Source organism: Poecile atricapillus, chromosome 12 (genome assembly GCF_030490865.1).
Source record: "Poecile atricapillus isolate bPoeAtr1 chromosome 12, bPoeAtr1.hap1, whole genome shotgun sequence".
Taxonomy (NCBI): Eukaryota; Metazoa; Chordata; class Aves; order Passeriformes; family Paridae; genus Poecile; species Poecile atricapillus.
This window is the reverse complement of record NC_081260.1, coordinates 6,627,612-6,699,700: the sequence shown is the minus strand read 5'-3', so window position 1 is coordinate 6,699,700 and position 72,089 is coordinate 6,627,612. Positions and strand designations below refer to the sequence as shown.

At 38.2% G+C, this 72,089-nt stretch overlaps 1 protein-coding gene across 8 annotated transcripts; it reads right to left on the bottom strand.

Annotated features, from left to right (window-relative positions):
* Positions 1-18,364: 18,364 nt before the first annotated feature.
* On the bottom strand, positions 18,365-47,692 carry FMR1 (fragile X messenger ribonucleoprotein 1). Of its 8 annotated transcripts, none has more exons than XM_058848036.1 (16): positions 47,295-47,692; positions 43,621-43,676; positions 39,183-39,235; positions 38,282-38,375; positions 37,054-37,125; positions 36,625-36,773; positions 35,530-35,623; positions 35,325-35,441; positions 31,752-31,922; positions 31,570-31,648; positions 29,055-29,164; positions 25,588-25,674; positions 22,848-23,043; positions 21,370-21,549; positions 20,521-20,603; positions 18,365-18,922 (listed from the first exon to the last, which is right to left on the bottom strand). In XM_058848036.1, exons 5-16 carry the CDS (start codon positions 37,066-37,068, stop codon positions 18,761-18,763), a joined length of 1,443 nt encoding a protein of 480 aa, XP_058704019.1. In that variant the 5' UTR covers positions 37,069-37,125; positions 38,282-38,375; positions 39,183-39,235; positions 43,621-43,676; positions 47,295-47,692; the 3' UTR covers positions 18,365-18,760. The 8 variants fall into 8 exon arrangements, with proteins under 8 accessions (XP_058704019.1, XP_058704020.1, XP_058704017.1 ...); XM_058848037.1 differs by lacking the exon at positions 43,621-43,676 and adding an exon at positions 44,767-44,947 and having other exon boundaries at positions 47,295-47,434; XM_058848034.1 differs by lacking the exon at positions 43,621-43,676 and having other exon boundaries at positions 47,295-47,472.
* Positions 47,693-72,089: the final 24,397 nt, after the last annotated feature.

The following is a 72,089-nucleotide window of genomic DNA, read 5'->3' as shown; positions in this document are numbered from 1 at the left end:
ACAGTTACTGCAGAGGCACTGATTATTCACCCTTAAATACAGCTGTTTAATCAGAGTGTGTCCCTTTGTCAGGATTTATGTGACACTGAAACCAGTTGTGCCGCCAATGAATGGAAACTGGAGGAATTTATTGCCCATCAAATCAAAATCATGAAGCACCACATGAAAGCCTAACTTTCTCTGGAGCACAACTTGCTGTCCATAATCACCAGCCATGCGGATTTCTCCGATTTGTCACATGCACAGTTCAGCTGTGACAGTGCCTCAAAATTGATGCAGGAAACTTTTTTTCTTTGTCAAAATGTCTACATACATACTTCACCTTCCATTAAAATAGTATCAGAAAAGAGCAAATACACATCAGGTTTAGAAACCAGTGCCCTGTTCAGTTTCCATTGTTCTGTTGCTCCACATCAAAAATAATGTAATACTTTTGCTTGCAAAATTCTAACAAAATCATCTGTAAGACAATGCTTCTGGCAACGGTTGCAATGTCAGGCTTTAAACTCCTGCACCTGATCATCAGCAAGCAACTTCATGAGATTGTCCATATGCATATTCCACCCACATTACACTTGCATTTTCAGTGTTCCTCTTTTTAGGACTTAGGAAACTAAGAAAAAATGTTTTAAACGGGGAATTCTGAAAGTACACAGTTTCTAAGAATCACTCATAATATTTACGCTCCAGCTTAGGACCGAATCTCCATTCCTGCCAGTTGTAGCTCTTGGAAATTCTGCTAAATAAACTTCACAGCTCCAAAGAAATATGACAATCGATTGCATTATTGTGGGTGATACTAACTTCGACTGACATTCTTTTAGGTCCTCACTCTGCACTCAGCTGTTGCAAAGTGTTACACATTTGTTTCTTTTATTTTTGTTACACTACAGAGAAATGGAAAGAAATTGCATTTTGGAATCACCTATTTTGGGAGATAGGTCATCCTAAGATCAAAAAAAGTTGTGTCATACAGTGATACCCAGTGGAGAGAACAACTCCAGAGATAATACTCTTGCAGTTTCCTTAAGTACTTTGTATTTTTGCCAAGCATATCTTTAAAGCAATTGCCCAACAACAGATTTCACAAATCCTCTGTAGTCTCATAAAAAATTATCTGTTCTCCTCAGCAAGAGTAGCACTACTGTGCGGTGGGGCCGTCGAATATGGAATCAGAGCAAGCTTCTTCTCAATACAAATTTAATGAGTGACAACACTCCCTTAATCTAAGACTGACCCCTAAGTTGAGATGGACACATAACTGCTATCTTGATATCCCTCTACAGGGATACTACTGTATGAAAAGAACACTGGCTTTAATATTCAGAGGTTGCTGAAAGCAGTTTGCCTTTTGGTGTTACCAGGTTTTTTGGTACAGGATACAGGAATGAGTGCAAGAAACTAGAATGAAAAAACTTTTACTGCAAAATCAATAATACTATCAAGGGTTAACAACTTTGTATTACTTCAATGTTAAAATAAAACATGTCATTTTCTAGGAGATAGTCAAATAATCCTGGTGTCTTCTGCTTTATCTTCAGGATCAGGTGGATGTTCCTATATGCCTAAGGGAGAATAAAAATCCCAAACATGAGTATAACTTGATTTAGGGACACCTTTACATTTCTGCCAAATCAATACTCTCCCTGAAATATTTATTGTCTAATGACCTCCCTGACACATTTTTATTTTATTGTGACCTTTAGTAGGCTATAGTTTGACATGGTCACATGAAGTACATACCATTTCACTCTCAAATTACATTTATTTCAGTAGTCAATTGCTCTTCAGCACTGAGAAGAATGCCAAGAATGCCAAGGTGTGCAGCTATGGGAATGCCTCAGCTACAAACCATCCCTCTCCATACAGAAGGGCAGTCTTTTCAGTGTCTGTAAATAGATCTGTCTCTCCTGAAAGCAGCAAACCCATTGTGTTTCCACTTTCTCATGCTACAATTTGCACATGAGATAAGGAACACTAAAATGGCAGAGGGCTTTAACCTCAGACTGTCCATGGCTCTGCTGTCAGCTGGCAGTCCAGGACAACAATCAAATTCTTGCAAACCCATTACCTCTCTCACAACAGAAACTGAAGGTGATCCCTGATAAGCAGTGCCTTTGGACAATGTCTACTGCACTGGCAGGCAGCAGGTATTTAGCAGAGGGTATCTTCAGTATTCTACATAGACTCAACAGAACAACCTTAAATTTAGAACAAAAGAATACCCCAAAAACACTTTACCTTCTTTTTTTCATTCTTTTGGTTCTTTCTTATGTCAGTCCAGTAAGCGGCGATGAATCTCTTCATCATGAGTCTTTTCATCACATGCTCTTTTTTCCCGTGCAATTTTCTGTACTTTTTTGCTTATCTTTTGTAAAGGATTGATACATGGACTGCAACATATTAAAATAGCTGGTTGACTTCCAAAGTAGGAATTTAGAGAAGGTCACCTAGACTTCAGCCATGAAATCCTAGCTCCAGTGAAGAACTCAAAAAACTAAAGCTGATTTCAGGGGCCATCATAAGATTCATCACCAGAAGAAAGATTAAGGAAGCATTTCAATGCTTTTCCCATTTCTTACATTTTCTTCATGCATTTCACCTTTCGATCCATACAGAAACACAGAATCATTCTGGATAGAAAATATCTTTAAGATCATCAATCTGCACCATTGACCCACCACTGCCCAGTCCACACAAGGCACACACAGGCCTGGGACACCCCTCTGTGCCCAGCTCTTCCTGAGAGAGGAGCTCCTGCACAGGGCTGCTTGTATCATCCCCAGCAGGCAAGGATGGGGAGACAGTGCAACCATGAACAGAAATTTCCCCAGTAACAAGTCAACAAAATTCTGTGGGCTTTTTACCACAGCTGTACTAGGGATTGGGCAGGAATGAAGACTTTTTTATTCTATTTTTAATATCTACACAATATTATTCAAAGGAAGTACTATTTAAGTGCACCTGCATTTTTCTAACCTTTAGTGTTTTAACCTCCCTGTTGTTGCATGTGGTTCTTAAAGAAGACTAACAAAACCGAGAGGAGTAAGATAGGTTGGCACAGTTATGGACATAGCAAAACCATCACAGCCCAGCTCTAGACAGGACAGGAGATACTGTGGAAATTGCCAGGATCCCCAGGATACAAAGGAAATTGCCAATTGGCAGGGAACAGATGTGTAGATTCTGCTTCCTGCAGGAAAAACACCGTTGGAAGGAAGCAAACACAGTTTGTCCATGGGGATGTGGAAAATAACAAAACCTCACTGACTTGGGAAATTAGATCAACTAGAACTGATCAAATGTGGCAAGGAGAGGAGTACTCAGCTCCCTCTATCAACTTTACAGAAATTTCATGTTCCTACATTTTCTTTGTCTGGCCATGGTATAGAAACTTTGCAATTTGCTCTACAAGAGGCACAGTGGAGTTAAACAATTATCCCAAATTTCATCAGCAAAAGTCCTCTAATTTTTTTTGATAACTCTAGAGAACAATTTTTACTTTTGTGCACACCAGTTGCAGTACAGATTTGGCATTGTACATAGGACTCTCTCAACAATGACTGTATAATGTTGAAAACAAAAGAATTTCTATCCAGAGAGGTTTCTGGCTTATTAAAGGAATGTTTCTGAAACTGATAAAACTCAAAGTTACAGTGTGATAGGATTGCATCCTTCCTCGAGCTTAAATATATGATGTTGGAAATTTAAATCATTTAGCATCTGGTTAGTTGCTGCATTAAAAAACAAAGCAAAGAACCAAGTCATAGCAGAAGAGCAAAATTTCTAGTTTCACTGGCAATGAAAAAACAAAGAAATGATCATTTAAACATTAATGTGAATTCTCCCAAAACGAACACATATTAATTCATTTTCCAGAAAATTTATGATAATTTCATGTTGATTTTTGCCTCCTGCTTTCAGAGTCACTGATGACTCAGTGCAGCTATCTGTATGCTGAGCATCAGCTGTTGATCACAGTGTAAGATGCAATGTGGAGATTTTCACAGCAGGTTTTGTCAAAATGTGGAACTCCACAGCAAACAGCCATCTGCCAAGCAGCCTCATTAGTAAAGTCTATGTGTGTGTGTATACATGCACATATATGATCCCACACAGACTACTATATCTTAGAAGAGCAAAAGTTGAACACTTGGAGGAAAAAATCTTCACTAAAAAGACAGTTCTCTCATATTAACCAGGTTGTAGCACCAGTCATTCAATATGAACTACTACCTAAGCAGAATAAAGCATAGTTATGTTAATTAATTCCATCAGTTTGATAACCTTGATGTTGTGGAGTTTACATTTTCCCTGGATCCTGAGAACACATACACATGCTGAAACTCTTCACACTATCAGACACTAAACTGCTTGCATAGAACTTGCAGGCTGTAAAGGGCCCTATACATTAAAACCCCACGCAGCATGTTAGAAACATTAGGGATAATTAATTCCCAACTCATAGCCCATCTCTCTTACTCTATTCAGGCCTCATAATTTGTTCTTCCCTTCCTTATCTTATAAGGATAACTCTAGGTCTGTCCTGGATGGAATCTGCTTTTGAGTTTTATGTGCAACTTCCCAAGCAAGTGAAGTAAGATTAAGTACAAGTCTTTTATACCCAGGTCTTTAGAAAGAGTACTGGGGCATTAAATAACCTTTTTTTCTTTAAGCCAAATTAACTCTTTGCTTTATGTAGCTTCAAAATAGACTCATGTTTTATGTTTGAACATTAGTTTCTTGCCCTTTTTTCCCCCAATCTCCCCTCACCTAGTTAAAATATGTCAGTTCTCCATATTTTCACCATTTAGAAACAGTACTCTATGAATTTGGTCTTGCTCTAACACTTACCTTCTCTGCAAAAAGGCACAGCAACAGATTGGTAGCAATCCCAAAATCAAAAATCCTCCTCCGGTAAGCAAAATCACTCGAATGGCCAGCTGCACATCTGTAGAGCCAGCAGAAGTTTGCATTAGTTCTGAATAATTCTGATCCAGACACTGAGGGTCAGGTGACAGAATCAGCCTCTAAGACAGACATTTTGCTGCCATGAAGTCACAGCCATGTTGCCACTTAGCTTAGGCAGATGTTTTGTCAGCAAAGCTCTGACACTACTCACAACTTAAGACACAATCACACCTAAAGACTTTAATAAATGCCAAGGAAAACTGCCATGAATTTAAAGTTGGACTCACTGATCACAAGGGTCTTTTCTAACCTAAATGATTCTATGATTCCAAAGCACAGTGGCAAAAAAGTGTTAGAAATTAGTTCAGATGAGAAAAAACTAGTCTCAAATTTCATTTGAGTTCGAAAAGCACAACTGTTTTGTTTAGTTTCAGAGGCAACCAGGGTTTAAGCGAGCCCAGGGCATGGGGCACAGTTGAGTTTGGGTAAAAAAATAATAGTTTAAAAAAACCACCAAAGCCCCTTAGAAACTGCCTTAAGAATGGAGACATAATCTTTCAAATGAATTCTATTCATATACTTCAGTTCATAATTTTTGTAGCATTTTCTTAAGGCCTCATTTTATTCCCAGTGAAATTCAAGACAAACCTCCCAACAAGAGCCATTCAGTATGCAGCCTGTGACCAGCTGACAAACTGCTATGAGTCTAATATCTGCTAAGTGCTTCTATTTTGTCAACAGATTGCTACAAGGCAAACAGTAATTGTTTGCGTTTTCTTTGGACATATGCTATACATCCAGGAGCATTCAAGGAGCTCATTAATCTATGAACAAATAATTCTGTAAAATAGTCAGCCCTTGAAAAAAACAATAAAAGCCTAACTGGAATGAGGAATCAAGCAGTCACAGCTGAATAAGCATATTTAGTTTTAATACTTGCTTCACTATCATTTTCACTCTGCAGCTTTTCTTCTTGCTGTAGTGAAGTGTCTTTTATACAAAATATAAAGGCCCAAGCTGGGACTGAATATTATTAAAATCTTTAATTTCTGTCATATGCTCCTAACTAACAAACATATTCTGATGGCATCACACTGGATAAAACTTTCTTCAATCAAAAATTATCTAGCTGGCACTACAGCTGCCCCAGCACTGGAATGTGGAACTGCTCAAGCATAAGAAAGATTTCAAAGCCCTATTTTGAACTCAGCTTGCTCCTGAAGAAGCACAAACAAGAGAAAGTGAATTCATGTTAGCTGACAAGTAATCTTGGGGTTTCACATCTGTATTAAGTCAGCTCATCCTAAAAGTTGGGATAGCACCTCTGAAGTCAGTGGGGGTATACTGAATTACTCCAGGAAGAACTAAATCATTTAGTTCTAGATTATGGTTTCTTTTTACTAACTTAACACCTGTGCTTGGCAAGGTTGCTTGTGTCTGAAAACTCTCCCTACATTGTCGGTTGCTTGTCCTTGGACAAATTCAAAATTTGACTGGACACAGCCCCTGAGAAGCCCATTGTAGCTAATGCTGGTAGAAAAGGGGGGATGAACTATATGGTTGTGAGAGGTCCCTTCCACACCCAATAATTCTGTCTCTAATAAAACACCCCTAAATTATTTGCTTTTCTTCAGTTTGTTGAAGCAACTTCACCATGAAAAGCAACAACTGTTTCTAGAAAGCTATACAAACAGTTAAAATTTATGATAAAAATTAGGATTCAATACAACCATTTCAGTAGGGCAAAGACAACCATGCATTCATATAAGAAAAAAAAAACAACATGCCCACCAAGTTGATGCTCGAAGGATAAAAAGGAGGTAAAATGCAATGTTAAGGCTGAAATTTCATAATACAGATCCACTGACATTTTGGCTGGAAGAGACTTCTGCAGATCACAGATGAATCTTCCTCTGGAAGCAATGCTCCTACCAATATCAGATAAAGTGAGTTGTGTCTTGTGAAAACCTCCAAGACTTGAAAACCTCCAAGGCTGGGGACTCCATCCCCTTTCTGATGAACTTTTTTCCCGCTAATGTCTGAGCAAAATTTCTTAAACATCAGTTAGTGGCAATTCACACTTGTTAAATCATGTGATTCTTCCAGGAAGAATTTGTAACTCCCATCTTAGTAACTTCCTCCCTAAACAGGCTTCAGTAGCTATTAAACAACCAATTAGCCTCCTCTTCACCATTTAAAATACATCCAGTTCCTTCACTTTTTCTTCATTGCACTTTTGTGGAGTCAATACTTTGGATTAACCCCTACTTTCAACAAACAAAACCTTTACTTCATTCTTTGTACTGACATATATGACTATATTTATTTGTATGGTACTTGTTCTTTGCTTGTGCTAGGCTTGAAATTATCCAGAAAATTTTCTATCAATTAATTGTTTCCTCTATTAGTATAGATCTAGAAACACATGCAAGCTTACAGCCACTTTGAAGAGAGGGGTGTCCTGGAAAGCTAAAGGTACAAACATCAATGAGAACTGTACTGTGAGGTCAGGAGCAGGGTTTGTTCTGAGGCCCAGAGCAGCACACTCACCATCTCTCACTGGCATGTAGCACTGCTCATCCTGGCCAATTTTGAAAGGACAGCAGTGAATTTTTGAGCATTCGGACATGTTCAGGCCTTCTAAAGGACAAGGAGTTAAAAGTCGCTCATTGCTGAGGCGGCAAGCTTTAAAAAGGAAAAAAAAAATAAATTTAGGTAAGATGTTTATCCTGGGAGCAATGTAAAACAGAAGGAAGTCATCAATTTGGTGTCTCTAGCATATTTTGATTGATTAAATCTGCCAGAAAACAATAGCATTGATGTTCATGTAAGTTTTTTCCCAAAACCTAACCAATTTTTATACTGAAATTAGCAAAAAAAGCTAAATCACATCACAGCAAATCTTTTGTAATCTGCTTTGTTTCTGTAAGGATCTATTACAAACCTGAATCTAAACACCATTGTGACAATTTCTTGTACTTAGGTTTGTCAAGTAAGTGAAAAAGACAAACTAAATTTTCTAACTTCTGTTTCTAATTAAAAACCAGCAGAAATTTAAGGCTTTTTTTCCTGAATGATTATATTGCAACTAACAATCTCTGTTTGGCACTTATTATTTGTTTCTACAATCAGTTGGAAATCAGCTGCTAGGAAAAATCCCCCCATGATATCCAATGCAGTTGATGAACAATACATTTTAAGTAATTTTTGAGATTTCCTACTTTATAGCAGATTTATTGATAATCATGAGATACTCTGTGCAAATGCCTTAAATGTGTAAGATAGTTATAAATAGCAGATGTCTCTGTATATTTAATTCCTATAAAACATCATATCTCATCCCTTATGTTACACAGCAGCTGCAAAACATCATTTGGTTCCAACAACTCCCCCAGGACCGGCTGTATTGTCAGTCTCACATTTATCAGAGACATTACTGGTAGCCAAAATTCAGTTCACTATAGGCAGGATCAGGATCTTCATCAGTCCTAAGAATCCTACTTAGGGCTACATGTGAGCAATAGTGGTGGAGGCACACTGATATTAATGCAGAAACATACCAAGTGAAAAGCAGCATTTCTCCCTCTCCTTCCTATTGGTCTATGGTCTGGTTATGGAACCAGGCTGGCAGCTTTTGTATAGAACAAGATTTTTCTGTACTCATATTGTTTTGCTTTTTGATATTAGCAAGTTAGCACTGTGATTTCCATCTCAATAATTTTATGAAATAATGTATTTCTTGCAATTTAACTTCAGCAGTCCAAAGGTGAGTGGATCAGTGTAATCTAACAGGCCTGAAGCCCTCCTTAGCCAGTAGAAGTGTGGGACAAAATCCTTCTCTCATTTAGGCTGTACCGAATTCTCTTTTCTCTCTATGTGTACGTGGGAAGACTGAAAAACTCGTAGAGATACAACAAAGCTAGGCTTGGTGGATCCTATATCAAACTTTTAGCATAATTTCAGAATTTCTAGCATAGTCACATCAATGGTAATAGAGGGTTTTGCAGAAGGGTAGCAATGCAAATAAATCTGTGGTTGTCCCAAAGAGGCACTTTGGCACAAATCATATTTTCAAGAGCTCTAGGGAGTTTTACAGTATTGGACCGAGGGTTTTAAACACACGAAATGCTGACAGGTAGGAGAGCGAGGGTGGATTGGAAGTGAGGCAGAAGAGGGAAAGGAAGACAGAAACAATGGTGCAGTGGTGAAGTGACACTTACTCATTGGTCTGAAGAAGCTTAAGAAAGATTCAAATACACCCTTCACTGTCATGTTAGGTTTGCTGCTTGCCTCTGCACTCTGTTCTGAACCAGGCTGAATCGGTGCTGTAAGAACTGAAAGTTCATAATGATTAGCTCATTACCATCAAAACTACCTGTAATTAATTAAAGCAATGACATTTTCATACTGATTATCATTCATTAGGAAGGCATTTACAGTCATCAGGAACTGTCTACTGATGGCTAGCAAGGTTAAGCACAGATGTCTTTCTGTTGTATTCACTTATATTGCTTTAAATTGCTTCATGAACCACAATGAGTAAAGAACCAAAGCTGTAAAATTTAAATTAAAGAATCCATTCAGGTGGAAATTGTCAAGGATAAAAAGCCCTGCTGCTCACCTATGAAATACAGGTTACATGAAAACGCTTTGCTGCATCTATAGTTGTATTTCTCCTATGCACACAAACAGAACTTTCAGCTTTTGTGGTGAAAGGCACCTTTATCAGGCACAACTAAACATGCATCTATCCCAGCTTCTTATTTCAGGCACTGACCTTCTTCAGTTGCATAGAAAAGAGCAAAACATCCCTAAATACAGAGGTACTGCAGTGTTTACACAAAAGCTACTGATTTCTTACTCTGGGACATCCCAATCACCTTTCATTTACCCTATTCTAAAAAAATATGGGATCAGTTGTCACCCTGAGAATCAGGCCTTTCGATATTGTTTTCATAACTTCTAGCCACTTTCCCAGGAAAGTAACTATAAACATAGGTGTTTATACATTCCATTAAAGTCATGCCTTTTGATGGATGTCTCTCACGGCCAGTGTGGTTGGGAAGGTGGTAACCTGACTATCCAATCCCTGGTCGTGGTCAAAAACCTATAAATACTGAAAGAACAAATAAACCTTCTTCTTCTTTCATCTCACTTTGAGCTGCGTCTGTGTGAATCATTTTGTATCCAACAGTGAAAATCAGTAAACCTGAAAAATCTCTTTTTCACTACAACAAAAGTGCAAATCACTGTAGGACTCCACTGGCAATCAACCACTCCCCAAGGAGGGGAAGAGACCCCGTACTCCACCTGCTTGCCTTTTTTCTCTCCATGAGAGAAACTTGCACCATCACCATTTTAATAGCTTTCCATGATGGAGTTTGCTGAAAGCCTTTTCACAGTGTTGGAGTCCCACTTCCCTGAACAGAAGTGCAATGACAGCCTAACAAAAACTAAGGTACTGAACAGCTTCAGCAGTTTGGATAATTCAGCTAGCAGCATTGGGAGCATAAATTAAGGAATTAGGAAATTGTCCTGGGGCACAACTTGCCTCTTCTGTGCCACACCAAAACTCCCTTGGGAAAAAGAAAAAAGAATTGAGTAGAGAGAATTGAAGGTACTGTCAAAACAGAAAATCTGAAACTATTGTGTAACAGAAATGTGACCACCAAAGCTCACACTGACAGTTATGTCATGGGGCCCCCCTCCCCGCTAGTAAACAAGGTAGAACAGAAGGTTTTAAAGACTTTGTAATGATTTCATGGGAAGTTCATGAGATGAGGTTTCCAACATTCAGTTTGGTAAGAATTATCTGAAAACCATGGCAGCCCTATACATTACTCTCTTATGTGAGGGTTTAAAGAGACACAAACCATTTACATAGGTTTAATGGCCATTGCTGTACTTATATATTCATGTTAGAGCTCACACCCACTCTGGAAGCCTTTTACAAGGACACAGCAATTGCTGGCCTTTCACCAAGAGTTGAAAAGGCTCCAAGGTATGGTTTCTCAGTGCATTAAGGATCAAATGCAAACATGTGTGGATGGATCTTTTATACCTGTCAGATGACCAAACTTAAGTTCTGTTAGTGCAAGTAATCAAACAAAAACCTTTCTAGTTACTTTGAATCATATGCTGGAATAAGCAAATACATCGATTCTAAACAGACTATAAGAACAGATTTAATAGTATGATGAAAAAAATATTGAAGTGGGGGAAAATTAGAAGAATCTAAAATTGGGGGGAAAAAAGAAAAATCTATGATCAGCTGTGAAAAAAAAGCAAGTTGCACTGACAGGGATGAAACAAGCAGCATGTGTTTCTTGTACAGATGCACAAAAGGAAATAGACACTATAGCTGCAGGGAAAAAAAAATTGCTCTAAGTCTCAGAATGGATCAATCCAATGTGAAGTAATTGCTTGTAATATGTCTCAGTATTTTCCAGTCATTTCCAAGACAAGAAAATCTGCTTGCTGGTAGAAGTACTTGCTGCTTCTTTGAGAAAGTTTTTGACCTTGCAATACTCACATGAATGGACGCTACAAAGCAGGAGCAGGACCATGAAGACCCATGCTCGATGAGTGTCGAAAGGCAGCATTACTGCAATAAAACCAAGAGCAATAATAGGTACAGGTCCTGCATAAAACAAATTATTTAACTTAATTTCATATTTATGGATTAGAGCAAGCCTGACAATTGACTGCTGCACAGAGCAGGACTGCATTTTTTGCAAGAAAGAGGCCAAAACCCATTGAAAATATATGCATATATATTGGCAATAATGGTTTTGAAGACATTACTCATTAAAAGGGAGTTTAAAGGAAGGCATCTTGATAACAGAGACTAGCCAAAAAATTATCTCTCTGATGGGTCCCAGAGCTGGACTCCCGTCACTTAAAAAGATATTTTTTAGCTAAAAATTTTAATCCAAGTTCAATGAACAGAACCAAGAATGAAGAATGAATAATTTTTGAAAGCTTAAAACTGAATTCTAGTTTAGCTCATTGAATTCTTCACTCTTTTCACAATTGGAGCACACGAAGAGCTTTGGATAACATTTTAAAAAGGTGATTCAAAATGGTATTATGGACAAAAATACTTTTAGAAATCCCCATGTGATTCATAGTAATTTAACAGCAGGTTTAATCTGGGTTTTGTACCCCTAAGCAGCCTCTGATGACTGCTTTGCCAGATACTGTATTTCACTTTGTGTTACCCTAAAAAGGTCTTTCTTCAATTATTACCGCTTAGTTGTAAAGACAGTTAAAACCTAGAGACAATTTGTTAGTACTGAGGAGGGGAGAAACCCATTTTCTGAAATGCTGTACAGGGAAAGGACTGACTGCATTTCACATGGATACTGCCCTCTGAAGGGTCAGCCCTTTCTGCACTCCTGCTCAGCAAGGAAAGCTTCCCTGCCCTTACAAGTGCCTGTGCTATAGAGGAACATACTAACATATTCTGTCCCATGGAGAAACTACTTTGGTAATGAGAAATTATTTCTTAAAAAGACAGGAATCATGTTTCCAAAATACTTACTAAAATTTAATACCATTCATGACAAATTGGGAAAACAAGGGAGAAGGAAAACAAGGTAAAATTATTATTCTTTCCATTACTTACTGATTTTGCTGTCTCCTTCAGCCCTGCTGGAGCAGGGCATGAGCGGCTCCCCAAGGTGCAGCAACCGCAGAGTGGCCCCGACAACGGTGGAACCAAAGCATGTCACAGTCACCACCCCCATTTCAGGTGCATGGAACAAGATGGAGCAACAGAGGGGCCAGAAAAAACTCGGTGTGTTTTGGGAGAAATTGTCCCCTGCTGAGACTGTTGGAAAGCCTCTCAAGTCTTCTAACTCACCAAGTCAAAAATAAGTTCATATTCTTACCAGTCATACTCCAGTGTAAAATACAGAAACATCACCTAATTTTGCAGACCAGATAATAGGTAAGAGATCAAAATACACTTCTCTCAAATCAAAAGGTTCAGTCAGAATGCTTAAATTAGAGCTTCTCGCTAACCTATGAAAGATGCATTAATTAGGTACAGCTTCACCAAATATTTGCACACTTGAAGCACAAATCTGACACGCATCTTTCTTAGACCTGGGCTTCATCAAAGGGAACATGACCCAGCAGGTCAAGGGAGGTGATTCTATCCCTCTACTCTCTTGAGACCCCACCTGGTGTACTGCAATCAGCTCTGGAGATCTGTCCTGATTTAAGCTGGGATAGATTTAAATATTTTTCTTTGTAGCTGGCACATTAGTGTGCCTTGGATTCAAGATGAGAATAATGCCAATAACACACTGATGTTTCATTGTTGCTAAGCAGTTCTTGCTCTCAGTCAAGGACTTTTGAGTTCCCAAGCTCTGGCAGGGAGCAGGTGCACCAGAAACCAGGAGGGAGCATGGCCTGGACAGCTGGCCTGGGCTGCCCAAAGGGATATTCCACACCAAGGCACATCACACCCAGTATATAAACTGCAGGATCTGGCAGAGATGCCAAACACAGCCCCAGGGATGGGCTGAGCATTGGTCAGTCTATTGAGCAATTGTATTGTGCAGCTCTCCTTTTCATTACAATTATTATTATTGAATTCTATTATTTTTCAATTATTAAACTACTCTTGTATCAACCCATGATTTTTGCTCGTGTTTTCCGATTCCCATCCCCACTGGGGGGGTGGAGGGGGAAGAGGGCAGTGAGCAGCTACCTGGTGTTGCTGGCTGGAGTTAAACCACAATCTCCCCCCAGATGAAGGATAGGAACCTTTTCAAGCTTGTCCAGAGGGTCATGAAGGTGACCAGAGGCCTGGAACAGCTCTGCTCTGAAGACAAGCTGAGACCTGAGGTGGTTCAGCCTGGAGAAGGCTCTGGGGACACATTAAGGCCCCTCCCAATAACTAAAGGGGGCACATGAGAAAGATGGGGAAGACTTTTTAGCAGGGTCTGTGCAATAGGGCAGAGTAACAGTTTTAAACAAGAGGTTCAAATTAGACTAGACATAAAGTTGAAGTTTTTTACATTGAGGGTTGTGAGGCACTGGCATAGGTTGCCCAGAGAAGCTGTAGATGCCCTGTGCCTGGAGGATTCTAGGCCAGGCTGGACAGAGCTCTGGACAACTTGGTCTATGGGAAGGTGTTCTTGCCCAAGGCAGAGGTTGGAACTAGATGATCTTTAAGGTCCCTTCTGACCCAGACCATTCTAGGACTCTACCACTTCCATTCCTTTAATTAACGAAAGGCTCTGAATAGACTGGGAGCAGTGTTTTTAAAATACACAGAAGCCTAAAGTAAATGCAGATGCCATCAAATCAGCAGTTCCCCTAACAGATGAGCTGCCTAAAGCAGTTGCAGTTTGCTACAACAGCCATCTGAACTGATAACTGAGCCTGAAAAGACTTATCTATTCAAGTTGGCTTTTTTCCCTCATTTCAGCTAATTGCAAAATGAGTTTAAAGGGTGGGTCTCTTTAACCTCATTTGTACGTAGCACTAGCTTGCTAAAACAAGCAGCAACACACAGTATCCTCAGTTTCACTGTTTCAATCTATAACCACACTAGACTCAGCCACTCTCAGCAGTACCAATAAGGAGATACTTGGAAATGTCTAATCCCCAAGCCTTCCTTTTCTGAAGAATATGATTTACATAAAAGTGAGGTTTTTCCATGCTGATTTATCTCATGGAACACTCCAGACATTTCTGACATGGGACTTTTCAGACTGCTAAGAATCACAGAAAATTGTTCCCCCCCTCATTTTAAATGGAACACTTTTACTGCATTTAGGAGTGTTGATTTCCCTTGCTGTAGCTGTAGTCTACACCTGAGGCTCAGCCTGAGTGCACCAGGCAAAAAACCACATCCAAACCCCAAACCACACCTAATGTTTGCTATACCATTTCTGCAAGTCAAATTCTTAGCATTTATAGACTACATTAATGTGATAATTTTTTGCTTTAAATTAACTGCTTTTATTGGAAACCAGTTTCCTAAATTCAGTGCAAAACCGTAAGTAAACATATTCTCCTACTGAATTTTCAGTAGATACACAAAATTATCTATGATTGTTGCTCTTTCTTATAATCTTATTCCATATAGTACTCAAAGCACACAAAAATTACTGCTTTAAAGTCTATAAAAATAAAAAAAAGTCTTTAAACAATGTAAAAAAAATAATTATGGCAAACTGATTCATCTGGGTTTAACAGCAATTATTTCTCATTTCTATCAAACTTTGAGATGAATGACCTTTGTAACTGTGAAAGCACAAGTGACAGATGTGCGATGCATTTTAAAAAAATTGTTTGTAGAAAACCAGATTCATCCCCTGATGCAGGCAAAAGATTCACAGTCCTGTCAAAGATTCACACTGCCAAAGAGTAAAGAGTTGTTTCTGTAAATCACAGTATAAAAATATGATGTGAAACCCACACTGCGCTTAAGTCTAATGAACATCTGGCAAGAAGAACCTTGTGATCAAAGTGGAATATATTCAGAACACTAAGCTCAAAAGGTCTAACCTCCCCTTTCCTAACATATTAAACTGCCTTAATACCTTAGCAGCGTAAACATCCTAGTCACACCAATTTTCATGGGTGTGAATGTCTGGAAAAGACCCTTTGACTTCTTTTAGGACAAAAATCTGCTAAATTCAAGTGAATGATGAACAAGCTTAGTACACACTACTGTGTAAATAAGCTCAGCCTTATCACTATTAAAAAAATTCTTTTAAGTAGCCACCAGAGCCAGCATCTTCCCCACCCCTTAGCATGCGTATTCCACTGCAAGTCTTGCTGCTTCTGGAAATAAACAAGACCTTTAACAATACACAGAATAAAAATATTTTGATCCCCATCTTCTCTTGCAGATTAGCAGAGAACTTAGCAGAACTGTACAGCAGGAGTCCTGAAATGATGGAGGAATACTCACTGGAAGCTAAAGTTTTCCCTTTAAAATTCAATATTGAAGAGTTTTGCAGGGAAACATACTGCAGTTCAGGAAAATAAGCTGCCCTTCACAGCAAGTGCTTGTAGGAAGAAGCAGGATCTACACAGTCCCATACTCATGGTCCTTCCTGGACATGGTAGACAATATTTGATATTAGGGACAAAGAAGGGCTGAAAAACCTCATCAGTAACTGATTCAAATAACTTCTGGATTTACGAAACTAAACCTAGTATCTTCTTGAACTCATAAGTGGTTATAAAGAGATTTTTATCTGCTTAAAAAAAGCTGAAGAGATTTTTTTTTTTCCTTGACAAAGTTTTAATAACAACTCTGAAAATCTTAACTCCCCACCATCATTAACAAAAATGCATTCAGTAAACAACAGAAGCACAAACTTTCTATTTTTTTTTAAGCATTTGTTAATTCATAGGCTTTGAGCTTAACCTTACTGAATTTGGACTTTGGCATGATTCACAAATACCTCTCACTCATTCAAAGAACTTTATTTTAAAAATAGTTTTAATTCATTAGACCATACTTTATAATAGTTACCAATAGGACGGACCTGAACTCAAGCATCAGACATTTGTTGCACTTTCAAGTTTTGTAACAACATGACTTTTCAAAATAAAAGTGTACATTTAGATTCACAGGTTAATTTGTTGAAATTTAGAAAACATTTAAAATCACTGGAATATGAACTGAAAGGAATATATGTTAAGTACACAAATACTGAAAAAGCTCATAACCCCAAAACCTACTTGGAAATGGAATGCAGTCAATTAGTCAGACTGTGGTTTAGTAATTTCACATTACCAGGGTTAGCACCTTTGTGAACTCAACCACTGACTGTGAGAAATGAGCACATGAATTGTGACCACTCAATGGGTACTCTACCATTCCATGAGGAGACTGTACCAATCCATGAGAAGACTGTCTTCTTGAGCATTTTGTGTCACATTTTTGAAATCTGGTAATATTTGAGATTTTTCTAAAATGTGTAAATAAACAATGGCTACAGTTAAAGTCTAAACAAAGAAATGCTTTCTATCAGTTGAGATTCTTTAAAGCAATCATTCATAAGGATTGCATCAACATCAGTTAGCAGAGGAAGATCAAACTTTATTGAAACTGCTTGCATACAAAATATATTGCACTATAACCAAACAAATGTCAACATAAAATCCAATCTGTTGTAGCTATTATGTACAGAGAATATTGCCCAAGAGCAGTTACATTACAAGGTCAGTCTACCTTGGTTAATTATCTACAGTATTTTAAACCAAACAGCTTACAGATGATGTGTGCAAGGTACCAATTTCTGTTTTCAAATACTATACATTCCCAAAATAAATAACTAGAAATCAACATTAATGTTTGGCAATACTTTTTAAGACATTTTTATATTTGTTAAATCATGTGCAGTTCGTTGCCAGTTTTAGTATGCTCACCTGTATGCAAGGAAAAAAAAAGAATGAAGAAAGCAAAGAAACAAAACTCACAAAATACATCAGAGGCAAGGTCAAATTTGTACAATTCTGTACATAAACAGTGGCTCTCCTTCTGGAGTAATCTAAACAAAAATGGACTAAAATGAAGGTCCTTATGCAGTTGTGCCCAGTAAGTTTAATGTGTTATCAGAAATGAAAGAAAGCACAGCTCCTCCCATCCAGCATCCTTCCAGGTGTACAGCTGTACTTTGATCAAATTCTGTGACACCTTCATATTGGCTGGTAATTAGGACCTTGCAGCTCAAAATATGAAGAACTTTTGTTTTACTTTCAATATTTTCAACTACTGTATCTGTACTTGCCAGGGCATGACATGTGGTGACTTTCTTCTTACCTCTCCTGAAACAGCCTCCAAATTAAAATAAGCAATTCAAAAATTCTGGGAGGATGAAAACCATAAATACTTTAGGCTGGTCATCTGGCCAAACAGCAGGCACACATTACTAGCTTGTGAACATGTTACACTTGTTCCCTCAGTAACAATGAGTTTTTTAGTTTTCCACAATGGAAAGATTTTTTTTTAGTTTTTTTTTTTTAAAAAAAAAATCTTCTGTACTGCCTACAAAGAAAAAAATTACACCCCTTTTTCAATAACACTATTTGCCAAATCTTCAGTGCAAAATAAATTTCCTATTCTTATAACTGCCTAACTGAATGTTTATGTAAGGAAAAAATTATGGAAAGCATGCACTTGTCTATAAAGTACTAACGTCTGACAAGGATTGCTACATATATTTTACATTTAGTGTTACCAACTCATCTTCCCTGATTTCTGCATCCAAATATAATATTCCTACCTGCCAAGATATAAAAAAGGCACAGATCATACAACTTTTTTGCTAATGAAAATGACAATTGTTACATCACACAGATTTCAGGGTCCACCGACATATTGAAAAAGGTGGACCAGAATGTGAACTGACACAGGACATAAAACGACATAGCATTTCATGAAGAACTGGTAAGTTAGATTGAAAACAGAAGCCAATTTGATTACTGCAAACACTATTTATTCTGAAAATTGAAATTGAGCAGTGAATTTGACCCGATGTGTTAAAATGGTACATCAGAACAGAAAGTTTACCAATGCACAGCTCAGTATTTTTAAAACAAACAAAAAAGAATCTTTCATCGTTTGAACTGCAATATGTACTTGGAAGCGATTTTCGGAAGTTCAGGTATTTTTATGCAAATATTTGAATAACTTCTTATTCTGAAAACAACTGCATACTGTTGATGTTAAAAAAGGCTAACAGAGAACATATGTTCATTTCATGCCCTGCGCCATCTTGCCTACTATTTGTCTTTGGCCTAACAAGTTTCTCTAACATGGAATAGGAATTACTGAAACAGTATAGGAAATATGACTTCAGAGTTATGCAGTTTAGGGGACTCCGTTCACCAGCGGCTGTTGAGCGTCTGCGCTGTCTGCCTTCTCCTTCTTCGGGTTCCGCTCCTTGCCCGCGCGCAGCCGGCTGCCTTCGCTCGAGGTATTCTGTAATGTTTTAGTGTGGACACTCCTTTCATTATTGCAGTCAACTCTGATCTGGAACAATTTAGAATTATATAAAGCATTCTCCTCCTTTCTTCCACCCCTGGGCGTTCTCTACCCTGGCCGTCTGGGAGGAGCAAATAGTGCCAGCCCCTCATGGCTTTGTTAATTGCATTCAGCTGCAGGGGAGGGTGTAAATTCTTTTCTGTTCAAGAATGCCACATACCTGTAACCCAAAAGATCCTCTCCCATCTACCTAGCCTTGGAAGTTAAGAGAAAAATTTTCAGTTTGTTTGTGCACAAAATAATTGAATTAATATCAGATGGATCTCTGTAACATTATTTCAACTTCTAGTAATTCAACTTCCTATACTTTGTATGCAAAAAGCCCCCAAAAGACAATGTCATTTCATGGCAGCTTTTTTGAATCTCAAAAAATCTACTCAGACCTTTTTTGAATCTGAAGAAAAAAAGATCCATTTAATACGCTCAAGAAACTTCTGCAGCCTTTTTAAGTGGTCATAAAAAATTTCAAGAGAGCATGTTGAAAGCAAATTTTTATGCTTGTAATGGAGGCAAATGCTTATTTCTTGATATATAACAAGATTTTTATAACTTTCATCATCCAGATTTCAACAACATGCAAGTACTTATTTTCTTGTAACGTGTCACTTCATCCAAATCTTGGAGGAAAAGATAAAACTCCCATGATTTAGGTGTCTTATGTTTTTTTTTCTAGTACCACAATTCCTCACTGCCTACTTCAAACTTTGTAAGGTAATTACTAATTAATTATAAAACTCACATGGCCATTATTTATTTTTTGTTTTGCCAAGTTAATTATTTGCATTTCAGATGAATATTCGATTACTACACCTTTAAGTTCAGCACTCCCATTTCAAAAACTAATTATCTGGTCTGCTTATCAATGCACTTGATGCATTTTGTCCCTTTCTTAACCAGGCTTTCTAAAATCCAAGCCAAGAGTTGTCTTTATGTCCCATTGCAACTATGACATATACGCTTAAGGTATCAGCTTGATAACTTCATTAAACAAACATTTGAAAAAAAAGTAGAAATATCTTTAAAAAAACTTGAAAATATTTAAAGTTACAAGATATTTCTGTTATTTGAAAAGTTTCTCGATGTGTGTTTTTAACTTACTTTCTAGACTGAATAGTCTTCAATTGCAAATGTTTCATTTAGTAATGAAGGTCTTTTCTGAAGTTTAATCTTTCTTACTCTGAGGATTCTGGTTACAACACACTCTCCTTAAATAGTGTTAAGGATTTTTCTTCCCTCAGACAGAAGATAGACAACAATACACAACGGTAAGAAAGAAAAGCTAAAACCAAAGCACTAGTAAGAACAGAGACTGAAATCAAGCTGGTTAATAAATCCTTGGGACTCGTCATCAGTTTTTCACCAGACAGAGCTAAACAGCATTACAAAACTGCATCTTTATGCAACTTGATAGATTTATAGTCATGAGCATCTGCGCCATTTCGTAACACAACTTTTGCAGATGTGATTAGGGAGTCAAAGATGCAATCACAAGGCTACTGTGTCACTTGCAACCTTGAAGACTCTACCATTATTGTATGACACAATACAATTTTAACAGTACAGACTTCCCATATGAGAAGAGTTACCTCAAGAGACCCGTCTGCTGTCCTCCCTTTTGCCTCTCTTGAGTTACGCTGACGGTTATCTGTTCGTGACTGTTCATCATTGCCTGGAAGAAGAATTCATCAACTAATTTGTTCAACAAAGACATGATCTTCTGCCACTTAACTTTTACACAAGCACAGTCGGGAATTCAGAATTTTCTCTCGCATGAACAAGTATTATTAACAACACATAATAGCAGTTCTTAAACTACAGGCCAGGAATCACTAAAGAAAATGTTCTCAGGTGATAATGCAGACGAAATCTCAATGTTTAAAAAAACCACCATAGTTTAAAATATAATGAAACATCATACGTAAACAAATAAATATAATGAAACATCGTATGTTCAAGTATGTATATTTAGCTTTATAAAGTTCTCCCATCTTACTTTTGCCTGATCCTTTCCACCGAGCACATAAATTACATTATCCTGTTCCATGAAAATCAAATACAAGAAGATGTGAATATGGACAGCTGAATGACTAATTCAGATTTTAAAACATTTTTCTCCATCTACTGACAAACTAGAATTTGATTCGTTGATGTCCATGTATGATGGCACAGGCCAGAAACTGGAGCCCAGAGGAATTTTAGGAAAACAAATGATAGACAAAACTCCCCCAAAATAAAGCAGGTGAAAAAGAATTATTCCCCTCTGCTCAATGTTCAACACATCTGAAACAAAATACTCCATTTAAAAGACTGACAAAGAGAAGTCAGGAGAGGCCACCAGGTGGGGAGTTGAAGCAGATGAGAAGGAGCAGCTGGCAGAAGAGTTTGCTTTAGGATTCCCACACTGACACCCGTTTCCAAAAGGAGTCTCCATTTACCTTTGAATCCTCCACGCCCCCTCCCGCCTTGGCCTCTGGTGCTGCCGCCACGCCTCCGCCCGTCCCCCCTGCGCAGGTAATTGTCCCGCTCCTCCTCTGCTGGGGCTGCCGACCAATCGCTCAGCTCATCTCTGTGATCGGACTCTGTTTCAGAAGCATTTGATGCTTCAGAATTAGTTCCTATCAAGAGGATGAAAAAAATCCAAACATGCCAGTGTAGCTTAGCATGAAATTACTATAGTAGAATGCAAAATGTATATAAATTTTTTCTTCTTTTTTTTCTTAATAGACAATTTTGGCCTCTCAACCTCTATAACATACATAGTACAGAAAGGTGCATAATATATATTACTTCTTCAAAATTCAAGAGAGACTAATAAAAGTTAGTCCTGTGTTTAAGGCTAAATAATTACGTGTGCCACATGCTTAAAATTTGTGTTATCAGTGTATCAACAGATTACTGAACATACTACAAAATGCAATAAAAGCCTAGTAAAACATTAAGTGTAACAGACTAGACTCCTTCGTATTTCTACAACTTAAAGTTCTGAATATAACCTGTCCTGTCTGCTCTCACCACTGCAACTCATCTATGAAAAGAAAAAAATTCCATGAAAGAGCCTGTAACAGACTACAAAAGCAGAGAACAAAGTCAAAATGCTAGAAATGTATCAAATCAAATAAATGGCCGTTGCAGTTTTTCCAAGTAAGAGATCACCTTTATTGACAAATGCTGGTTCTTTCCCCATTTTCCTCCCCATAACCCATATGATTAGCAAAGTGAGTTCACATCCTCTAAAAATAGTAAACATCACAAAAAACATTAATTTTGTATTATGCAGAACATAAGGTAAGATTTCCTTGTAAAGCTCACACTACAGCCAATTCAGTCAAGACAAATACCAGCTGACCTACATTATGGATAATGAAGTAATAGATTCGTCTGAAGAGGCACAATGTGGAAAACTATTGAGTAATGAATTATCCAAGGTTTCAAAGAGTAACACATTATTTTGGTGACTATGGTCTTCTAGTAAAAACATAGAAGTTCAATTTAATATGAAGAAAACAACTTTTCTGTAAATTAAGCTACACAGTGCTCTCACTTAAAAATATTTATATTAGGATAGACTCACACAGGTTTAAATAAAAATTGAGACTTCATTGTCAGAAATTGTTCAAAACAGATAAAATAACAATCTTTGCCCTAAAGAGTTAGGGAATAACTAGATATGTTCCATAATGTGGAAGACAGAAGCATGCTGTAAGAAGCAGGAACTGCATGGAAGTCAGTGTAGATTACAGGAAAGCACTACACTTTGAAGTATTTTCTTACAACATAAAGCTCTATATAATCTTCAAATATTAATGCTCAATGTTAACTGCATTTTTAACAGCTCTAAGTCCAGCCTTTGCCAAGAAATCATGAGAGCAGTAGGCCACTGTGAGAAGGGTCAAGTGCCCCTGTAGGTACCTACCGGAAGCATATCCTGGTCCACGCCGGCTGTGCCCACGGTTCCTGTAGGGGCGGCTGCCACGGCCGAGGCCCGGCCCATCGTCGGTCATGTACCCTTTGTCCTTATCCGTACGGTTTGGGGGGGGCCTGGAAGTAGCTCCAATCTGTCGCAGTTGCTCATCAATTTGCAATCTTTCCAAACGCAGCTGGTCTACTTCCTAGGCAAACACAAACCCAGCAAGTCATGTACAACCACTATTTAACCATCTGCATGTGCACACATGCAGGGTCTCAGAAAGAAAAAGCACTGAAGTATTGCAACTGATCATCTATTTAACGATTCAAACAGCAACCCTGCTTTGAGAATAACTTGTTTAACAGAAAGTCTTTCAAATGTTCAAAATCCGTGTGCTACCAACACAATTCCTCCTGTGGCATAGTTGATAAGTTAAGGTTTATTTAAAACATGTATCAAGAAAAAGCACTCAGATTGGAACACAAGCACTTTATGCTGTTGCACGTAACAAATATCAAAGTTACTAAAAAATTCCGATGTAACAGTATTGTTTCATAAAAAGGCACTCTGCTGTTAAACTGTACGTAATGATAACGAAGAGTATGAGGAATAATAGGAAGCATAAAAGCATAGAGAGAAAAGTGCTCTAACTCATGCATAGAGGCACCACCACACAGCACCCTCACCATACACAATTAGGTAAAAGATACAGCAACACATATTCATGGAATACATTTGCCAGTTTGAGATGTTATCTAGCTCAAATCAGAGTGGCAATCCCCTCTTCTTTAATTAGGGAGAAATCTGTTGATAGAAGTTTCATTCTGACACTGCATCCTCTGCAGGTCATCTAGTCCAGCCAAGACTTTGCCAAGGTGCTTTGGTACTCAGAAATGCCCCCTATCAGTGACTTGGTGTATATCTCTTCCCTTAAGATGTTCCCTAACTCACCTTTCTTTAGGAGGACTTAAGACTTCTTGCTCCAGACTCTCCCATTGGTATGAGGGGGCTGGTGCTTCAGGACAATTCTTATAAATAAAAAAAAACCCCAAAACTGAGGATGACATTCAGTACCTCATCCTTCCTGTTTGTGAGCAAGTTCCCTCCTCCATCCAGCAGCAGGCCTGTATTTCCTTTGGTACTCCTTTTGCTACCAACATACCTGCAGAAGCACTTCCTGTTTCCCTTTACGTCCCCTGCCATATTCAACTCCTGATAGACTTCAGCTTTCCCAAACTCCTCCCTACCCACTCAAATTGTGTTTCTATACTCCGTCTGAGTCACCTTCCTTATGTTACTCCTTGTAGCCTCATTTTTTTTTCTATATTAATTTAGCCACAGGGTTCCTTGTTGATCCCTGCAGGCCTACTGTTACTTTTGTGTGAACACTTGCGTATCAAGATGGACTATTCTTGAGCTCAGAGAAGGTGATGCTTTAAGAGCCAGCTCTTCCACACCTGTTTTTCTTCCAGGAATGTATCCTATAGGATTCTTCCAAGCAGATCCCTGAACAGGCGAAAGTCCATCTTCCTGCAGTCTGGGGCCATGAATCCTGGTATTAAGTCTTTCCTCTCAAGATCCTGAAAATTCACTACAGTCATTCCAGCCAAGTCTGCTTTCTTCTTTTTACAGAGAAATTCATGACTCTGAGCTGATACAGTACATTTGATGTTGATCCACTATTAATGTATCTTTTACAATAAGTTTCCTTAATAATCTTTGCCTGGAGGCATAAAAACATGAAAATCTCAGAGGAATAAGTCTGTCCCACTTCTTGTCAGTGAACTGGAGGGCATTATTCTGAATCATAAGGCAACAGGTCACTAAGATAACAACATTTTGTTGTGTTTATGTTTAATGGGATGAGAAGGCCAAGATAAAACCTGAGATATGAATCTATCCAGTAGTTATCACATAGACTGACGAGCACTGATTTGTGACCTTCTGTTCAGGAATGTTGGAGAGCACTAAGGAAAAGTGACCATAGTTGACAATTAACTGATCAATCTAAAATAAAGTTGCTGGGCTATTAAACACTTTCTACTACTACCATGTCAATACCCATTTAAGTACTGACTCACATGCAAGTACCCATTTTAGGCAGCGGAAGAAGTTTAAACCAGAAGTATCTTTTCAAATCACAGCGAGCATGCAAAAAAGGAACCTGATTTTTAGTATTAGTTTTCATCTGGTCCTTCTCTGCCTCTGCCTTGTGACAGCTGCAGAGCTGCTGTACCTCTCCCTGTACAACAGAGCACTCACCACAGACTACAGGTGAAGTTACAGAGCCAAGAGGCATAAAAAGCTGAGTTACCTACAAAACATACCAAGGTATGAAATGTCAATTCATTACAGAAAAAGTAGTTTAGCATTTCTGCATAAAAAAAATGTCCACTCTATACAAGATTCTGCATGGAAGGCTGCTTGCTCTGCAGTTGCATGAACGACTGACTACTCTCTTTATATATAAAGTTGGCAGCACATTTTGACACAGAGTTTTTAAAAAATTTTCTTATTCTTTTGTAATTTGCATCCTGAAAAAAGCTGTTATGCCATTCTTCAGACAAATTATTCTTTTATTAAAACCATTAAATTTTTAGACACAAAACCTGTTATAATTCTAATTTTTCAACAGCCCCAGGGCCTGAACAGATCATCATCACCACAGAACAGATCATCATCACACTTACCATCCTAAGTACTGATAGAAAAAAAATCAGTGGTAAATCAGCATTATTATCCTCACCTTTAAATAATTAAGATGATAATCCAGAAGAACAGTTGCATTAGTGATGCTGTCCTTGGTTCCTACAAACACAAATGGTACCATGCCCTAAAACACAGTAACAATAGGCTTTGGTTATTGACCAGGCATTGAATTTTTAAGAGAACCAAGCTTATTACTATAAAACTTGAAAACAATTCTTACACTATGAATAAGCAAAAATGAAAAAGTGAGACAACAGTATATTTTAATTCTGATATTCACTATGTCTATATATATATGACTATATATAGTCTAATTCTGTTTATGCAAAGAGTTTAAATAAGCAGATTTGGATCATCTGCATCACAACATCAATATTTATTTTTCTGAACAAGTGAAAAAAAGTCAATTTAGAACACTTTATGCTTCCTCCCTTCGAAATAATACCATCTTTGCTGACCACATCCATTCTCTCACACCAGCTGCTTTTGCTCTTCTTTTGATCTTTTAAAGAAGTCAAATTAAGATTGTATCATAGAACAAAACCTTATCCTTCCTGAAGATCTACAGTTGTAAAAAAAGTGCCAAAAAATATTCAAGAAGGAGTTAGTACTTCAGGTGATGATTTCTAACTTACAGTTCTTCTACCCTTCAAGCACATTAAGTGATTCAATAAATATGTGGACAGTATAAATCTGGAAATTCTAAAGTCTGAAATTATGACACTGGGAGACCAAACACCTAAAGATTAACTTAGGCAGCAAAAGAAGGTGAAAAAAAAAAAATCTATCTAGAAGGGCCACACTGAGTGTGGAAAACAAAGTAAACTTTAGCAATACAATGACAATTTCTACACCAAAACAACTGACACTAAGACAGGTCCATGCAATATTTCAGAGGAGTGAGTGCAGTCCACACAGGCCCAAGGAGTGAACCTGACTACTCCAGCAGCTGCAGCATCACCTGGGCAGAAGAAGCTTTACTGAAGACTGCAGACGTTAACCTGAGCATCTCCAACACTCAGCTGCTGAAGTCCATGCTACTGCAGATCAGAGCCTGGCACACCTACCGATTATCTCAAATATTGTTTTGCTATCTCATCATTACCTCTAAAGAAGCCTTTAATTTTCACTGTACACACACCCTCTACAGAACTGCATTCCAAAGGAAGGTTTTGCTGCAGAAGTGAAATTATTTGAGACACAAATGTCATAAAAATTAAAAGCACACTATGGCGAGGTTGCCCAGTCCATAATTTGTCTCCACTTCTGAAGTTGTGTTTGGTTTCCTTCCCCCCCCACCTTTCTTTTACAGAAAAAAAACTTACATTAGAAATTACACATCAATATGAAGTAACCAGGAAAAATAATGTACACACATTCCTCTAGTCCTAAGGAATCTCAACATTTTAACTGACTTCCATGAGCATTGGAAATTCCTTAGCCATAGGCATTGTTGACTAAAATGTTTTATTATCTGAGGTATTTTAAGTTTCATAAATATTTTATACAGCCTGATAAAGAGCAGTGAAATTTCTACTAAACTGGCTTTAACTAGCTCACAGTATCAATTATTAAATGATGACAAGACAAATGATTTAAAAGGGCATTTAAGGAAACGGCTTGTTGTTGCTTTTGGCAGTGGATTCAAGGTAAAACAATGCCAGCTATTAAGAATATGAGCTGGTAACCACATCAAGCAATTTCAGCCATACAAAAGCAGGAAAGTGCTTATTTAATGAACCTTAGTTTTGTCTTCAAAGCAAACGTACCTATGATCAACTTGGCTGCAGTGGGGAATACTGAGCAGACCTTAAGTCCAAAATAAATTTAGAGATAAAAGTAATAAATATTACTGTAACAAACAGTAGCTATCTCATTTTAAAATATGAAAAGCCTGAAGATAGCCTGTTATAAAATTATGGGATGTATAAAACTGCACTTAAAACTAATGGGCAGTATTCTAACATCTCAGTCACATAAAAAGAACCAAATGCTGTATAAAAATTTAATGGAACTACAGTTCTGCGACAAGAAGAAGGGGTGCAATATCCAAAGTCACACATGGGAAGATTATTTGGATTTCAAAGCTGAAATAAAACTGCATTCAATTTACAAGTACTAACTCTTACCTGTTAAAATCTGATTTCAGGTTTCTGTATTGCACCTGGCATGACACAAGTACCACATAAAGCAGTGCAAGCAATGCCAGCATTAGAAATATCATTAACAGGTAAAACTGAAGTATGAATGCAGACCTTGACAGGTAAAAAAGACCTTTCAAGATAATCCTTAAAAGCTGCATTTTGGACATAAAAATGTAAGTAAATCAGCTTTTTCAAGTCAGAATTAAAAAAAAAAAGCCAGACATACTTCCTGCCTCCATGAGTACTAGCTCTTTTACTCTTCTGTGATTCTCTAGCCTGCAGCAATAGCAGCACCCTCTTGCTTATTAAAATAATTTTATGTAGCAGGTATTTATCTTTAGAAATTAAATACGACAGACCAGTGAAACCTTTAGGTCTAAATATCAACCATTTATGTTTTCAGACAGATGTAAAACTAGTAAAATAGTAAAAAGCCCTTAGTTAATTGCATAACCATTCTGCACAGAAAGATGGAAATTGGATTGTGGGTTTTCAGTAAGTCTTAGAGTGATGGAAGAGCAGAGAAAATAACTATTCAATCAAGAACATAAAGGTTCCAGAAACCCTATTTTATAGCTTATCCAAAGTAGCAAAGGTTCTTAGCTGGTACATACTTGGTTTTTGAGGTAAATGAATAGCTGTTCAGTTTTCTTTAAGCACATTTCAAATCTGAAAACTGCAGGGAGTCTTTTTGCATTGAGATGGTAAAACCTTCATGCTGAAAGTTTTTTTGCATACTGCAACCTTGCCCCTCAATGCAGCCCCACACAGAAGTGCCTCAAATTACAGTGTTTGAGACTTCATTTAGGTCCTTTACAAGGCTGATAGCTTTCTTGTGCAAACCTGGCATTTCACAATGTTCATGCTTGTTTTTACTTTAGGTTACAATTTACAGGCTCTTGTGAACCTAGGTAAAATTTTTTACAAACAGAGATTTAACATAAAGCTCAAGTTTTTCACTTCAAAAGAAGAAATTGCTAATGAAAAATTAAACCAGGTAAAAACCTAAGAAATCAAACTCAAAGCAGATCAATGAATGAACCCAGCAAGTTTCATATATATGTATTTATAGCCTAGCACATGCTGGGATATGTCATTGCTTCCAACAGGAACAACACAAAATCTCTAAAGAAGGTGCACCACCAGTAAATTTCACAAAGCATTTTTCTAACACAGAGAAGCCAAATTTCATAAAAATGCCCCTCAGCATTAATAGGAAAAGACAGAATCCATCAGAAAACACATATTAATCAACATTTTATCTTACCACTACACAAAGATACAAGGAAGAATGAATTTTACTATTGGGTAGAATATAACCAATTAACAAAAAGAAAAATTATATTAATTGAAAACATACCTCTTCTTGTGGAATATTTTTATCATTTTCAGCCTCAATTCTCACTCTTACAACGCCAGATTTGTCCACTATCTCCTGAATCAGTTTTCCGTTTTTTCCTATTACTTTTCCTACAGAAAGAACATACAGAACATTCCACCTTTATGGTTTTCCCCCAAACCTGAGAGTATTGCTGTACTCTAATTAGACAAGACTATTTAAGTATTAAGTACCAATGAAGAACTTGTCCAAAATGCCTTAAATCCTCTACTACAAAGATTTAGCTAAAAAGCCACAAACTAAAATGTCTGCATAAGCTTGTGGACATAACTTAATAGAACACATTGATCACAGCAATACTCAGTACCTTGAATGCCTATTCGGCATTGCTTTGGTAGATTTAAAATAACTTCAGTGAATTATATATATTTCTGTTTGCATTTAATATATCAAATCAAAACAAAAATCCTTTTACAGTGCCTTAACATTTGCTGTATCTACTTCTTGTGTAAAGAAGTAATTACAAAACTTACAACAAACTTACAAAACTTAGTTCATTTACAAAATTTTAGTTGATCAAATACTACCAAAGTTACTGATTGAGGGAGATGTTAAAATTCTCTGAAACTGAGGTTTTTAGACATTTTTGGCAGTAGTTTATAATTCACTAAAAAGTCTAAGCTAAAAATGGAAATAAATTATACTCCAACACCGGTAATGCAGACATGTATCTTCTGAAGCAGACATTCCAGTGTGAGACAAGGAAAACGAAAATTTAGTTCTCTCCAATCTCCGCAAAACAATGTGCTGTCTGCAAACTGGCAGGAAAACTAAGCTGCTTGGGACATGATGAGGGAGGGCCACAGCCTTGAATCACAGCTTTCATGAGAAGTTTAAAAGAGTGATGTCACAGATGTTTTCAGCATGTAACAAGAAAAAGTATTTTTATTTAACAAACTGCTGGAAAACTTAAAACATGATCTTTTTTCATTGGCACATCACTAAAACAGAGGTAAAAAACCCCAGCGCATAACAGCTACTGTTTGTCTGATACAATTATCCATGAAGAAATTAAATTCCACTTCTTGTCACAACAAACTCCTATTGCTCCTATCATTCAAAGCTAAATAAATTTTCATTTTTGTGTTTCAAGTTTTGACATGACATTTACAGAAAACAAAATGACAAAATACGGCCAATAAGTTCCTCCTCAATGACAAAGGCTGAGTGTCAAAAATGACTACTGAATATTTTATCTGAGTACTTTATTTCTTTATATATTACTGGCAAATGGAACACTACCCTAATAATAAATGTAAAAAAAGCCTTGGTAGTGATTTAAGAAAGTAAGTCAAACAAAACCCCCACAACCTCCACAAGTTACATCAGCTACTCCAATCAAAGTATTTGTGAGGATTTGGCAACACACAAATGTTTTCAAATAAAAATGTCCATACAGTCTTTAAAAAATAAGTAACCTCTTGGGTGGATTTTTCCTTTGTTTGGATTTTTTGTTCAGTTTGAATTTTTAAAGATATATTTAAATAGAAAAAGGCAGTTGTTTGAATTTTATTTAGCTTAAAAAAATAAGTATATCTATATATCTATATATATCTCTATATCTGCATCTATATATATCTAAAAAAGCCTTCTGCATTTTAAAGGAAATTACTAGGAATTTTAAAAGCCATATTATTAAACATAGCTTATTTCAGACATAACACAGAGTTCAGCCAAAGTTATATTCTAAAAGATCCAGGTCAAGAATTAAGAGCAGAAATAAAAACCTAACAAAAAATATATAACTGCCAAGTTCTAAAGAGAAACAGACTTTACCACCTCAAATTAAAATAATGATGGTAGCTTATCATTTTCACTTATCACCAGTAAAACCAGGAGGGAATAGGGAAGGGAAAATTACTGCTTTTAATCAGTTCCAGAGCTGAGCTGGCACATTTTTTAGTACTTGTCCCACTGCAGAATTTCACACTGCTTCAACACCAGCTTTCATACACTCCCTGACAACCTATTAAAGCATTTGCTTTTAGGGCTATGTTATACCATAAAGCATTTTCTCTGCTCTCTTATCTCCTGAATGAAATCATGTATTTTTATTTTGCTTTGTAGCATCAAAAGCCCATTATAAGATTTCTTCACATATACAAGGGCTGAATGTGTTCTTAAGGACTTTAGTGTTTGGCAATGGAAGTAGTTTAGATTTCCTTCATCACTAATGCCTAACTCCTAGTGCATCCCACAGTGCTGCTTCTAAACATACTGTAAAAGGACAGGGAAAAAAGACAAATGTAAGTCAAAGAAATTATTCAAAATATACTAGGAAAATATGAGACTGCAGATTCATCTCCTGTATAGCTGAACTAATCTCTGGACATGTTTGAGGGAAGTAATTCTCTGTCTCAATCCAGAAATTATTCTGCCGTGTACTTCAACATCAGCACTTTGCTTCCAGTTCAGTGCAATTCTCAAAAGGCACTCTTCCTTACTACCACAGAGGTAGCCTCCAGAACTGACATACCTACTAAATTCCTTGGAACTTGTATGACATCTTCAGCAAATTCAAGATAACTTCTTGCCTTTTTCACCGCATCTTGATCCTAATAATAGAAAGATGTGTAAGAAACAAGATTCATTTGCCCAAGGTTTTTGTTTGCTTATTTCTTTCAGGTATCTTCTGAAATGACAAAGAAGGGAACTCACCTCTCCATAAATATGGAATGTACAAGTATCTTCATCAAGATCAATGGCAGTCACTCCAGGGACTTTTCTGGCTTGCTGAATATTAGCACCATGAGTGCCAATGGCCAAACCCATTAGGTCTTCACGTACTACAAACTGTTCATGGAACCGGGATGCAAGTTGCCTAGAACTCTGAAGAAAAATCTAATGTCAGCTCACTTTGATTGTCTCTCCAGTATGCTGAACTAAAATTTCAAGCCTATTTCTCAATCAGGTGCTTAGCCTATTTTTTATTTAATCAGCCCCTTAACTGCACTTATTTTAGCTTCAAAAAACACCAAGGAGTTTCCTTCAGAAGTCTTTTAAATATTAACATAAGGCTGGACTCTAGCTGTGTTAACACCTCTATTTTGAATTACGCTTTAATAGCTACAGCTATCAGGTGTTATTTGGTAAGACAGCACTCGTAAGGTAGTAAAATAGTAACTGTGGTGATTATTAAAGCAAGTCTTATGATCTCTGAGAAAAAAAGACTGCACCAATTTCAACAGGTGAGTGAAACTGTAATAACTCAACCACTCACACAAAATTATATATAAAATAGAGCAACTGTGGATATCTGCTGCATTTTAGAAAAATGAAGAATCTGTGCCTATGCATGACAATACAAAACCTGTTTGAATGCAGAGAACAAATATGTTCAGAATTTCATCCAGGAATCGTACATCTACCAAGACAGAAGGGTTGTACTGGGCACTCACAAATGTTAGCATAAGAGAACACAGGAAAGGAACAGTACTTTAATGCATTGTGGGAAGATAGAAAATTTCCAGCTGTGATAATCTATGAAGGAAAGAGTGTTTTGCAAGGAAGAAACAAGATAAAAGCCAAGATATATAATCCTGTCCATGTTTCTGCATTGCAATCAAAGCTGTTACTACTGTCAAGACATACATAAGCACACTTCAAATTAGCAGTTTAATGTTACCAAAATGAGACCCTACTGATGTTGAGAAAACATCAAGGAATTGCTCACAACAAGCCCTATACTGCTCCAGCTTAACTGGTACTGCTTTCTGACCTGTTCCTGCTTAAAGCTGTTGGAAAATATTCTGTGCAAAATCACTGTTTCAAAGAACTGTTTACAGTAGATAGTGGTGTAAGTATCCAAATGTTATGAAATACTTCATATACACTGAGAGCGCTGTCAAGCACTTCAGCAGCTACACTACAGACAACTTGGAAAGCAGGAGTTATTTTTGATTGCTCACATTTCTATGTTTCAACAGATAATCCAAATACTGATTAACCAGTTAACATCTTTTATAGACAGCCACGTAAGAAGGGAGAACAGGATGACCAAGACAATGATCAGTTGTTAACTATCTAAGACATGTGGAAAAGATGAAGCTACATCATCACTGAAGACTTTGGCTCTAACAGTCAACCCAGTTTTACTGCCCACACCAAAACATCATTAGCTTTTCTACAAATTATTACAAAGTGTGTTCTATTTAAACATCAGAAATTCTGTATTCTACTTCCCTCTAATACATTAAAAAGAAAGAACACCCATGCAAGTAATGTATTAATACCCACACATCAGCCATAACTGAAGTCTACTTGGATACAGTAAAATACAAACCAGAACGCAAAACACTTGTAAATTCAGGCTTTTTAGTGTGTGAAAGACACCCAGAAGAGCTAAGTCACACCCACTGGGAAAGAATTCATAAACAAAAAATAACTGGTTATTTTACTTGATACTCTAACAACCATGTTTGAGAAGCCATGCAAGTCAAGAAGATAATATGCAAAACAGGTTCAACAAACAGGAAGAAAAAACCACCGTTGAACAAAAGAAGCCAGTCTAGTGATAATGACTCAGAAAACAAAACAGGTATAACTGCTAGAAGAAAAGAAGTGGCAGACTTTAGCAGTTCAGTGACTATGAGACACACATAAAGGTTTATTTGATGAAAATAATGAGATGCTATTAACAATGCAGTAAAGCCTGAAATGTTCACTAAATATTTTTTCTCCAGATGGACACATGCAGTCTGTTGGTATGTCAGTGTCTCAACAGTAATCATGAGTATGATTTTTATTATCTGAAGCTCTCCCTTTCAACTTTGTATGAAACTGATTTTATATTTATTCTAACTATAAGAAACACAAATTCCAAAATGAAAAATACCAGCCAACTTTTGTCACACAAATTTTAACTGTATATATTTATCTCACAACCTTTATTTAAGTACTGCTTAAGTAGAAACTGAAGTTCAACAATGGTTTTCTGGTGAGAATCAAATCAAGTTTGAGATTTCACAGCAGCAAAAAGACTCAGTGTTACAACGATAAGAAAAATCCAAGATTAGTTTGGGAAAGGAATCAATGACAAAGTTGTTGGTGCATGCATTTGTGGGAGCATGTAAAGGGAATTAGCTCTAAAGAGGCTGCTGTTCTTCCCACCTCCAAAATAATACTTTGCACTTCAAGAGGTAAACTGCCCACACAACTGTCAGTTCTGGAGGATAAAGAAGAATGATTACTGAAGAGCTATAGTGGAGTGCTCAGTAAGGAACACCAATGATGGAAAATTGGTCTGTCCTTCCTCTTGAGAAAAATCTAAACCCAAACAAACTCGGATCTCAGCTCTGAAACACAGAAATCAAGATACTAAAGAGAGAATAGAAGTGAGAACTTCTTTTAACAGTGACGGTGCCCACTAGAGTATACCATACAAGGCCGGAACATGACATCCCACTTCAAAGAGATGTAACTCTTTGCAAGGGGGAACGAAACCTCTCTGTCCAGCAACACTGCTGGTATACACCGTGTCAAACTAAGTTACAGTAATTTAAGTGGTACCTCTGATTCTTGACAGTGAATCTAAAAAGTTTGCAGAAATATTGCTATTTTTTCTATTTTGTAGATAGGAGAAAAGCCATGAAGAAATGTTAATTCTGATGTATGAAGAGCCCCTTATTTCCTAGCCTACTCTTTTACTTTTCTTTTAGCCATGGACAAGTATGACTCAAGCTTCTTGCCAGTCAACACCTACTCAGCAGTCACAGGAGTATCAGAAGCTGTATCTGCTGTAAGATTATTTCCTAACATTTTATCTATAGACAAATCTATTCCTTCATACATTCTACCAACATCAGTTTTCACCCCTTCCATCTCAATTTCGCTGTGTTATTTTGCTCGATCCAGTTCTAGTCCTATCAGTATAATGACATATTCACTCCCATCTATTTTTAAAGCTACCAAATATGTGGCATTTGTGCCATGATGGCTAACTATTTATACTTCAAAATAAGAAAGAAATACATGTGTATGTGTGTCTACACATTTGTATTTAATCCCCCACATAATCCTGCTGATAAAAATGAGTCTTTGAAAGAATAGGCCCTGTAACTGTAAACATTTTCATTGTTGGATGACACTTCCATCCGTATTTTTAACACTTAGATTATTATCAGTACATCATTACTTTCACCTCAATGCAAGTCCTACCAGCTAAGAAACACACGAGGGATTTTTTTTTTATCTGTTTCATTCAAATTACTTCAGGGAAAACAACCAACATACCTCCAGCTGCTTGCTGGCTTCTTCATTTCTCAGTATCAGGGATAACTTGGTGCGAAGACTCCGAAAGTGCATATCAATCAGCATGTTCGCCCGCTTTGTGGTTACATCGTTGACTGACTGAATTATTAATAAACAGAACAGTGCTTTACACAAGGACTCTTGAAACAAACCACTGCCAACAGTACAGTAAAACATTTGTACTTACCAAAATAATAAGCTGGTGGTTTTCAGAATCATATGTTACAGAAAAAGCTCCAACTGCCTTTTTGAAGTCCTTATGTGCAGATTCTTTGGCACACCTTGGAATAAAAATGTAACAAAGTTAAAAATAGTAACCACTGCACTTATGGTTAACAGCCAAAAAGAATAATTCCTTACTACAAAGAATGTAAATAAAGATTTCCAAGCTCTCTCTTTCAAAGCAGGTGTTATTTAATTCTGTTATCATTTATTTTACTCATTTTTCTTTCATTTGTTTTCACATGAGTAGGTTAAGAAATAGTTCAGAAATTTTCTGTATCTGCATCTGTGAAATGACAAGTTAAACAGAACCACATAAAAAAGCTATAATCACTATAATCAGCACGTTCAAAATTTCACTTTATGAACCATTAAAATGTGTGATTTCATTGTAACCCCTGCAGCATTCTAATGACCTTATGCTCATCTCATGCTGTGCTTGGCTTCTCCAGGTTTCCTGTGTCCACTCACCACCAAGTGAACTTGTGTATGCTGTAACACTAACTTCTGGAAGTTTTAGTCTAATCTGAATTTTTAACTCATTCCACACTGAGGCAATAACAAGCATCTCAAGGAAAGCAGAAAGTGACCTGAAGGTAAACAAGGGGAGTCAGTATTAATCTGACTTTTAGAGCTATATCTATATGAGAACAACATGTCCATGGTATAGGAGAAAGCTAGTTGGCTTTGTATCATACTCTGGGAGATTTCATTATTGTTCAACTATTCCCAGCACCATCATCAAATAATAAAAGTTGACCAAGAATGGATTCAGATTAACCTGTGCACCTCACTAAACAGCTCTAAGAATAAAAATCTTAATCTGTACCACAGACAAACCTTAAAATTTCGAAGAAAGTATTTCTTCCTCCAGGACTAAACTGCAATTCAAAAATCATCCTATTTCTGAAGTATGACCACATCAATATTTGTATTTTTTAAATTCTTATAGCTCAAAAAGTTAATTTAAAGTGGTAAAAAGCATCTTTATTTCTCTTGTCTCAGGCTTAAGAAGTTACCCACATTCTGAAACAAGTTATAAAGAAACGCTTGTACTTACATTTGCCTTAAATCTTCAGGAACTGCGAGTTTGATTTTATGAAAAGTATCTTTTGTTGCGGGTTTATTGGGGTTCACAGATCTCAAACGCTCAATTGTGACAATTTCGTTGTATGTAGCATCACAGGCTGCATATTCTATTACGTAGAACTGATATAAAAATAATAAAATCATCCAAGCCACATATTTTATGACATGAGTGAGCATTACACTACTAAGCAAAAGGTATTTTTGTTAACTGTACAACTCGAATATGACTTCTTAGGTTGAGGTTAATGGTAATTGAAACTGTATTAATCAAGAAACTCTTAAAAAATGAAGAGAGATTAGTTCAAACTACAGTGCACATCAATATATAAACAGAAAAAGAATTTAAAAAGTGTAAGTAAATATAATATATATATATATATGTATATATGCATACTCCTACCTCACCCTTTATCATTCTCACTTTAGCCAACCACCAACAGCAGGGTTCTTTTTCATTTGCCCTGGAATAAACCTGAACAAAATACATACATTATACTCTTAAAAGACATCACAAAAGCTGACACTAACATGATCAGGAACTCCATAGGAACAAAATCCAGCAAAACACCTTAGTATATAAAGTCTCTGAGCATAGCACATAAAGCATGTAACAGCAAGACTGCACAGATAAATAATAATAAATAATACAGTGACCAATCTACTGTCTGCTTCAGTCTTGCATGCAGTCAAAAGAGAGATAATTCAGACTTTCACATCTGTTAATATTTAATCAACAGTATTTCTAATTGTGTGTAAGTCTGATGAGGTCCTACCAGTGGGTGAGAGGGAGGTCACACATCTACACTTCTTTAGCACACACATGCTAGCAGCCACATCCACATTACAGAAGTTTTGCCATTTTCTTATCTTTCAAATTAAAAACTTACAGAGCATGCAAGAAAAATCCAAATCTTCAGTTCTCTTTCTTTAATTATAAAAATAAGTATATATAATAGTTAATATTATATATTTATATTATAAATATATGAATTTTATGTTTCAAACATATTTATAGTAGAAATATATAATAAATATATTATTTATATTTATAATATAAATAGATAATATAAATAAAAACAGTGTGTATAATAATTATAAAAATAAGGTTTTAGGAATATGTTGCTTAAAGTCAATCTCTTTGTATATACATTTAAGTATTTACATATACACATATAAGCCTATGTTTTTATGTATACACACATAATGCAAATTATCCTATTCAGTTTGAAGCTTTGGTAATAGAGATATTACTACCTTACAGCTTAAAAACTACAGTTCATCACCTATTTCTGAATTAACACAGTCCTAAAAAGGACTGATCTGTAACCAATGCAACACTGATCATGTTTGTAAATCAGCATATTTGTAATTCAGCACGGAGGTTATGCTACATGGAATTTTACCTGGCCTTTTGTGGTACATGGAATTTGCATGGTTTACTACTGTGAAACTCTGGGTTTGGTGATGTGTTTGCTGACGTGCCTGACTTCATGTTTTCTGTAGTACTTGGAATCAAAAAAGGTGACATCACCTAACATGGAAGCAAACCTTACAGTGGCTTGGCTGACATTTTTCACAGCAAGTTCTCTCACTTCTCAAGACAAGAGCTATTAATGGAGCATACACACCTCTACTTCATCGCTTTCATTTATGTCTTTATTATAGCCTGCAGGTGGTGGGAACCTCACATCATGGAATGGGATTTGTCTCTCTGGTTGCCAGCTACAAACAAAAACACAATGACTGGTCTAAATATTTTCACCTTCGTAAACAGAAATCAAACATTTTTAATCCATTAATTTTACAGTTTCAAATTCTGTGGAGCTTTTGTGCATATATTAAGAAAAAACACATCTCAATGACCTTAAGCATCTTAAATGAAACCCTGATGTCACCTGCAGTCTTTTGAATCTTCTACTAGAAGTTCTTCTATTTGTAGGTATGGTTTTTAGCCCTAACATTAGAAACACAGATTAAAAAACATTTTGAAACACATTTGGACACTTCCTTCAAAACAAGCCTGCATCTTCTTTTTCTACGGTTCTACTTCAGGTTATGAAAATTTGATCAGGATCCAGTCTGAATACAGTTTTAATTTTCAGTTTCTTTAATGGTGACTGGATAAATTTTGTTTCTAGATCAGAAAATTGGTATTCGTCACTTATCTGTAGGACAAATTTTGTAATAATGTAATCTTCTAAAACTAAGGCAAGACATTCACATGAGAAAGAGTCAGAAATGGCACAACTGTTGACTTAAACATTGGTTGTCATCATGTAAATTCAGTAACAACATGATTATCTTCCCAGCACAACACATGCCACTATGGTCTTGCACTTGAAAGTATACAAAGCATTAAAAGCATTTATATAGAAATGTCACAAAATAGTAGATACTAAAAGCAACTTTAAAACATGCCAGCAGTAAGTTTAGTGTATCTAATATACACTACTCTAAACTAAGCCATATTTAGGTCAATCAAATGCAAGGTTGATACTCTGTCATTTACAGGTACAGCAATACACTTACTTGTTTTCAAATGAAACTGTTATTGAATCTTCATGCACATCCTTTACAAATGCCTGTGGAGGAAACAAAGTATAATTATGGTATGCTTACCGACACTTTCAAAAATAATTTAAGCCTATAAAATACCTCCTTTTCACAAATATTGATGAATCTCCCAACAAAAGTATGTTTTACAGTCAGCCTTTTTAACTTTGTAGTAGTCTTCTATAAAACATACTGAAAGCCGATAACCCCCTTGGGTTCACGACTGCCAGTGCACTGATACACAAACAGAATGCCTCAGCTATGAAGACATTATTTCTACTTTTTAGAAGCAACAGGAAAGGTTAGTAGGAAATGACCAGATAGTTCAAGAGTTTAAAATGTTTGATTTTATAATCACATTTAATGTAAAGACAGGCATAGAAATTAAACATCAGTAGTTGATAACAAACAAAACCAAAACCCATAAAATCTCTAAGTCCTGTCTCTTCTATCTTTACCCCAAAGTACATTTGAACACTGCACTAGCAAAACTCATCTCTATCAATTTCAGTAGAATCTTCCCCATATTTACTTCATCAACTAAGTCTGTAGAACACAAACTTTAGATAAATAACCTGAGGCCTGCCTTCCCTTTTTTCCTGGGGGATGGACAGCAGTTGTGCTCTCCATGCCACCACAAAGCAGAGGACAGAACTAGAATTCAGCACCAAGGGCTCCTCCTGCCTTATGCACTCAACTGACTGATTTAGACTTGATCAATGTTTAGCTTAAAGCCCCAAACGTCCCCCCCCCCCATTCCCCATCTACAAAAGACCAGTACTCAAAGAACTCTGGGATGTACCAATGAAAATATTTTTCTCAGCCTGAAATAATGTAGGTCACAAGTTAACCAGGGATGAAAAGATTATGGTTTTTTTTTAAATTTATTTTTTAAAGTACCTCTATGAACTTCTGAAACAAGTTGCTGAAGTGCTGAGTATTCCATTAATATTAGTCCACACATAGTATCATTGCAAGGTAGGTAGATAAAAGCCCATGAGCAAGAAAGAATAGAGAAGTTTGTTCTACCAATGGAAATCTGCCTTAGTAGATAAAAAGATTCTCAGTAAATTGAAAATAATTTAGCAGCAACTACCACTTCTGTAGAAGAATTAGTTAATGAAGTACAGAACATTTTATTATCCTCCATTTTATTATTCCTGTCCTTGCAAGTTTCCAAGACAAGAAGAGATCTTATCCCTCAAAAGAAGATAAGTCTCTTTTATATAGAGCCTAAACGGTTTTTAAAAAAGTATTTTGTTATTTTTGCTTTACAAAGTATTCCAAAAGATTTCCTGACTTGCAGCAGTATCTTAGTGTCAAAGAAGAGCAACACCCAACTACTAATACAGAGTGGCTATACTAAAATTAAGTGGTACATGCACATGGATGTCATCACTCAGAGTCATTCAGTACTAGGAAGAAACCATCTGAGTTGATAACTGAAACACAACCCATGTCACTATGAATAGAAGTTGAAGGAAAGCCACAGTAACAAGAGCAAAGAATTATTTTACACCTTGCTCACCTCTCAATACTCTTAAGAACAAGACTTTATTATTGCTAGCAAGCCAAGGAGACTTAAAGTCTCCAAATTTGCAGAACTATGAACTTCAAAATTTCTTATTTCTTCAAAGGGGAATACAAGCACAGCTGATGTTTTTCAATGACATGGTATAAAGAAGACTTAAGACCACTTCTCAAGATCATGTTCATAGCAGTACAGAAATAGTATTTACATAAAGGCAACACAGCTCTCAGTTGATCATTATGGATACTAACATTTAGGTTATGTTTGGTATTGGAGTGTATTCTGTAAGAAGATTCCACAACTGGATATGCATTTGAACAATACAACGGTAGTCCCGACTCACTTCACAACATTACACATTCCACCTTCAAAGGCTTCACCCACATTTCTTCCAATGGTTCTAATGTGCAACTTAGAAGTACTACTCTTACAGATACAGCTGAAATGGATGCCTTTAATATCTGAAAAACACTATGGTCACTACCAGATATTAAGTACGGCTCCTTCGTGCCACAGGGTGGACAAGGATTAATAGTAATACCTGAGTATGTAGAAGCAGAGGTTATTTTACAAAGCAAATTCAACAGAAGTGATACCAGCAACACTTAATACCCTTCAGGAAAACAGTTACGAGTAACACAACCCATGTCCTGAGAAAAAAATCTATTGATACTTAATTTTCTCATATTTATAAAATGTCAAAAAAAATCATATTTCCCTGTATGAAAGATACTTTAGGCGAAGTCATCACCTCTGAGGTGATGAAAACACCAAAAGGTGTCCTAAACAGCGCTCTGAAAAAAGTGACATAAAATGGCAGAGAAATTCAAAAGCACGGGAGCAAAGACCAAGACTATCTTCCATCTCTTTCTGGATATGAGATAGAGCCCCCAGCATCCAACCCACCTTGAGCAGAATCCTAGGGACAACAGCAATATACCTCATTAAAGGTAATAATGCTAAAACCTACCATTAATAAATAAACCAGGATGTGCAATAAATAATAAATCTAAGTTAAGCTGAAGACTAGCCTGGACCTTCAAAGAGTTTAGTAATTGTGTTATCTGGAAACAGTAAAACTTGAGAGAGATAGCTGGCTGAAAGAGGAATGAACTAAACTGTCCTGTTTCAGCTCTCCTTAAACAGTTCTTCCACATTGCTTTGGTCACACCTCAGAAACTGGAGGGAAACCAGGAACACAAGTTAACTGTTGACCTAACACAGGTAGCATCAATACACATAGCGCCAGGGAAAATTACAAATCTGAATTTCTTTAGCTTACATCAAGTTCAGAAGAATCAACTACAGAAACAGATAAATACTGGTTTTCATTTATGTCTGGCCAAAAACATTGATGTCATAACACTGTGGTTTGTCTTTTAATTTATAGTCTTGCAAAATTACAGAAGATCATTGGAATAAATTTTTAATTAATTATAAAGTGAACAAGACCTTGCCAAATATCTAATTTCAAGTATGCAATATATGAAACACTTCTGCACACCTCTCTGTGGCATTTATGCTTAAAAACAACCATGCAAAATATATTAATGACTATTAATACAGTCCTTAATATCTGGTTGTCTAATTCTATCTATCCAAAGAAACAGGGTTTTCCTTGTTTTTCCATTACTTGTGACACAGAAAAATGCCAGGTACTTACACATCAGTTTACCAGTGTCTGAACCACAGCATTTTGTCAATTTTCCTCCAATATAAATATTTAAACAGATCTGTAGTACAAAAATGTACTTGGATTTTCCAGCACTATGTATTTCAAATTGTACACTTCCAAGTACAAACAGAAAAGGTCTGAAACATTTCTAAGTTTTCCTTAAAAAAAAATATATATTTAAACAGCAACACCTTTGGAAAACCAAAATTAATACTTATCTGAAATGTTTGGTAGACTTGTTTTTGTAATACTTGTGAAATTTCACACAACACTAAAGAGAAATGAAGACTTTAACATCATAATCCAAATTCACAAACACAGGACAAGCCAGCTCCAGATGTCAGTAAAGGCAGAGGCTGTGATCTCACAAAAAGTATCACAAGAAATACAATAATCATTCATCAACGTTTTTTAGACAAAGAGTGTAAGTAAGAATGGAAATTCAAACATAAAGGTGCAGATATGCAAGTTTAAAATGCACCCCCATGAAGGGACAGAAGAGTGGCTCTGATGAAATTGGTCATGAAGATGAAATGACTTAAAAACAAAGTGAAACTGGATGGAAGCAAGATGAGGTAACAGGACAGTGAAAGACTGAAGCAGCTGAGATACCACTATTGCTAAGAGCAGAAATACCAAGGAAGAGTACACAAAAAATTGTCTGTGAACAGAAACACATTTTATAATTTCAAAGGTTGATTCTTCTCCTCTAATGTGGAAAAAAATATCAAATGTGGTAAGTTTTCTACAACAAATTTGACTTCGAGTCACATAAACCATTTCATTCTCTCCATCCTTCAGATATAATTAAGTACAAAAGTTTACAGCATGGCATTTATCAAACATGTAAGCATTCACATTCTAAGAATGGTTATATGCTGAGTATATGGTCTAAATTTTACAAATTATTTGTTAAAAAATAAATAAGAATTATTGGAAATGCCAGCATATTTTTTATTTTTATGCTAAATGGAATGACAGACACTTCAAAGGAAAAAAAATAAAGGCTTCAGCTGCCATGAAATTTTGATTTTTTAAAAATCTGCTCACATCATCAGATGTGAGCATTGTCACCCATTTTAATAAAGGAGGATAATTAACTTTAAGAAGGGAAAGTAGGGAAAATATGCTTTTTAACATAAAAAAAAACTATGTTGATAACAAACGTGCATCTACGGTTAGTGTAACAGTTCTGTAACATTTCATACCTGTTGGAAGGAGAATGTCAAAAGGGAACTCGGTGGATAATCAAGTCTGAGAAAGGCTGGACATATAAAGGAACAGAATAGGGAAAGAAAAATAGTCACAGAAATGGTCACCAGACAAGAAAAAATGGGTACAGGTGGTCATCCTCAGAAGGACTGAGCAGACAGGTTCACGAATGTACAAAGAGACTGGAGATATTGGCTGAAGGTGTCTGCATGGAACAGTGAAAGAAAAAAAATGGATACAGAGGGCCACAGGAACAGTTGCTAATAGTGAGACTTGGAGTGATAAAGTAGTAAGAAAGATGAATTATTTTATCAGTTGTAGCTTCAATGAAGTTATCTATAAAACCAAGCAAACAACAGCAAGGCACTGAAACTACTGAGATAAAGAGTGGAAGATTTCCACAAGGTTACACAGCAAGAAGTGGCTAAGATTGGGTTACAGACAACATATAACAACAAACACCATTCCAAAACTGACTGCCTCATAAACAGGATGCTTTCCATCTTTAGCAGACACAAGAGAGAATCACTCCCAAAGTGGAAAAGAAAAATCAATCCCATGTTGGAAAGGCATCCAGCATGTCCCCTTTTAGAGGGGAAATACCTAAAGCTAATCCCAAAGAGATTAGGCAAAGGCTGTCTATTAGTCCTCTGTGAATGAGAGAAGAACTTCAAAATGCAATTTACTACTCCTATACAAGAAATTATATGAGAAGATGTGTCCTAATACTGCACAACTTCAAGATTTAGTTACTTGGCTGTGAGCTGCAAAAAGGCAGTTTCCTCCCCTTGGATTCATGGTCCTGGCGGTTTGTTGGACCAGTCTTCATAAAATAAGTAAGGAAATCTAACATTTTCTTTCCAAGGATTCAGGGCCCAACCACATAGCAAGTCATGACTAAGCATCTCTAGGTAGCAGATTGTCAATTATCCCTGAATCATGCCCATTTACTGCACTGTGTTTTCCATGGAATAACTCATCTTAGGCAAGGAAGAAAAAAAAAATCATGAAAGTACAAAGTATTCACTAAGCAGTATTTTAATTCCATTCAGAAAGAACTAGCCTGCACTATAGCAGCCACATCAACACACTCCAGTATTCCAGTGCACCTGACCAAGATGAAATTTTAATTCAACTCTTACAGCTGGGTATGAAGGCATCCTCAAGCCATCTCCTGTGTTTTGTGTGGTACATGAATCCTCTGGATATAGCTCAGAAAACACTGGTTAATTGCTCTTAGCAGGGTTTAGGTGGGCAGTTTTGTACTGTCAAGATCCAGATGCTGCTGGGTACACTCAAAAATGCTCAGGTCCTCCGAGAGACCTACAAGGAGGATATGAAAAGCTGAAGCCACAATTAGGTGCCTGCTTGAGCCATTTTGTCCCATCCTGACTATAGCAGCCTCATACTCCTCCCCCTTCCATATCTTAGTATCAAGAGAGGTGTATTTTTTAAAAAAAAATTATATATACTCATTAATTCAGAATTATTCAAAGCTGAAGAAATCTTCACCAGTTATCAGTAAATCATGAGATTGAATAAAATAATTGTTTTGCTTTTGGTCTGCTTGAAACATTACTGCTGCAAATCCCTTCTCAGGAGACAGCTTGAAGAAACTTTTAAAGTGAAACATTAAAACTATCCTGCAATTAAATTCACACTTGACATCACCGCACACTTCTTGTTATGTTGGGTCAACATTAATTTTTTGCAACTGAACTGCCAATCTATAAGATGGGCCATAAAACTCCAAAGAAAAATATTAGGTATATTACTTTATAACAGAGTGATACTCTAGCTAGAATTCAAGTAATTCAAACTAGGGGAAAATTGCTGGTTTATACTGAAAATTTTTGTGTGAGGGTGTAAAACAACGCTCACTTTTTATTCTTTAAAAAAAATTATGTGCATTTATCTTAAGTGTGATGCTCCATCTAAAGAGGTAATTCAGGCGAAGACAACTAAATCCATATGCCCATTTTTCCCTTCAGACAAATTAACCAAGTCTTCTTGGTTAGTGGTAAAGACAAAACAAAAACAAATCCTCTCAAAAATTCTAAAAGTTAAAGGACAAACATAACCATAGTGGCTGGGACAATGTCTGTGTTAGAACTTGGGTACACTAAATCATGAATAAGCTTCCATGAACATATGCTCAAATGAAGCTTTCACCTACACACAGGGGATACAGGGCCCCATGGTGTCAAACTTGAACATTAAAATAAAATTTCAGAAGCTTTCAATTCTCCCAGGTTTATTTGATAATATTTGTCACTAAAAGAATGTCATTATCACCATCATCTCTTTCACATCATTGTGTAACTACTCGGATAAAAGCCTCATCAAAAGTTCTACTGCGCAATGTATTTACTCCTTCTGCTTCTTTCTGACCAAATACTCTTCTTTTAAAAAAGTAAAACTGATTTTAAAAAGTGCTAATTATTTTATTCCAGGAAGCAATATACAGATCTAGAACTTTGACTACAGCACTATGAGCTCAGAGGGTGCTTATTTACCACTTATTTCTATCACATAATTTTTCTGAAAAAAAAAAAAAATATTTTCAGAATAGGATACTAGCACATATAATTTAAAAATAAGATTTCAAGAGGTCTTTTTTCTTAGAAAAACTCAGAGATGTTGGAACTGTATCATTTGGATATCTACCTGGCTTACCACAGGAACATGTGAGTGTGAAACTCTACCCGGTCCTTCATTGCTAACATAAATATTGGATGTCGCACAATTACTAGGCCCAATTTTTAAAGTCCTAGGAACATTTAAACCATTTAAACTTGCAGGAACTCATCCATGGCTGCTCCTGGCATGTTGATAACAGGTCATGACAGCAGGCCCAAATCTACCATATCCGAATTTTATTTTCTGTAAAACTATGAATTATACCCTATTAATAAGCAGATTAATACAGTCCAACTCATGCAAAGCCACACAATACTACATGGTATTAATAAAACATATTCAGTGCTCATCTGTTCAAGACTCAGTGATGGCTTTGTTAAGCACAAGGGCTTGGAAACCAACATGCAATGCCACTATGTAATTTCAATAAGAAATACATTTGATATCTACACGTATTTAGCAACTTAGCACAAATACATTTGGCCAAGCAATGCTTACTTCAATATCGCTAGGCAGCTTCCCCTGCCATGGTATTAGGAGTAAGAATCCACCACAGCATTTCATCAGGAATGTGTATTAACTCATTAACCCTCCTCCCCGCCTTGCAGGCCGTGCTCATGCAGTGCGGCTCTCCTGGAAACCCGGAGGGCGAGAGAGACTTTCCTTAAGTAGCGACAAAAGCTGAGGATTTAGCAATTAATGCCCCATCCTAGCTCTGATCCTCGCTCAGCGCCGGGACAAGGCGGCCCCGGGCGCCCCTTCCCACAAAGGGGAAGGCCCGAGGCCTGCCCGCTCTCCTTCCTCACCGGGCCTCGAGTCCCCTCAGCCCCGGCGGCCCCGGCTCGCTCTCCGCGGCCACCGCGAGGGACCCGCCGCGGCCTCCACCCCTGCCTGGTTCTCCCTCCTCCTTCCTGCCCCAGGGCCTCCGCTCTCCCTCAGCGCAGGGAGGAGGAGCCGCCACCGCCTCCTCCTCCCGTTGCCGTCCCCGCTTCCTCCCCTAGGGCCCGGCCCGGCCGCGAGCACCCGGTACCTTGTAGAAGGCCCCGTTGGAGCCCCGCACCTCCACCACCAGCTCCTCCATGTTGTGCGCGGTGCGGGAGACCCGGGCCCGGCGCCGCCTCCCTTCCCTTTCTCTGTGCCGGCGCAGGCGGGGGAGGAGCGGTGTGTCTGTGCGGGGCGGGGGGGCTCGGTTCACGCCGAGCCCGGGGGTGTGGCCGCCCTGGGCGGGAGGGGTGGGCAGCGCCGGGGGCTCCGTTCGGCGCCGCCGCTCCGGGCCCGAGGCCGCCGGAAATGAAACCGAAACGGCGGCGGGCGGCGCGCGGGGGGGCGCGCGCGGGGCGCCCGGTTCGCACGCGAGCGCTGGGGGCCCGCGTCACGTGACCGCGGGAGGGGCGGGGCGGGAGCGGGCCCGGGGCCGGCGCGCGCCGCTCGCTCGCCCACCCGCCGCCGCCTCTGTAACGGCCCCGCGCGCGCGCAGCCGCAGTGGCGCGGGGCGCGCGGGAACCCGGCAGTTGCGGGGCCGACGTCCCGCCTCCCCCTCCCACCCCGCCCGGCGCGCACCGGAGTGGCCGCTCCGGTGGCCAATCGGGTCGCGTGGTGCCGCGCCGCGCGCCTGAGTGACCGGCACTGCCGGCCAATCAGATCACGCGGCCTGACCGGCGCTGATCGGGGCGCTCGCCACCCTCAGCAAGGCCCGTATGGTGGGGGGTGTGTGTTCGTGTGTGTCCGCGTCCCGGTGTCCGTGTGCTCGGCCCGGCCCGGGGCCGCGCTCAGGCGGGGGCGGTGCGGGCGATGCTGAGGCCCTAAGCGGCGCCGAGTGACGGCCCCGGGGAGCGATGGCCGTGCGGGGCCCGGGGCGAAGCGAAGGGAATGACGGGCCGAGCAGCGCGGGGGCTGCTGGGATGGAGGGGGACATGGCGGCCGGGTCCATGGAGGCCGGGATCCGTCCGTGAGGGGCTGCCCCGGGGGGCTGGGGCGAAGGCTCAGCCTTGCAGTGGGCTCTGCCTGCCTGGCCATGGTCAGGAGTTAACAGTAAAAGTGAATTGACCACACGGCTTCAGTCCTTTGTGCAGTTTTGGGCACCACAGTATAAGAGCTAAAGCTCCTGTCCAAAGGAGGCCGCGAGGATGGTGAAGGACCTTGAGGGGAAGCCGTGTTAGGAGCAGCTGAGGGCACTTAATCTGTTCAGCCTGGAGAAAACTGCGGGGAGACCCGATCGCCGTCTGCAGCTTCCTCGTGACAGACAGACATTGTTCTCGGTGGTGACAAGATCCGAGGGAATGGCCTGAGGCTACATCAGGGAAGGTTTAGGCTGGATATCAAGAAAAGCTTCTTCACCCAGAGGGTGGTCAAGCACTGAACAGGCTCTCCAGGGCAGTGGTCATAGCCCTGAGACTGCCACAGCTCAAGAAGAGTTTGTACAGTTCTCAGGCACTGGGTGGGGGTTTTGGGGCTGTCCTGTGCAGGGCGAGGAGTTTGATGAGCCATGTGAGTCCCTTCCAACCCAGGACATTTTGTGATTCTATGAATTGTGACTCTGAATTAGGAGTGGTCCTGCTCCTGAAGTGGTGGTTCTGGTGAAGACCTGAACACCTCCCAAAGGGTCTGGCAGCAGATGTACTGAGCTGAAGGGACGATTCCTCTGCTTTGCCCTGTAGCAGTTCCTTTGGTCAACACACAGGTTCTCTGTGTAACATGTACTGTTATTTTAGGACTGTAGATTCCATAATGTTGGAAAAGATCTCCAACATCATTGATTGTAGCCTTCAGTTGCATTTAAACCCTCATGGACATTTCAACTTGATGCTGCACTTAGAGTTCACTGTAGAACCTGGTGGTGAATATAGAGGTCCAATACGATGGAACATCTACAACTGGGAGTGCACTGGCACAAAAGCTGCTTGTTCAGCTTTACATTAGACCTGCACAAACATTAACATCTTCATGTTTTCTAACATAACTACAAAGAATCAAAAAGGAAAAAAAACCCTAACTGTTACCCATTTATGCTCAAAAATCACAATGTATTACTATGGCTGTGATTTCTCTGAATATGTGTGTGATGCTCTCCTTATTAGTCCTGGTGAAATTCTACACCCATTGTACTCATTAGAAAAGCAGTCACAGGACTGACCTGCTTGGGGATGGAAAAGGGTCCAAGAGGAACTGAAGAAAGAATAATTTAATGATGAGGAGTGGAGGAGCAATGGCAAGTTTTTTGTATAGATAAAACCCCACCAGACAGAGATTAGATCTTACAGAGTTTCCATGAAGAAATTTAGATACAACGGATTACTGTTGTGACTTGTTCATGTTAGAAATACTTTTTTTTTTTTTTTAACTGGAAACTGTATAAATGGTTCAACTCAGCATTTAAACAGTCTGCCAGGAGTGATGATGTCTCTAACTCTGAAAGTTAGATGAGGTTTTTCTGTTTTTTTTTTTTTTCTTTTTTCATTCATTGTTTGTCATAATTATTCTCTTTTTAATCATATAGGTTACTGTCATGATGGCAAATTATCTCTGAGCAGATAGAATATAAGGGTGTCTAATTTAGCTCTGTCTTCCAGTGATGATTTCACTACTCTCTCCAAGATAAAAGCTGCTGTACTGTATAATCTTCCCTAATGTTTAACTTAAAATTTTTCTTGCCATTGCTTAAATTTAACATTTTTTTGACCTGACTAGTGGATGTTCTAATCCTTGTCTACTTAATGAGAGGATGTACATATCTCTGGAGCACACTCCCTAGTTTATCTGCTCATTTACTCCTAACCTTTCCTCTTGCTTTTCAAATTACTTATTTTTTTCCTATTTCACTTTTATTTTGACTTTGAACTATCTTCAGACTGAACTGTCCATGCCTTCTGCAATGTGTTCACAAATTGACTATTTCTTAGATAGACATCCAGTAAACTAGATCTTTTCCAATGTGTCTTTATTTCAAATTTGGTGACCCTATAAAAATACATCAGTAATCCCATTATAGTCTTTTACTATTAAAGGTAAAATGTTATCTAATTGAAATATTAGATTACACTGATACATAATCAGAGAATCACAGAAGGTTTAGGGTTGGAAGGGACCTGAAAGATATCTAGTTCCAACCCTGATGTATGTATAAACTTCTATAACTCAAATAAAATTCCCCACCCCTCCACCTTCTTGAATTCTTTCATATTTCCTGGTAATCTCTACTGACCTGCTCCAAGTCCTGGGTCTGGTCCTGAGGATAAAATAGAAATCCAGTACTTCTATTTCTTACTCAGATCTGCACAGCTTGGTGCTTACAGGCTGATGTGCTGACTGGATTTGTGGCACTTGTGATTTAAAATACCTCTTTTCATCATCAAAATAATTAAAAGGCAAAATAAAACAACTTTGACTTTTATTCACTAATTTATTCACTTAAATACCTTCTTAAATATTTATAGAGAATGTAAGAAAAAGGTCCCTTCCCATCTCGTCATAAAAGTTGAAGGAGAGAAAGCGCAGGTAAATGGCACTTGTCGATCATACCAGAGTCCTTAATCCTAGATCATTGGTAGCAATTTAACTGATACTTTTTTCCAAGGATTTGTATCTCAGATGTTCCGGTTGTTCATGGACCTTCACCAGGTTCAGCCAGCCTTGATTTCACACACTGAATGAGTTAAGAATTTAAAATGTAGCTATTGGTGCCAACCTTTCAGAACCTATCAGAGCCTTCACCAACATCCTGATCTGTGAAAGACTCTTCCTGTAGAAACTGGGGTAAGGGTGACAGGAACTGCTGAGTATTTTCCTCACCTAGTGAGATTACCTAAAGGGATGGTGAGGAACTACAGATAAGAGTTACTCATGAAACATTATTTTAAAAAGATGATAATCCAATTAACTGTCAAAGTCCCTTAATGGAATTTTATACAGTCTTCCTTACTTACACACCTATTTTGGGCTTCCGTCTTGACAAGATTCATAGAGATTTTAACTCAACTTTTCAAGTTTCTATCTGCTGGTTTTCCTTGTACATCGCCTCACATGGGAGCCTCTCCTGGCTGACTCCTTGTCCCCTCCATTATGATCTGCAGCATGTCATACAGATGATACTTAGACTTTCATATCTCCATTTAAGACTGGTAGTCACAATATATGTATCTTATTTCTGACATTGTGATACTGAGACAAAGCGACTTCAAATTCATGTGGGATACATAGGATTCTGAGTTGTTTCAATTAGACGAAACCATTCAGAATGTTGTCCTGTCAGTTTAAAGCTGTGGCCAAAAGTTTCAGAGGGCAGAGGACTATCTCTTTTAAGGATGGTCAGATGTTCTTTTCTGGATAGTTTGCATGATATTATTGATAAAGGCTTTTCAATAAACTCACTGAAATGGTGATGTTATAATAAGCAGATCAGCACTTGGAAGAAGCAGTTACAGTTAATAGAGCTACAAAGATGAAAAACTTCTTAGGCATTGCTTTATGAATAATCAATAGCTGAAGGTTAAATATAACCAAAATATTGCAGTTTTATTAGCTTGTCCTTGACTGAAATGATATACAGAAATGACACATATCCCAGTCAGGGTGTAGAGCAGTGGGTATTCCCAGAACCTTTGAAGACAAGCTGAACTAAACTAGGGATGATTTGAAGTGTTACTGTGTGGGGACAAAAAATTGGATTATGCTATGCCTTCATTCAGTTCTTTGAATAGTTAATGTGAACTTTCTCTGGGTATGCTAATAAAATACTCTGTGAGGTAGTGTTCACAGGGAGAGGCAAGAAAAGCATAACAATGAGAAAAAGACAAACCTGAATATTGCAAAATTATTAAAACAAAAAATCCTTCATTACACGTATTAGTATGGTGGGTAAACTTTAACCTTGTAAAAATATATTAGTGAGAAGAGTCTATTGGTTTTCTGTCTCAGTTATTTAAGCCTAGCTTCAATGAAACTTGACTGTTTCTCAGTTTCTTTTATAAGCCATTAATTCACCTCTGCCTCTGAATATGTAGTTTTCTGTATAGTAGCCTGGGAGTAGGGAGATATGCAAGGTTCATTTTTGCCACAGATTCTTGTTTAGCATACATATATGTTTCCATGAGTGGTTTTCAGTTTCTACGGTATACTGTTTCTTGCTGACCTGGATATGGAAAGAAGGCTGGAGGATTTAAAATTACTTTGTGGCTGCAGTACAGAAGCCTTCCAGTTTCACGGAGGAAAGTCAAAGAAGTAAACACTGGAATCTGAATTTCAGGGGGTTATTAAAATTTTTAGCTTACACAGATAAAATTTTCTAAAAATGTGTGTTTTTGAAATAGTACCTATTAAATGATCAAGCTCTAGCACAGTTTGCTTATTCAAAAAACAATATTGTTATTCAACTCCTCTGTGAAATAATTGTCTTGGTGGGTAACCTCTTATTTGCTTTATGTTATGTTATTTGTTGGAATAACAGGTCTAATTTAAAATTAATAGCAATTTCTACATTCTTCCAGAACAATGGCTGTATATCATGTTGTTGGTCCACAACTCTCAGTAGCAGATTTCCTTTTTCACGTCAGTGAATTTGAAAATGTACCATGTAGCATTTTGCTGCTTAATTATTCAGTTTCACATCCCTGTCATAAGTTTCCATCCACTTCTCTTGTAACCCCACAAATGCATTTATCATATTAAACCTGCACGTTATTTCCTCTGTAGAAGCATATTGGTATTGTAAACAGTTCTTTTTAACACACAACACTCTCATTTATATGGAAAACTGCATGTCTGTTTACTCAGCTAAATTTGTTAATCACTAACCAAATAACATGAGATGAAAGTGAGAAGATTCCCTGACTTATGTGTGTCTTGAAAATGAATTAATTTAAACAGAAAAAAACCCTCAGGAAACTTGAGATACAGCTGGTTAGAATGCAACACCTGTTGTTTTCAGGTGGTTGGACACATCCATAACCACCCCCTTGCCAAGGCCCTGTGTGCAATGTGCATGCTGGGTCACAAGCAGCCCTCAGTTCAGGTCAGAGAGCTCTTGTATGAACTTACAGCCTTTGAATAAGACCTTTTATCTCTGAGAACTATAAACTTGATATTCTATGATAGTGAGTATAGGCCTGGATGCTGTGATTAGAAAAGGAAAGATTTTTGTGCATTAGGAGTTGATCTACCTGGGGTGGCTTTCCTTCATAGAATTAGGAATTGTATCCAAAAGTTACTGGCATCAAAATGACTGGTTCTTTTGACTAGTGGAGGGAGAGATGAGTGCAGCCCTACATTGCAGCAGCTGTAAGCAGAACCTGGGATAGCAGTGCAGATGGAGATGGCTGTGCTGTGGTTAGCCACACTTAGATGGATTCCACAAGGGTCTTCACTGAGTTTTCAGCCAGCCCCTGTGTATGTGTTAAAGGGCAGTGTTCATCAGCGTGCTGAGTTTGGAGGGCCAGATCTTGGTAATGTGTGTAGGAAGGAGATCACAGGCATGGCAGGTGAGAAGCTGCCAGAAGCTTCCCTCATGTCTGACAGAGTCAATGACAGCTGGATCCAGGATGGACCTGACACTGGTGCCAAGGCCAAGCCCATCAGGAATGATAATGCTTCTGTGATAAAATACTTAAGGAGGGAAAAAAAATACTGAGTGGGAGTAATTGTGGCCAATTGTGGCAAAGAGAAGAGAGAAGTGAGAATATGTGAGAGAAGCAGCCTTGCAGCTGCCCAGGTCAGTGCAGGAGGAGGGGCAGGAGGTGCTCCAGATGCCAGAGCAGAGGTTCCCCTGCAGCCCCTGGTGCTACCCTTGGAGAGGCAGGTGTGCCCCTGCAGCACCTGGGGGTCCATGGGGAGCAGGGATCAACTGCAGCCCAGGGAGGAGCCCACACCAGAGCAGGGGGATGCCCAAAGGAGGCTGTGACCCCATGGGAAGTCTGTGCTGGAGCAGGCTTGTGTCAGGGATCTGGCCCCATGGAGAGAGAAGCCCGTGCTGGAGCATGTTTGCCAGCAGGACTTGTGACCCCACAGAGGACCCACTCTGGGGCTGCCTGTGCCTGCAGTACTGGACCCTGTGGGAAGGACTCATGTTGGAGAAGCTCTTGGAGTGCTGTCTCCCATAGGAGGTAACTCATGCTGGAGCAGGGGAGGAAGTTCTCCTGATGGTAGACCAGCAACAGAAATATTAAATGATGACCTGACCGTAACCCCCGTTCCCTGTTCCTTGGCATCTTTGGGGGCAGGCAGTAGAGAATTTGGAATAAAGTTAAAGCCAGTGTAGTAAAGAGGGGTGGGGGGGAAGGTGTTTTTAGGATTTTTTTACTTCTCATTTTCCTGGTCTGATTTTGATTGGTAATACATTCAAGTATTCATTGCCCTAAGCTGAGTCTGCACAATCAAAACAATCAACAACAATGTTGAAGATGAAACTGGTGAGTTTAGAGAGTCTACATTTCTAGTCAACCTAACCTAGAAACTTTTCAGTAAAATAGATTGACATTTCTAGAATATTTATCTGAGTGTGTAACACAGAACACGGGCATGTTTTTCTAGCACTCATAAATCCATTGGGTGACCATCAGGCCCTTGTTTTGCTGTGCACTGAAGCAGGAGGCTTCAGTCTGAAGTAGTTTATGAAGGTTGATGACTGCTAATCTTCTTGAATATACTGCACTTTTAGCTGAAATTAATCTGAAAATATCACAAGACTCTTTCTAATCCATAGCAGAATTCCCAGTGACGTCGAGAAGCAGTAAGTCTGTATTTCACAGGCTGTATATGCCAGTACATTTATATGGCCTTAACGTTATTTGTATTGACCCTGATGGGAACTGTTATGGAAATACAATATGAAATGTCATACTCCTGACAGACTGTGATATTTAACTTCCTATTAGAAGCATATATAACTTAAATGATCTGTTTTTTTCCACTAAATTGTTATAGAAAACAATGCTGTAATCTTATGCTCTGGCAACAGATGAATTGTATGAAAAAAACAAACAAAACAAAAACCAAGCAAAGGAAAAAAATACCCTGCAATAGTCTTTTAGTTATGCTTTTTGTTGTAGTTGGTTTTGCTCGGGGGTTTGTTTGTTTGTTTGTTTGTTTTCTTTTTTTGTCTGACGTAGCTGACCTTTTTGTCCCAGTAGCTAATGTTTTATTATTTACTAGTTCGGAATACAGTCTTTGACTTCCCCTTCCTGGGTATATTCATATATCCTGGCCATAGCTATGCTTTCAGCTGTAGTGCTCGCTGTGTGTCCCAGCAGCCCGGCCGTACGAGGGCGGGTGTGTGTCCCTGCCGAGCCGCGCGGTGGCGCTGTCCCCGCCTGCGGGGTGCGGCTGGCTGCCGCTGCAGTACCGGCCTGCGGCCACACGAGGGCGCCCCAGGACAGGGCGCGCCTGTCCCAGTTGGGGCTGGGGACGCTGCCGCGCTCGGGGCGCGTTCACTGCGTGTCACCGCCCTGCTGAAACAAGGCTGGCTCCTTAAATACTGCCTCGGCACCGCCTTGCCACTCACTGGGGACTCTCCTAGCCCAGGAGAAATACTTGAAACAAATTAAATACTAAGAGCCTATAACACCTTCAATTTTTGTTTTTCTTAATGGTAAATTTAGACTCTTATAAAAGATTTTTTTTTTTTTAATGCTGAATGTATTTTAATTTTGAGAGCTTTCTTACATATCATGACCTAGAGTGTTCTTCCATTACTTTTAGGCACTCAAAAGACTGTCAAACTCTTGTGCAGTACATGTGTCAAATCCTGAAGTTCCCTTGTAAACCCTTTAACTGGACTAAACCTATTTTCCTTATTTACTTGTTTTACTTATTTAATGGTCCTGTTCCTTTCAGCTTAGAGTTCTTTTTCATTCTCATAGCCTTTCAAAGAAAATAATATATACTGAAAGTGGAGAGTGAGGTTTTGCTGTCTTGGGTTGTAATGAAAAGTCAACTAAATTTTCTCATTCAACAGGAACAACTTTGGTGCTGTACTCTTGGAAAAGCTCCACTTCAATAATGTATCAGTTAAGCAAATCAAATGAGATTTTCAGCAAAACCATCATGATACTGAAAGGAAAGTTGCCAAAGTCGAGTTTTGTCAGAACTCATTTGTCTCCTCCCTTATACATCTTCTGCTTTTGTTAATATCATTGTCAAAACATCTAGTCCTGTACTAAATGTTAGATTAACAATTCACACCTTTACAAAAGATTTGGCAGAACTCCAATGTTTTGATGTCAGTTGTGATTATTGATTTGCATTTTGAAGAGGTGTGATTCACTCGATGCATCAGCTTTCATTGTGTGCATGTAACATTTTTCAGAGAGATGGAAAACAAGACTAGTGTATTTATTTTATGAGTGCTCTCTGAATCTCTTGGAATAAGAAAAATTGCTGAGCCTGGGAGCTAGTAAAAGGAATGTTTTAACTGTGGAAGGGAAACTTCAGATTTCAGTGGGTGAAAGATGGGGTTCCTCTGGCAGTGGTGGTGTGCCTCTGCAACGGCTGCAGGGGCTGTTTTTGTGTTGCTGAGAGCATGGGCAGCTTGGCATGCCCTGGTCTGAAAGAAAAACACTTGGGTTGGTGTCATACAAAAAGTCACCCCTAGGAAGCAGAGGTTGTTTTCTTACTCTAGAGTCACCAGCCACACCTCACCACCAATACTGGAGTCCTGTGACAAGGTGAGTTTGGTGCAGGGCTCTGCTGAGCATGAATACCCCAGAGCTTTCCTGCTGTTCCAGTGAGGTCAAGGTTCCTCCTGTCATCTCTTGCTTCAGTCTGCAGGATCTAAGCCGCCCAGCTAAGAACAAAGTTGCACTTCATGACCTTCAGAGATGCCTTCCAATATAAATTATTCTGTGATTCTGTGATAGTGCAGTAATTCTGCATTTCAGGCATGTTCAGATATTCATGCTATTTGATGGAACAAGAAGTGATATCCATGTCTGGTTTTCATTAAATATTAAGATGCCACATCTGAGGCTAAAAATAAAGCTTAAGAGGCACTATTTTTCTTCTTTATTGACTCTTTCAGTGCCTTGTTAAAACTCATCTGCTGAGCACATTGCAGCAGATGTCTGAGTTGGAAGCTGTACCAAAGAAAGATTGGAGTGTGGACACAGGTTCTGCCACACAGGATTTATAGGGATGTAAGGTGTTGCTGAATAGTAGCTGCTGAACATGGAAGGATAAAATAACAGAAGACACAGTTAACCAACTGCTGAGAAAAGCATCTCTTGAACAAAAGAAAAATGTATCTGAAATGGCTGTCTAAGAGGAAGAGACAAGCATTATCAGTCAGAATCACAAGAAACCCATTGTTCTTATATGACATTATGATGATAGGCATCCTACTCCCTGAAGGAATTTGTGTTAATGAAGTAGTGTGGCAGTTTCATGTAAAACAGCTTCCAAGTGGTATAAACACAAATTGTTGTACCAAAATTCATAAGAACCAAAAACTTCCTATAGTAAATTGTAAAGTCTATCAAAGCCTTTACTTATGTCACTCATAAAAGTGAAGAAAATGAAGGTAGTCAAAGCTTTTGGCCCACTGGAAAATTATTTTGTGCTTTAGAACAGCCTGAGGAAGAATAGCAGGACTTGGGTTATTTGAGGAGAGGAAATGAAACAATATTGCTCATCAGGTAGTTTGTCAACTATTTTCCATTTATTGGACAAAGAATAAATAAATCTCAGCCTCCAGGCTAAAGAATTAGGGAATATGACTCTATTACCAAAATGATAGTAAGAGTTTTACAGACAAGACAGAAAGAACTCTGGATGATGCAATTGAGAGGAGGATGAAAGGCCAAAGAGAAGATACCACTGAAACAGATGAAAATCTGATTCTGTAAATGGAAAAGAATTGGCTTGCTTGACTGGTGGTCAAGCAGCTGTATAAGCCAATAGTTTGTTGATGGTGAAGCTGTATGGAGTGAAAAAGTCATGATACTCACTGAAAAGAGCAGTGGCAGAGTCTGTTTCCCCATTCTCCTTTCTCCATGTCCTGAAAGAGTACTGGGGAGGACAGCAGGAAAAATCACCAAATGTGGTCCTGCTGGAGGACAGCAGGCGTGGGCAGCCTGTGAGCACAGCATCTTTCTGACTTATCTCTGAGGTCTGTCTTAATTAAGCACTCCAGTAAGACAAATATCAACTAAGAATGATTCCTAGTAAAGTCAAGAACAGTTTTGTTTGTTACCTGAGTAGGAGCAGTGTCAAGTTTTTGCAAGGGTCTTGGGTCTTCAAAGATACAAGAGCAGTTGTTGGTTGTTGTAAAGTTGTTTATTGCATGAATATATCAGTCTTGAAGGTGAAGAGTTCCTTATGTATACAAGGGAATTTTATTCATAAATCATCCAATCAGCTAAAAACACTATTCTAAAACTCTCTTTCTACATCAACCTGAGCTTAATTCTTATGTACAAAAGTAGTGTCAGTTCTTACCCCAATCTATGCATATAGGTTTATCTGTTTACACCAATGATTCTCTCTGTTCTATCTAGAAATGCAAGCAATGTTCTTACTATGGTTTCGTTATGGCTGGAGCAAGGTTAAATTTGTAAAATGTAACACTTCTGAACTTTAAACTAGGCTTTAGGGCTTTTTCCTAGCTAACACAGTCTCTTAAGGCACTTAAGATATATTTCTACTTAAAACTAAACCTTACACTCCTACTTCATGTCTGTGGCTTAATATATTTTAGTTTCTCTAAAGGCTTTAATTCAATCCTTGCATTCTTTTCTCTCTCTGAGGGACTCAGAGGCTTCTATTTCATGCATTCCAACAGAGCAGAGTTGACCCAACAATGTTCTGTGTGTGAAACAGGTCTGGCAAACATCAGCACTGCTTGGGTATGTAATAATTAGCTATTGCTGATGGGTTCACTTGCTTTGATTTTAACTTTGACAGCTTCCCAACATGAAAAGGAGTTATTAATAAGTAATTCAGAGATTCTGTTTAATGAAAAAAGGTGATTGAGAGGCTGTTTGTGCCTCTGTGGTTGACAAAATTGTGTATCAGAACCGACCAAAATTATCCAAGGACAAAAGTGAGGGTCTATGTTTAGATAAAAATTACATAGAGCATTAGGAAGACAGAGAAGGAACCACAAGTGAAATCTCTCTTTTAAGTCTGTTTCCAGTCTAAATTAAGTAAACAGCGATCAGACTAACATTGTTGGTCCTTCTACCAGTGAGAGACATTTCCAGCTCTCTCAGAGCCTAAAGCTCATGCTGTGCAAACCATTCAGTCCTCTCAACAACTACACATCTTCTTTGGTCTCTACAGACATGACAACAAATCCCAGTGATTTTGATGAAAACTAGAAAGGCACTGAGGAAAAAAAAAGGTAGAAAAATACTCCAAATTTACCACATAAAAATAACAGAACTTAGATGTTAGGGTTTGGGGGGGAGTTTTTGTTTTCAGGATATGAATCTATATAGATGGAAGAAAATCAGTAGGATGTTCTTCAGTAGCTATTATTAGAGAAATACATATGTTTATAAAAATCTGAGCTCCCTGAAAACTTCACTCTGCTTGGTCTATGTCAAATTAATCACCATTAAGAACTTATCCAAACTGATTAAACTTACAACAGTGTGTCTGTCAAAACATGAAGCCTTGTTCCTAACCTGTACTCTTGGTCTCTTGGAAAATAGGTGCTTATCAGATGATAGTCTTAATAAAAGAATAATAAGTACTCATTTTTAACTCTCCAGCTATTACACAGAAGACTAAAAATACAATTTTCCCAGGAAAGCATTTGCATTACACTTGTTTGCCATCACCCAGAACTGCTTCCTTGACTAGCTATTCTTGTGCAAAGAGAAAAAGAAAGGCTTTTTCAGCTAGAAAACAGGATTAAATTTTCTTTCTGTTCAGTACTATAAAACAGAACAGCTTACATTAGTTTGCATTTTCATATATATAATTAATTATATTTATAATTATGAATAATTATAACTTCCTTAGAAGCACTGCTGAAGGTATTTCATCCTGTTTGATAGGTTACTTGGAGGTTTGGCAATTTTTTTTAGAAGTTGGATTAATTTATGGATTTTTGGTCATTTTCCACAGTGGGCTTTGATAATACAGGCTAAACACAGGAAGGTTTTATCCCTTCTAGGACTTAAAAATGTAAAATAGAATTTTTCGTTTTGTTAGAGTTTGTCTCCTAAGCCAGAGGCTACACTAATAACAATAAGTGAGATAATTTTGTAAGCATTATCTGTAGGAAATGTAATAAAATAGCAACAGCAGGAAATGTGTTTGGAATTATCTTGTTGAAAATATTATTCAATATGTTAGAGATTAGAAACAATAACATCTTGTTTCCTGTGGTAAATGTGTGTTAATAAGAATGGTTATATTAATAGCATTGTTGCAGGCAGCCTGTGTTGTTGGAGTTTTACATACACTAAAAAAGCCTGGGTTTTTTATACTACTTATTTTTAGATTTTACCATTGGAAGAAATAATCAAGATTTCTTTGTTTTTATTGTAAGTTGTCATTGCAGCTGGCTTTGAGAGCCATAAAGTTTGAGATTGCACTTTGCAGACTGTATCTGTAGCTGAAATTCTTTGGTTTTAAAGACCGTGTTGGTTGTTCTTGATCCCACCCAAAGGCTTCAGGCTGCTGTCACTCCTATGGAGTACACAGGAGACTGGGTGGGTGTGGGTGGTGGTCGTTTGCTGTGCCTGGAACTCCAAAATAACTCACTGCACCCAATACCAACTTGGTTTTCTGAGTGCATAGTTGAGGTTGTGGCTTATGGAAGACAAAGATGAGTTCAGGATAAAACAAGCTCTGCTTGGTAGAAAGAATGTAAAAGCCAAAGAAATGAAATAATTGGAAGAATCAAAGAAATAGAAATTATCATTACTGGACTGCATCTAGAATACTGTAAGAAAATGAAGTATTCAGCAAATAATTCAGGTTTAACATATTGACTTCCCAGATCTCTTTGTCAGGTTCTTGATTTCTGATGCTTTCTTTGGACTATCATTCCATAATTCCTTCTCTATTAGATTTTTTATTTTCTATTTCGGAGTTATTTCAAACTTATCTGGAAAATATATTGCCTTTATTGTTTGTTTTCTGCTTTCTGGGAACCAGCTTCTCAGACATTCCCTGCAGTTTCCTCTGCTGACATGTGCTGCCTTATTGCATCAGAGAGAGCCTACAGTGGGAGCTCACTTGGCTGCCATAGTAAAGTTAGTTTGTCCTCGCTCCAAACCATTGACAATAGGAGTAGGCAAAATGATTTTAGAGAAGGAGTGTAGGGCATATGCAATGTAAACTACTTGATTTCTGCATCTATTAAATTTCTGCCATAACTTGGAAAGGAGTTCTGAAGTAAGTCTGTTAATTTACATTAAACAAAAAGCGGGGGGAAAAAAGGGATCTGGTAAAGGAGGCAGATAATAGAAAATATTTTTATCACTTTTCACAGCTGTAGAACTTAAAGTCTTTCAGACAGCAAGGCATTTAGAGACTTTGAGGCTAAGCATGGTACTGGTGGAAATGGTTGAGTAGACGTAGTAGTTTCATAAGCAAAGACAAATGGAAAAGAATGAAAACTGCAAACTACAATGCTTTCCACATTGTGTTCACTAAGGCAGTATTTGGTGTTCTCTGAACAGAAGGACATAGGTAGACAAAGACACTGGTAAGTTTGTGTTTCTGTTTTGAAGTTTGTAATGAATAATGAGGACAAGTTTGGGGCATCTGTAGTCAAAATTTTAAGGTGCTCTCCACACCCTAGGCTCCAATTTCAGGTAGTTATTGGCAGTGACACAATGATTACAGTACAGGCATATTAATTTGAGCAGTCCAAGACCTATTTGACCATAATAGAGAATTTCTCACGGGTAACCTAAAGTATATACTGGAAAGTGAGGGCTAGAACTCACCTACTGTTACTGTTTTGCCATGTAGCTCTAAGTTCTACATTTCCCCCGTATTAAAAATGCAGGGCTTCCTGTTTGTGTGGAATCAAATCAGAGACGTATAAAAACTAAGAACTCCTCAGCTCATGTGTGGTAGGTAGGAAAACAGATGCAGTGTAACCATTCTGCAGTTCTGTAATCTCCTGAGTTTGCTTTAAGTATAATTGCAGCTGCTTCTGGTTTAAACACTCAGGCTGACATCAGGTACTGCAGGTTGTAGGTGGTGGTACAACTTAGCAGGTAGCAAGACTGACAGCAAAACTGGTCTTGTTGCTAAATGGTGCTGTAGATTTAAAGCCAATGAGTGGCATTGGAAATTAAGAAGTCTGTTAGATATTCTGTTTGTGAAGACCCATGTTCAAAAACAACTAGTCTGAGCATCAGCTTGTTTCTTGGGCTGAGTGACATGTTTTGAAATTTCCTCTTTACGCAGAAAATGGAAAAAGCTGACTAAAGAGTTCCTATTGACCTATAATGCAGAGATGTTTCAGGCACTAAATGACTTGCTTATCTGCAAATCCAAAATATCTTCTACTGCATGAATTTTTGAGCTTGCCCTAGAAGGCAGAAAGTAGCAACGTGTTCAGAAATATGAAGTTAAATAGGTCCTGGAGATTGACTGCACACCATGCGTAACAAATGTGCAGTTCTTTTTTCCAAGGCAGGGGGAGCATTGTGGACTTCAGGGTGATCCAAGATAAAGATATTTATCCATCCTTTATGTGCATGGTTTTATGCATACAAATTGCATATCATCCTGAATTTCCTGCTGTGTTTTAGTTTCTTCCAAGGAAAGAGAGCTAAGGCTATTAATTTTAAATAGTGTGCATTGCTCCTTCTGATTATTCACTGAAGGGCTAGGTGATTATTGAAAAGAACCTCTTTCTAATTCCCTTCCTAATACGAGCAGGCTTTGGTATTTAGACACCTCTAGAATTCAGAAAAACTCTGTTTAGTAGCATTAATCTTTATATTTGTTACAACAGTTATTTACATGAATTGCAGTGTTCTCCTAAAATGACTACACACAGAGATGTGTGAGAAGAGCACCAAAAATCACTGCAGTGTTTCAGCTTTTATTGCACACTTCTCTCTACCTTCCAAAGACAGTATTATTCACAGCCAATGGATTTTTATATAAGCCCGTGCCAGAAGCAGTTCCCTGCTAGCCTCTTTATGCTTCCTCTCCCAATTTTGACAACTCTCAGTTCAGAATTGTGCCTTTTGGGGGTGCTGTGCCACCTAAAATAAATTGCATTGCATTAAACTCTGAAAGGGTTCTATAGATCAGAATAATATAGTGACACATATCTGAAGACATTTCCTTTCCTTCCCCCCAACCACCCTTCAGCATATTCTGTTCTTTTATTTCCCAGAGGATTCTAAGAGCAGATCTACAACTGAGTTTCTCTTCTGCCAAAGAAATCTTCAAATAAAAAATAGATTTTTTTTTCAGAATAAAGTAGCACCTTTCTACATGTAGGTGAGAAACTTCCCCAGGTGAAAAAAGGAGAAATGTGTACTTCAAGAAATGGACTTTTCTAAATCATACCAAGATGAATAGTTCTAACAGATTTCAGAGAATTTACTAAAGATTTACATCTGCTTGTGTAATTAGCTCTACAAGATAGAACCCCAAAGCTAGCTTTGATGGTACCTATTTATAATATTATTTGAAGTATTTTCCCATCTTTTTCTAAGTAATATACAGTCTTCTGTTCAAGTGATAATTCATAAGGAATGTCACATTAACAATTCCTAGGACATTTTTACTTAAAGACACCAGAAAGAATCTCTGTAACTCATATATTTTCTTCCATTATAAGGAAAAGATGCAAGTCTGCTATGGACCTTAAAAACACAAGCAGATATTTCAATGATAATATTTATCAGTTTTTAATATGTGTGCCAGTCAAGAGTGTGCTCTTGCTTGGAGCTTAAGTGCCCCATTGATTCGGGAAGTATATTTTTTGTCTTCAAGAAATCTGCAATAAAGTCTTTGTCCATTCTTTCACTTGAATCCTTCTAGTTTTCTTAAAGTCCTATCATTTGAGGCTGAACTAGGGTGAATTAATTCCAAGTCTCAGAAATGTAATTTAGATGCTTTTGAATAGCAAAACAGAAAACAGGTTTTTTATTTAGAGGACAATGAGGTTGCATAAAGCTTTGTACAAATGTTATTCATTTTTTGTTGTTTGCTGCTAACCTCAGACTAGCAGAAAAAACCATTCCAGGGTTGATATGTAGTTAAGAATTGCTTTTTGAACTTAAGAAGATAAATCTATGTTTCATTCAAAGCACTTCCTAAGAGTTTAAACAGAAAATAATATCTTGCTGTTTCTGTCATGTCACAAGGGCTTCCTTTACATTCTCTCTCAGCAGCCTGGGAGAGAAGAGCTGCTGGTTTCAGGTTGCTACTGTGAAATGCAAAGACCTTACTCAAAGCAATAAAGCAACATCCTGAAGAAATTACTGAACACCACCGAGAAAAACATGCAAATAGAAAGAATATGTTTTGCAATAAGATCTGTCATTTAGAAAATATAGGAGTGAAGCAATTTAAGTTTTTAAAAAATATAATTTTGAAAATCTAGTATTAACATAAACTGAAAAATGTTTTTTTTCTGTTTCCCAGGCAGAATTATTTACTGAATTTAACTGGAATTCATAAATAATTTTGATCCCTCAAACCCCAGTAGCATAGAACCACAAGGTCTTTCAGGCAGGAAGGATCTCAGGAACTCATCTAATCCAACCTCTTGCTGAAAGTGGGGTCAGTTGTTAGGTCAGGCCACACTGCTCGAGGTGTGATTTGAGCAAATCAAAACCAGGCAAACCTGAGATCAGATTCCTCAATATCAATAGATTTTCTGTGTATAACTAAATGAATCTGAATCTACCTGATAACACTGAGCTTTGGATCTAAATTCCTAGCATAGCTCAGCTAAAGTGTATCTGTAGTTGGGCAGTTGTGTCAAGGAGGAATTCTGAGGCAACACATAGAATTTAACCCAATTTGTTTATTTAATGCAACCTGTGCCCAAGCTGTGCTGTGCTGGCTCCTCACTGCACACCAGGCTGGGCCATAGACTTGTGTTAGCTCTGTGCTTCCATTGTTCCTGGTGTTTGATGTACAGCTATCAACACATCCTGAAAAGGTGTTCCTTTCATAACCATCCAAATTTACTGAGAGATTTTACACGGGTGAGTACATGTTCCCTTCATTTTTAATGGAAAAGACATTCAGACTAAAAATAAGGAGTCATCTGTCTCAGCAGTGTGAGTCCAATGACTGTGTGCCCATGAGGAAGAGTCCAGTGAAAAGCAGCACCACTGCAGGATGGAAATCAAGCAGGCATGAAGAAGCAGGCTGGGGGGTGTGTAGTGATTTACCTGGGAGCTGGTAAGTGGCAGCAAAGCAGATACAACCCCACTCAGAGCCTTCCCAATATTTCTGCTTTGTGCAGGTCTGGTCTGTGAACAGAAGCCCTGGTAGCCAGCAAAATACAAATTTAGGTTTGCTTTTCTCTCAGTAGCTCAGGAGCAAATTGGGTAGGCTGAAAAGCAGATTTTGTTTAGGTAGGTATTACCTGTACCCTCTAAAACTCATTTCTCCTTCTCAGACTTTAAATTTAGTGGATTTTGAGTGCGTGTTGTAAGTCTTTGTAATGTACTTTAACAGGATAAAATTATTTCCTTGCTTTCTTAGATTCTCCAGGAACTAAATAACTAAATGTCCTGGAAGACATGCCTTATTTATTTATTTATTTATTTAATTTTCTTTTTCCCCTGGACAGTATGTGCTACTTTTCCTATCTCACGGCAAATTTCTTTGAAAGACATTATTCAGAGAAACACCGCTGGAATGGTAAAAAGCTAGGAAAAAGGAACAAAAGTAATTATTCCTGTAAGACAAACTTCAGGCTTTTAGGAATTTTTAGCAATTTTTCTACCTTGAAATTCAGTTTCTGTCTGCTACAGCACCTTGCCCTGACAGAACTTGACATGACTTGACCTGGAAGCCCAGCTAGCTGTGTTTGTTTAGCTTCAGGTGTTAACACCTCCACAAGTGCTTGTCCCACAGGCATTTTGCTTTGAGAAGAGCTAATGAGCATCACTGTGTGATCCTTCCTTTTCTTTATTGTTACCTGAAAGAGCTAGTGATGGGCACATTCAAGAAAATCACTGTATGGAATTGCCACTCATTAATGGAGCGGGCTCCATTAATGTAGAATATGAATTAATATAGATTCAGGCTCCTTGGAAAGACAAAATGCATTTTTTGTTTGCTATTCTCTCCCCCAATCCCTAACAGAGCTAGTTCTGTTGTATAAATTAGAACAATGCAGGATTCAGAGGTGCAACAGCATCTCAGCTCAGGGATCAGCCCTCATGTACTTTGAAATTAGTTCTATAGGAAGTTTCACTGGTGTGGAACAGAACTGAGAAGCAGTTAAAAAGCTACGGATACAAGATTATTAGAACAGGAATGAAGGATAGAGGAATCCAAATCTCTGATTTTTCATTTAGGGCCTCAGTGATCTTCCCACCAAAGTGAAAACCATTGTTGCATAGGATTCCAGTAGGTGATTGTGGAAGTAGGAAAAAGATACCCTGAATGCAAATTAATATTATTAGGTTTACATCTCTCAAAAAAGCAGAAGAGTGAACATAAGTGTAAACAGTCACACACCAAACCACAGAAGCACCAAAGAATTCCCATGGAAGCGCATGTGGATTTTAACCTGAGAAGAATCTACAACCTTTTTGGGAAAAACTGCTATAAATTAAAGGCACATTTTTTTCCTAGAAATGAAAAATCTCCCTTTGTTCTATTGCAAGTTCATCACTTCTGCAATAGAGCTAATAAAGTCTAAGGAAAATGTATCAATGTTTCTTTGTGTCTCAATCAGCAATGTTCACAAGCCTCTCAAATCCAGTTATTCATAAATAATGCCTTGTGCTTCTTCCAAACATTGGTATAACCATAAAAGACTCTGCATTTAATGTTTTTTAACACAGCCCATAGAAAATACATATCCCTGAAAACTCTCAGATGCTTATCTTTGTCTGCAAAAGTTCAACATGGGAATTTCGTTATTTACTTTACTTCTTTCATTCCTTATCTTTTTTTTTTTTTTTTTTTTTTTTTTTAATCCATACCTCTTTCATTGAAAAATACTATCTTTTTTTGCGGAGTACCTGCAGAGAATGGGAAATATTTTGCACTTTAGTATTTAGTGATCCAACCATTGCTTCTCTTCAGAGGCAGGTTTTGTTTACAGAAAACCCACAACTTCTTCCAGCTGCCCTAAACACAGCTAAGCAACTCTCCTTCGTCTGTGTAAGTTTGGTTTGAGGGGGCTGAGGGAGATAGGATGAGTTGTTCAGTGTTTTATTCTTTTCTACATGCTTGCTAGGAACAGAGTGTTAATTGTACTAAGATAAATATTGCATTCAGTGCATCTCCTGCCATTCCTTCAGCAGTGATAGATTCAGACCTCTACCCCATAAGCCCTTAGATGTCAAGGGGGAGGCAGAGAAAGGACATTTCTGGGTTCTTCCTCCCTGTGTGAGCAGCCTGTTTTTGGAGCACCCAGAAAAGACTTCAGAGTGAATTTTGTTAGTGGGATTCCCCAGGTTTCTGAAGGATTGTAGCACTCCTACCAAAAGGAGTAAGGTTAGCTGAGCTTCCTCTAAGGGCAAGGCAGTGCTCTGTGCCCTTGGAGAGAGATCACTTAGCACAGTGCAGAGTCAGACAGCAGAACCACAGAGGCACAGTGCTGGGGATGGCCTGCGTTGGTTATCACCACTGCTACTTATTACCCGACCAACTGAAGCTAAATAATTGCCTGAATGAGTTCTTAAACTGTGAATTTTCCTTCTAGGCAGTTTAAAACAAACAACCTGGTGTAGCCTTTTATGGCAGTAAACCTTTGAAAATTTCCAAACACAGGTAATTAACTGCTAAATCAGAAATGGCAGACACGCTTTCAAACAATAACCGTTCCTCAGGGCTTCCTAAATGATGGACTAATATATTTATTAACTTTTCCCATGAAAGGCTCATATTCCTGGGATGTGTAGATGTATCCAAGTTGGAATACTCTCAGATAAAGAGATTTGACTTGTTTAGCTGTGTTGAAGGTCACCATTTCAGCAAAAGGACAAAATAGAAAACCAAGAAAGATTCTGTAGGTAGCAGCATATGAATATATGGCAAGTGTCTCAGACTGTGAAAGTATTTTTGGCCAAAGAAACAGAGTTTGATACAGCACTTACATTATAAGTGCCCCATATTCTATCAAGTACTCATGATTTCTGAGTAGTCTCATAGGTAAAAAGATCAGGCTACATGTTTTTCTATCCTGCCAATGCAGCTTGTGCATTGTTGACTTTTAGTACTGCAGACACATCCTAGACTTTACAACCCCAAGCAATCTCAAAATAATGGTTTTCGAAATTATTCTCTTTTACTCAGCATACATCAGCTGCACTTGTCAGGTTCTGCAACAGAGGGTCAGGAAAGACCTTCCTACAAGTGCTGTGTCTGTGTCAGACAGGCTTCTCTCTGGGACTAAATCACATTTTCCCTGTCCTGCTCTTGAGCACTGACTCAGCTCATGTGCACATCCACAGTGTTTTCATGTGAGTGAGGGACACTGAGCTCATGATACTCCACCTCTCATTCCAGCAGCACGTTGTTTCCCAGTAAATAAGTAAGATACCAGAGCATATAAATGGTTTGTAAGGAGGAAGGAAAGAAAAATTAAAATTTAGATCAACTCTAAAGAGTTTTGGGTGAAAATATTGTCAGATAAATAAAGTTTTGGGATTTGTATTTTGTTTAAAAAAAAGTTGATTCATACATGAAAGTTTAAGGAAGTGTTAAAACTCTCCAAATAAAGGTCTGTCCAGTCAAACAGTTCATTTAAATTAACCAGAGACTTCTTCTTCATGCCCCAGGTCAATTATTTGCATAGATCTGATTTCTTTATTTACATAGACTTGTATTCTTACAGCTCCTTCAGATTCTGTGTTATCTTAATTATATACATTATATAAATAAAAAACCCTGAGGTTTATCTGTGTGTTGTCTGGCTTTATTTAACCAGCAATTTATGGATGGTTCAATATTAAGATATAATCAAGCTAACAGCCCCTTCTCATGCAAATAGTTCCTAATCTCTGGAGAAGAACTTGCTGACATGAAATCTGCACTTCTGTGTTTATATATTTAGTCTTCATAGGGGAAAATCTTTTGCAGAGAAGCAGATGGTAGAAGATACTGTGAAATTTACCATTGAACGAAGTGCATGAACATTTTATCATCAAACCTTTGGAGAGAAAATAGCTTTTAATAGGGTGGAGAGTTTTATGAAAAAAAACTCCAATGTCTGGGGTAGAGGCTGACAAACATGACAGAGCAATTTTTCCCTTGTCTTTGGCAATAAATTTTCTGTGGGGTTTTTGACTGCTGAAAGCACAAGAAAATTTGTTTTCTAGTAGCTTGATAAAAACCTCCAAACATACTGGGAAGACTTCAAATAACTAACTAAAAAAAAAATAATAAAGAGGCAAAACTAATTTGTTTTCAGAGCAAAAATTCATCCAGGCTTTTCCAAGACAGTGCAACCCTATATATTAGGCTGTCCTTCCTTGGGAGAGCAGCTCTCAGTACTCAGGAGGCTGCGTGTTGGTCAGACTCGGGATGGCTCTCAGGGTGCAGTGTGCTCTCATCTGCTCCTGTGCTTTGCTCTGAGGAGATGATTGCCAGAAGCCCCCACATGTACCCTGCTCCAAGCAGCATCAAAGCCCTGTTGTAGAGCTGGCTGTGACTAATCAGAGCAAACTGCAGTATGGACATAATAGGCTCCCCTTGGCCTGTCCTACTTCATAACTGTCTGCCGTCTCTCATCCCCATCAAAGCTGCTATGACTGAGCTTCTTACCCTGGCACAAATAAAGAATAATCCAGGCAAGAGCTGTCACAGGCCTGGATGGCTGCAGCCAGCTCTCTGCAGGACAGCAAAGGGCAGATTTACCAGTCACTGATTCATGTGTTTTCTTTTCTTACAATTAGTTCACCACCCTAAAAAGGAAGATAAGAAGCTGATGACATTGGGTGTCCTTTTTGTCCTCAGACTAATGCTTCAGCTGCATCCCCAGCTTGCACTCCAAGCTGGAAAAAGCTGTGATTTTCTACCTAAATTGGTGCAGAAGGTACAGTTTACACCCCTCTTAAATGGAGATCATAAACTTAACTATGAATTATCATGGGAAGAAAAGCTAAACGTCAGTCTTTTACTGACATGAAACAGAACCAAAGGTTGTATATATTTGCATGTATAAGAGTGCAAACACCTTCTAGGAAGGCGTCAGAGGATAGAAGGGTAGTCTGCTCCATGCAGGGTGGAGATCTGGAGGATAACAGAGCTGGCAGGGCAGCACCCACACCAGAGTACCTGAGAGAGTGTGGCCAGGGTGGGCCCAGAGTGCAGATCATCAGACAGTAGCTGATGACGAGGCATGTCTGAAGTCACAGCACAGAGCCAGCCTGCATGTCGCCAGCAGGTCTGAATTTGAAGGAACCAGACCCAGCTATGCTGGAGACCAGGCCCATTCCAGCAGAGCTCCAGCTGGGACAACATGTAAGCAAGATTACCTGGTCCCAGGTACAGAATCTGGCACTTGCTCTCATTAAATTTCATACAGGTGGTGACTGCACAGCCCTCTGGTCTATCCAGATCTCTCAGTATGGCCTCATGGACTCAAAGGAGTCCACAGCTTCTCCTTGTTTGATATTACCATCACATTTACCCACTGTACATTAATTTCCTGCATCCACATCATTTATAAAAGCACCAGCCCTCCTGAGGAACCCCACTGCTGCCTGGCTGCCAGCCACTTACTCTAACCTTGAGCCTGACCAGTCAGCCCATCATTTTGTACCAATGAAGTTGTCAGTGGCAGTCTCCTGTGTATCCAAACAGGCAAAGGATGCAGCTGGATACTGACACTCTTCTCTGATCTTCAAAACACTCCTGAATTTTTTACAGGCCTTTTATTTTGTTGCATTTTACCATGAATAAAAATCATGGCCCTTGATCACACAACAAGGGAACTGTGCTACACACCAGTGCTGATAACAGTCCCTTGGATGTCAGCAACACTGGCCAGTGCCTGAGGGTCTTAAACTTTATTGAAAATGACAAGTTTGGCAGGTTTTTTAGTTCAAAACTGAAGCTGAGTAGACAAACTTTTCATGCCCAAGAACTTGGGGCTCAAGCTTTTGAGATGAACAGGCAAAGGTACAAATGGATCCCAAATTTGTTATGCTTAATCTGTTCTTTATTAGGAATATTTTATCAGTTTTGTGTCACACCTTTGTGTTGCATTCCATCAGTCTCAATAACCAGAGCTGAAACAAAAGAAGCCCAAGCAGGCTAGTTCTTACTGTTCTTTGGTGCATCATAGTTTAGTGCCAGGGATGTGATGAGACAGTCCTATCAATGAAAGGGTATATAGGAAATTGGCATAAATTGGCATAAATGAATCTTAGTCAGCATTTATGGAGTTCTCAGGTTGCTTCACAAACCCTATTTAATTAAGCCTTCTAGCATGGCAGTGAGGTACTTATTAGAATATATGAATACCTCATTTTGCTTTGGTGACTTAATTGGAAAATTAGCAGTAATTTTCAGAACAGTGAACTGACCCAAAATGAAATCCATTTGTTTTGACTAACCAAAACAAGTTTTTTGATTAACATGAAAAAAAATTTGGTGTCCAGTACTTGGAATAAAAGAAAAGCCAGAGGTTTAAAAAAAGAGGCACAGAAGTTTTCTAATTAGATGTTACAGCTTTCCCAGTGCACATGGGCATGTTACTGCTTAACAT

Coding starts and splice junctions, on each gene's coding strand:
- FMR1 (XM_058848033.1), bottom strand. CDS start 46,828: ATGAAATGCTGTGGTGGATTCTTACTCCTAATACCATGGCAGGGGAAG. Junction 36,774..37,053: donor TGAGAATGATAAAGGGTGAG/GTAGGAGTATGC, acceptor TTTTTATATCAG/TTCTACGTAATAGAATATGC. Junction 21,550..22,847: donor TGGACCAGGATATGCTTCCG/GTAGGTACCTAC, acceptor TCCTCTTGATAG/GAACTAATTCTGAAGCATCA.